Source organism: Anastrepha ludens, chromosome 3, assembly GCF_028408465.1.
Source record: "Anastrepha ludens isolate Willacy chromosome 3, idAnaLude1.1, whole genome shotgun sequence".
Classification (NCBI taxonomy): Eukaryota; Metazoa; Arthropoda; class Insecta; order Diptera; family Tephritidae; genus Anastrepha; species Anastrepha ludens.
In genome coordinates, this window is record NC_071499.1 from 65528797 (window position 1) to 65600885 (window position 72089).

General features: G+C 36.3%; 1 protein-coding gene across 2 annotated transcripts; it reads left to right on the plus strand.

Moving 5' to 3' along the window:
- The first annotated feature begins 369 nt into the window (after nucleotides 1-369).
- LOC128858110 (trithorax group protein osa) lies at nucleotides 370-57741 on the plus strand. 2 transcript variants are annotated; one of them, XM_054094098.1, is made up of 4 exons: nucleotides 370-883; nucleotides 54015-55226; nucleotides 55295-55960; nucleotides 56150-57741. In XM_054094098.1, exons 1-4 carry the CDS (start codon nucleotides 881-883, stop codon nucleotides 57227-57229), a joined length of 2961 nt encoding a protein of 986 aa, XP_053950073.1. In that variant the 5' UTR covers nucleotides 370-880; the 3' UTR covers nucleotides 57230-57741. The 2 variants fall into 2 exon arrangements, with proteins under 2 accessions (XP_053950073.1, XP_053950072.1); XM_054094097.1 differs by having other exon boundaries at nucleotides 55295-57741.
- Nucleotides 57742-72089: the final 14348 nt, after the last annotated feature.

Here is a 72089-nt window from a genome sequence, read left to right on the forward strand (position 1 = left end):
CGTCGCCGCAGTGGTCGGTCGATGAGTTGCATTTTGGAATGCCAACAGCGCCTATGAACACATGACAATAACAAAGCAATGGGAACTGTGCGATCTTCTGCAAGTAGACTGCGCTCTGCGACTGATCTGAAGCGTCGCATGTCATCTCTGCTACTGTTGCTGCTTCTTGCTACCTTTATCCGCATTTGCTGCTTGCCTCTGTAATTTTTGGCTTTTCTTACGGTTCGCTTCTCAGACTTATATTAGTAACTGATATCATCGCTTGGCAGCATTTTTAAATTGAAAGTGAAAAGCGACGGTCGTCGGCGCTTAAAACACGCTCGCACATCGAGCAAACGAAAAATACGCATACAGACGTAGTAGTAGGTCGCTGGTGGTTCGCGCTTCCAGGAAGTAATCGAAATACGTTTTTTGTTTTTTAATAAAAAGAAATAAAATAAAAATAAAAACTTTTAAATTCGAAATTCGGGCCCAAAATTGGTGACCTAAAATATTTATAAAATATTCACAAATAACCTAAGTACAACAGCACAAAGTTGTTGCACAGGAAACACAAGTGATTGAGCCGTTTGTGTTGCGCGCATCCGTTTCCGTTTTCGTCGTCATTGCCATTGTCGCTGTCGCTGTCATCGGGCACCGCTTTGTTAGCTCCTGTTAACTGGCTTACCACTCGCGCGCTTTACACCGTAACTTAGACGTAGCCGCGCTCGGTTTACCAACGGAAGTTGTTAGTCCTTTCAGCCAACGAATTCGCTTTTAAGCCGACTAGAAAGAGGATACAACCACTACAACAACTAAAACAAAGTAATACCAAGGATTACGTCAGAAATTCTGTTCGTGCTAAATTGCAAAGAGGAAAATACTACAATTTTCAACACAAATGGTAGGCTTAAAAAAATATAAATATATTAGATTTCCTTTTTCACATGGACGTGCATGAATATATTAAAGAAAATAGACAAAACATCAAAAAGAACAGAACAGAAAATCAAAATGCAAATAAATCGCAAAAATCTAAACAAGCAGGAAACGCAAAACATCAACTGCCTGTCAGAATGTACAAAAAGTATAGCAAGCACATAAATGGAAATCCTTGAGAGAATTCGCTTGTCAATCAAGCTATGCAGCAGCAAAAGAGTTGTGTGTGTGTGTGTGTGTGAGTGAGTGTACTTGTGAATATACTCGTATATTTGAAGTGTGAGTGTTTTTTTATTTTGTTATCCTTATTTATGTGTTGACAGGGAAAGCGCGAAATGTTTTTCAACTAAATTTTGTTACCCGAAAGGATTGAAACGTTTGTGTTAGTGGTTTAGTGTCCGAGAGCAGCCAACAAATAGAAACCGCGGACTGCGCAATATGAATAAAGTCTTTAAAATGGCAAAGAGGTAGATTTTAGAAAAAGTTTTGATGAAAAATAATACAGAAAAACGTAAAAAAATTACAAAAAAATAAATAAATGAATTGGACATTAAAGACAAAATTGCACAACAGACAAAGACAATTGATATGGCTAGTGTAGTTTTTTATTTTTACTGCATGCAAAAACAAAAATTAAAAATACATAAAAAAATTCAAAATGCCTTAATTATAAAAACTCGCTGAAACTGATAAAACAAAAATAGTAATAATAATGAAAAAGCAATAAAAAAACATAAATAAATTAAAATGAATAAATAAATTTTTTGATAAAACAAATTTTTCGAAAATATGTAGCTTCGACACTAGTTTTTTAAATTTATTGAGGATGAGTAAAAAATATGGAAATTTATAAAACAACTAAAAGCTATGGCAGCTGATAAAATATGAATAATATGTAATACCATAATATTTTAAAATAAAATAAATTTTCAAATATAGCTTGGAAACAAATTTTGAAAATTTACTGCAGATGAATTAAAAAATTAGAAAAATATAAAATATTTGAAAATGCAAATTAAAAATTATTAAAACTGATAAAATAAAAATATTGGTAAAAAAGGATTACGTAACAAAACAAAAATATTAAAAAAATATATATCGCACCCTAAATACAAAAGGGTCACAACTCAAAATGTACTTCTGCTCAAATATGAACGAGACGTTATCAATAAAACGGTCCGCGGATGACATATGGCAAAAATAAATTTTTTGGTTTTTGGTAGGACTGTTATAAGCTTACATGGCAAATTTCAGCGTGATATGTCACATAGTTTGTTTTCTGTGCTACTGTAAACAAGTCAAGCTCGAGTGTGGAAAATTTTGAGTTGTGCCCCTTTTGTATTTAGGGTGCGATATATATTTGTATATAGCTAATAATTTTCTATAAATAAATAATTTGCGAATGGAAAACATTTGCTTCGATAAACACCATATATATATAAATAATTTATAATGTTATAAATTATAGCTAATAATTTGAATATAGGTTAGGTTATGTTATGGTGGTAGTCCGCCTGCACAACCAACTCACTTAGACCTCGCAGGTCCGTTGGGTTCCACTGTGCGACACGGGAACCTTCTTTATTTACTTTCATGAAACCATTTCGACGCTCTTATGAAGCGCCTAATTTGAATATAAATAATAAAAATATTAGGAGAAAGGAAAATAGTTAAATGGCGAAAAAAAAAATGTTTTAAATAATACAATATATTTGAATATAACTTGGGAATTACATAATTTTGAGTATATACACAGATGAATAAAATTAGACAAATTAAATAAAAAATTAAGAAATCTGTTAGCTTTAAAAATTATCATAACCAATAAAATAAAAGTGGTAGTAAAAATAGAAAGCATAAAATAATAAAAAAATAAATAATTGCTTTTTTTTCTTACTTTACTGTGGATGAATAAAAATTTTACATTTCCAATGTTTTTAATTTGAATATTTTTGTAACTCATAAAATAAAAATGTTAGTAATAAAAAAACCATAAAATAATAAAAAAAAATTTTTTTTATAAAATAACATATTTGAATAAAACTTGGACTAAATTTTGAATATATGCTCCAGATGAATAAATGAATGAATAAAATAAAAACTATCGATTAAAAAACCATCGACACTCATTTAAAAAGAGAAAAATGTTAATAATAAGGAAATCCATAATATAATAAAATAGTAAAGTTAGAATTTTTTTTTATTCACTGCATTTAATAAAAAATTTGGATTCACAAAATTAAAACTTGAAGATTTTCGAGTCTAATAAAATAAAAGTATTAATAATAAAAAAAAACTATAAAATAAAAAACTATATATATAAAAACTATATATAAATATTAATAATAAGTAAATTCATATTAAAAAATTAAATAAAGTTAGAAAACTATTTTTTTTTAATTTGATGTAGATAAAATGGAAATCTCAATTTATAAAATTTTTAAAGGTTTTCGCCTCTTGAAATAATATTTTAAACTAGGGCCTGTAATCTATTTTTAAATTTAATTTATTGTTATTATTATTTATTAAAGAAATATAAAATATTTCAGTAGTAATTTTAACACACTGGCAGCATTGGCCTTCGGTGAAATTTAATTTAATTTTTAATTCATTTTAATAATTTGATACGTTCGTACGCATCAATAGTTCAACGCAATAGTGACGAAATTCTAGTCCCTTGCTGTGGGTCAAGGAATTCCGAAAAATTTGACTTCTGGTAAAACTGGATTCCTATGAAGAATATGTAACAAAGTACAGTTTTAAATTGACAGTACAGTAATTACATGGATTGTATGAAATAAATAATACAATACTTTCACAAAAAATTGGGCCGATAGGTGACGCTAGGCTCAAGATATTTATAGTTAACTTGTCTATGTCATAATTTTATTCAGTTTTGCATTTATGCCCGTAAAAGAAAATATTTTTGCTACTCCCGAAAAATAATTTCTTCTGCGGTAGAAATATTTAGAAAAGTGGTGTTTATGGTAAGGTTTTACGAAGCAAATGTTTTCCATTCGCAAGTATTCTATAGACTCCCAAGAAGCTATAAGTAAAACACTTTGCCAAATTTCGCCCAAAATTAAACACTTTATATGTTTTTGGAAATGAAGTGCCAGGGATATATCCAGTTCGGTTGTAATATATTTTATACAAGCAACTAACAATAGCATAAATTCACAAAACCGAAAGGCCTAAAAGTAATTGACCTTAAATTTTTTACTTCCAATTTTGATGGAAGGACACCTTGTTGAATTCAGGAGAAAATATGAAAGCAGATTACAATGGGCATTATTTTTCCGATTTCACAAATTTAGCCTCTGAATAAATGGAGTCCTGTCCATTTGGGTGTAGCGCATATAATATTGTTGGGGTTTTATACTCTACGTACTTCTAAACGAAGAGAACTCCAATTATGATTAAATAATTGTACATTGATGAGTTGATTAATTGTTGCTCTTAGATTGAAATGAAATTGAAAGTTTTTAAAGTAAATTTAATACATCGATTTATAAAGTACTTCAGTCTGGACTAGAGGGGAGCACTCTTTAAAAATTCAAAACCTATTAGTTTTAATTGCTGCCGTACAACACGCAAATTGAGATATATCAATTTTTCCCATGCAAAGTTACCTAAATTCAGTAAAAAATATTTGGGAAGCATATCCCGCAATGTCCTGAAAAATTTCGAGATTGCGGGACTGGTAACTTAAAATCCCGAAAACCCAAAAACTTACAAAGTAATTGAATGCCTTAATTGTAAAATTTTCGATTTAAAATCTTCGTGCCAAAAGATATTAAGGGGGGAGCCTGGTTTATAAGGTCAAAAAAATCAATTTTTTTTTTCGTCTTAAGCGATTCCTAATATATTTCAGAATATTCACACAAAGTTACAGAGCCTAATTCTCAATATTTCCGTAGATACAAAGCCAAAGGTAGGCGAGCGTTAGGTAGTTACGCTGTGACCGGACAGCTATAGTACAAACTTTATCTTCTTTTCTCGACTTTTCATTTTTATGATTTCTTTGAATTGGCGTACATGAATGAAAAAAAACTAATGAATCTTTTGAAATGAATCATAGCTTGTTCCCTTCAGTATTAAATTCTCTTCTATTTGAACTAACAAAATAGATAAAAAAAATGTTTTCAAAATTTTATGCCAAGTTGAAGTGAATTTTTTTTTATAGAAAGGCATTTTTTTCTTTAAAACCTCCAAAAAGTTGAAATTTTGGAATTTCTCTCAGTTTTCTGAGTTCATCTGGAATAGAAAATCATGATAATTAAAAATCCATTTGAATTTTTTGCTTTAGATAATAATTACGAGCTGTATCTTGTACGCCAGTTGGAAACTCCAGCGTTGCAGCGCTCTACTAATTTCTATTTTAAACATTTTTTTCAACTTATTTTAACCAGTACAAAAATTTTTTATACTTTTTAAATGTTCATTAAAAGATAGAAAGAACTTTGCAGTGATAAATTAATTTTTTCCTTAAAAAAAAAAATCGCAAAGAGATGCAATTTTTGGCTCCCCCCTTAAGGCTGAAGTGCAAACCTTCTTTTATGCCAGCCTTAACCTTTTGGTCGATGAAATTTTTTGGAAAAGGCATCAAGTCGTCTGAGTTTGAATGGAATAATACACAGAAAAGACTAAATTTTACAATTTTCAATCCTTATTTCTTTCTAGAGGAATTGTGGATAATTTCTTGAATTAAAAAAATATTATATGTGAAAAGCATTTAGCCTTTACGAAAAAGCAAAAAAATTCTATATTTATTGTTTTTATTAATATATGTATTTTTTTGATATTTTTTAGAGCTCGTTAAAAAATGCTGTATGTTTTTATTAATATGCATATGCTTTTTTTTATGTTTTTAGTGCTCGCTAATTTAAAGCTTAACTATGTATAATCAAGCGAGCTAAATTGCGCTACTGTACTTTTCATAAAAAACAGTCCATTTCAAAACAAACACGAAAAAGTGAATTTGGGTTATAATAATTAGATGAAAAAAATTTTCAACAAAGCGCATTATTAACATACCGAGCATCCAAATATTTTCAAGAAACCAGTACAAAAAAGTGAAAAACTTGCTGTTTCATGCCTCAAAAAAAAAAACAAAATATAAAATTCAAGCCAGTAATCAATAAATGAGCAATTTTTTATTTGCATTTATGTTCGAAAAATCCCTCAACAATCTCAATTCCATTCATGGATCCATTTAGTTTTACATGTGCATTTATTCCCCCTTTGGTAGTTTTTGCATTTAGCATTTTTTTTTTTGCTTTTTTGGAACCGTTCACGCAACGCTAGAAGCAAATATTTGCGTCGAAAAATAGCGAAATCGAAAAATAAAGAACGCATAAATTGAAATTCAAAGTATAGCGAAAAAAGTGATGTAGTTTGGTTTTCTTTTTCAACGCAGCTTGGGAAAATTATCCGTTTGTAGACTTAATAGAGCGCATTGTAGTATGCGCACTCATACACACAAATAAACTGGTGTGTATGAAAGACCTGCTGGGAAATTCGCTAGCAGGAAGCTGACGCGCTTTTAGTGAACTTCGAATTGTGACAAACTCGCGTTGCTTTACTATTTGAAGGAGTTACTTAACATATTCTAAGCTATAATTTAAAAAAAAGGAAACATCTGAGGGGGCGTGTTTATCAAAAATTTGGTACAAAATATATTTTGAGGGCGTGTACTTTTCAGAATTTACAAAAAAAAAAAGGTTTTCCCAAAAATGTGGCGCAAAAAACATTGTTTTCCCAAAAAGTATATTTCACCTTGAAAATTATAAAAAAAAATATATTAAAGAAGTGTTAAAAACCCAAATGTATAAATTAAATTTTCAACAATGCACAAATACCAAAATTACAAAAAAATTTTCAAAATTTTTACAGTTCACTTCTTAATACACTCCAGCCACAAATAAACCAAATTTTATAAGAGTTGACGACAATGTCCAAATTACTTAGATCATGACATAGAATCGCTCTGATACTAAATTGGACGTATGAGATCTAGTAAAATTAAACAGATGTAACCCACAGGATGCTGCACCTTTTTTCCGATAGTTCCGAACCAGTGCTAAGTACGTAGATGAAATGGTTGAAGTACCACTCTGGAACACCCCAAGTAGCACTAAAGCATCATTTTAATATAGGATTTTTCAATTGGCGCGGGTCGATTTTGGCGCCCTGTGGCAGCCATTTTGTTTTGGTGACATCTGTCAAATCATTTGTTTATTATTCAGTTGTTTATGCCAAATCATCATGGCAAGTTACACGATTGAACAGTACGTTTAAATGATAAAACTTTATTATCAAAATGAGTGTTCATTAACGCAAACGTTGCGCGCATTGCGCCCATTTTTCGGTAGACGTGGTGACCCTTTCAATTTCTTATGGCCCATATTGAACCATATGGACCTAGACGACATGTGGTTCCAGCAGGTCGGCGCTACGTGCCACACAGCAAACGCCATATTATTCCATTTCAACATCTACCCGCCCTTATTGAAAAACCCTTTACTATGACCGGGTAGGAGGTCTCTAAGACCAGTTCAGTCCCCTTCCTGGCAAGCTCATCAGCAGAGAGAACCAGTGTTAATGCGAGGAACCATTTCTATCATAGAACTCTGTTTAAAATCGCGCTGGTGCCAGCGATCTTTGGTTTAGTTTTTGAAGGCAAAAAACAGATTACAGTTGAGAGAAAGCAGCATACAGCAACGACAGAGGTTGTGCATTTCACGTCAGCACTACTCCACTTGAGAGAATCAGCTGTTAGATAGACGTATTTGCAGAGTTTATCGTTTTATTTAAGGTTTTTCTACAAGGAGCTTCCTCCCATATACTCTTATCTAGCATATTCCCTATTCACATTAACTCATCCAGGCTTTTATTTATCATCTATAAAAACTCACTACCTTAACACCCTGCTCCCAGTGATGATCGTGATAGCAATAATCAGCATCATTGCGAGTAAAATTGTACTCAATAATTCTTGAAATTAAATCTAGAAACCCCATCAATGTTCAGCTCGATTTAAATCAGTAGCTTATTGCATCAGAATCCATGTGTAACCCTGAAAGTAAGATACGTTGCCCAACAAATACTTTAACACCCTATGAAGCATGATGAAATTTCCAACAAAGCGAGTAGGATTTAAATATATAAGATATTAAATTTAAGAATAAATAGTAATAAAACCAAATTTGAAATGCATAGCTTTAAAATTTACTATAAGTAAATTTCATACTTATTGCCTTTATGGCATTCCTTCAACGGCTTAATTTATTAACTCTTGAATGAGGTGCTCCATTTTTTACAATATATCTGAAATCAGCTGATCTCAGCTATCAAAAATTGTGTCAAACAGCTGATGGATATTTTATTTAAAAATTTGTCTAATGATAAGAAGTCCCAGCTATCACACGGTGCCACGAATACTAGGGTTTTTCGACTTCGATGCTAGAGAGTCTAGACAGATGTCGGTACTCGCTACTCGTTCTAAGCAAGCATTATATTGTAATTTAATACTTAGATTTTCCCTACAGGGTACATAAACACACTGTAACACAAATCAACAAAGAGATTTATAAATAAAAAGAATGTGGAAAAAATGGAAACTAACAACTAAATTTGGCAAATGCAGTGCAAACAAGCCGCAATAACAAAAAACAAATCTAAAAATTGTTTTCTCGCCATTTCGTTTGAAATTTGAATAATACTCGAAATTCCTGGTTCCGGGTTTGACTGCCCGCTCGTCTATCTACGTCCAGCTAGCTGGGTCCATTCGACACCCCACCACGTCACACATGCACTAACTATGTACATACTTGCATAGCATGAAGTTGATTCGTAGTCAGTTCATCTGTGTAATTTTTTTTGCACACAAATTTTAGTCGCTTGCAATGCTGCTGCCTGTGTTTTGCTATTGTAACACTTTGCATTTCTGTGGATTTTGCGGTGGGTTTATCAATTTTTTTATGTCTATTTTATACAGCGGGTTTATTCTCGTTTTTCTCTATCAAATTTGCCATACTTCAATTTCGTTACATTGTTTTCGTTTTCAGTTTTTAGCTGTTTTCTTTTTTTATTCCTTTTTTTCGAATTCCCGCTCTTGGCTTTTGTATTGCTTTAATTTTTTGCGGCACTGTTGGTTATATTTGTTGCAAAAGTTTTGCAGCTTACGTATGCATATATGTTTGTATCATACATTCTTTGTTGCATGCAACATAAAAAGAAATCCATTTTACATTCAGAATTCACTATTCGAATAAATGTTTCGACAAATGCTTGCAATGTTACAAAAAAAAGATTATATTAAAAAAGTTTATCGAAATGTAAAAGTTTACATTAGAGGTGTTTAAATTTCTATGAAAATCTTAAGATCCTTTCGGTTTTTATTTCCGAGCATTTTATTCTTTGAATATAAAATTTGAGTGCAATTAGCTTAGGTTTGCTGCTCTCGATGTGATATTTCATTTAAGAAAAATATGTAAATTTTTAATTTTGGATTTTTAACCAAGCAAACTTTAATGATTTTTTGTTAGCTCAGTGCGCCTTCTTCGTCTAAGACACTTAATAATAATAATAATAATAATTTATCCTAGTAGGTGGTCCAATGACCGACACTGCGACCTAAAAGATCTTTTGTGTCAAGCTACCTAATTTAATATGGATGATCCTTCTGATCATCCGCGAAAGTTACCCGACCACTACATCAGGTTCTAGTTTGCCTAGTTGTTCTCTGCCTTTGGAAAGGAGTTGGTTGAAAGCCATGTTCTTCCAACAATTTTTCTGCTATACGTATAAACCTTAGTATATCTGTAATAGGAGCTTTCTTTATTTCTCCCGGATCCAGTTGATCACGGTGGAAAATTTGCATTCTGGTTCTAGCCAGTGCAACGCACTCGCACAATAAGTGCTCCGTCGTTTCATCATCCTCAAAACAGAGTCTACACTCAGTGTCCCTGAGAAGTTGAATTCTGTTAAGATGATAGTTTAGATAGTAGTGGCCCGTAAGAAAGCCTACTATTTTCCTGATATCTACTTTCCGTAAGTTAATCAGTTCCTTTTTGTAGGTAAAAGGTCTAACCAACCTCTTGGCTTGACGAAGTTTCAGATTATCTTCCCAGTAAGCTATTCTGCGAGTATGTTCCCACTGGTCTACCCTAGATTTAGCTTCCGCCCAGTTGATACCACAATATGGTTCTGGTCCTATAAGGTCTGATGTCGATCCAGCCCTTGCCAGTTCATCAGCAATTTCGTTACCCTCGATTCCAGAGTGACCTGGAACCCAGCAAAGTACAACCGTATTTTTTGTACTTAATTCTTGAAGATTGTTTACACATTCTTCCACTAGTCTCGACTCCAAAGAATGAGACATTAGTGCTTTCAGTGCCGCTTGGCTGTCCGAATATATAGTTATGTGGGCCCCTTTGATACCCCTTTTTAGATTTGTCAGTGCACAGATCGAAATCGCTTGGATTTCGGCCTGGAAGACACTGGGCCATTTGCCCATGGGTTCTGAAATTTTTGTGTTGGGTCCAAAGATCCCGGCACCAACTCCAGTATTTGTTTTTGAACCATCAGTGAACCATTTCAGACTTTTTGGGTTAACCCAAGGTCCTCCAATTTCCCATTCATCACGGTCTGAGATAATTATCTCATAATTTCTACTGAAGACCCGTTTCGGAATCATGTAGTCTGTTACTGAACAGCTAATATCCCTATCCGGTATTTTTCTTAGAATACTCATATGACCAAAGTCACTGTATTCCTTATTGACAAGATTTGCATTTTTAGTGCATTTCTAGCTGCACATTTCCATATGAATATATGCAGTGGGGATAATCCTACTATCGCTTCAATTGCAGTTGTAGGACAACTTCGCATGGCACCTGTTATAGACAAACAGGCCTGCCTTTGAAGACTTGCCAGTAATTTCTTGGCTGTTTCTTGTGTGGTTTTGGGCCACCAAACAAGGGACGCATAGGTAATGATTGGTCGAATCATCATTGTATACATCCAATGAATCATTTTGGACTCAATACCCCATGTTCTCCCCAGGAGACTGCGACATGCCCACATGGCTCTGGTGGCTTTATCTATCACCGATTTAAGGTGAGAGTTCCAATTTAATCTTTTATCCAGAACAACTCCTAAATATTTGACCTCATTGGAATAGTTTATATTTGTTCCTTCGACAGTAATTGAACCAAGGTCCAACTTGTATCTGTATGTGAAAGGTACAATAATAGTCTTGCTGGGATTTATAGAAAGTCCTTCTGCACGACACCAGTTTAGAACGAAATTTAATGTTTGATTCATAATGCTGGATATTGTTCTGTCGAATTTGCCAGGAATAATCACTGCAATATCGTCAGCATAGCCAATTACCTCCAAGCCTAACTCACTTAGTTTGACTAGGAGGTCGTCAATAACCAAGGACCATAATAAAGGTGACAAAACACCACCTTGGGGGCATCCTTTTAATGCTTTGACTGAGACTGATACATCTCCTAGAGATGAGCTGATTTCTCTGCTTTCCAGCATTGCCTTTACCCACCCTATGGTCGGCTTGTCAATGTTTTTATTTTGTAATGCTCTATCAATCGAGCGATAATCTGTATTATCAAATGCACCCTCGATATCTAAAAATGCGCATAAGGCGATTTCCTTAGAATAATGAGCTTTCTCTATCTTTGATACGAGAAAGTGAAGAGCTCCTTCTGTAGATTTCCCTTTATTATATGCGTATTGCGATTTATGCAAGGGTGTGTTCTTTTCTAGGTTTTCTCTAATGTGAAGATCCACCAATCTTTCCATTGTTTTTAGGAGAAACGAAGTTAAACTAATAGGTCTATATGACTTTGGAAGTTCACTGGACCTCTTGCCCGTTTTTGGAATAAATATCACGTTGACCTTACGCCAAACGTTTGGTATGTATTCCATACTAAAGCTATTCCTAAAAATGGCAACAAGTGGTTTTATTAGTATTTCTATCCCTCGTAAGAGGAGGGCTGGAAAAATACCGTCTACCCCTGGTGCTTTAAATGATTGGAAGGACCCAACGGCCCACCGTACTTTGTTTGGGGTAAAGATACGTCCTGACAGACTCCAGGATTTTTTGTTAGCCACGACCCCTTGGTCTGGTGTTAACTGATCATCCCTCACTGTCGATGACGTATCTATAGATCCCGGGAAGTGTACTTGAAGCATATATTCCAAAGTATCTTTCCGATTTTTTGTATAAGACCCATCTGGTCTTTTTAAAGTTGTAACACCGTTTGAGTGTTCCTTGCACAAAGCTTTATGGAGCCTGGCGCCCTCTGGCGCCTCGATAATACTTTCACAGTATCTTCTCCATGACTCGCGTTTAGACTTTCTCAATTCTTTGTTGTAATTTGTTAGAGCAACCCTGTAGTCGTCCCATACCTTTGTATGTTTACAACGATTGAAAAGTTGTCTTGTTTCTTTACGCATTTTGGCAAGCTTATCATTCCACCATGGGACCTTTCTAGTCACATTACGTGTTTTGACTACGTTGCTTTCGTGGTATGCTGAAATTATTGTATCACTTAGTTGAAACGCTGCCTCATCTAGTTCTAAGACTCTTACTCGGCTACATTAGACATTAACGGACTAACCGCAAAAAACATTGAATTAAATAATTGCCATTTTGTACAATTTTTTTTGTGTAAAAAATGTGCAACACCGTAAAGGAGAAAATTTAATAAAAATCAGCGGGAATTTCAAACAACTTTAAACTTGAACTTTATTATACTAAATTGTATGGGCTATAACAACTGCATACGCGAATTTCTTAAATAAAATCAGAATAAAAAGTGTGTAATTTTGATTAAAATTTTTCATAAAATTTTAGTCTTGGATTTTTTTATAGAATAATGGGTTTAGAATGGGATTCGTTATAGAATAAAATATATTTAAAAAAAAATTTATCTTTTATTTATATTATTAAATTTTTGAAAAAATTATGAAAATTAATTTAAAACTTCTTTTATTTAAACTTATCAATATGTGGTGGCCTCGTCATTATGTCACTCACCATAGGAAAGTTATGAGTGCAAATTATATTTTCCTTTTTTGTTCTTGGGTCTTGCCTGATGACAGGCTACTTACACTGAATTGTTAACTGCCCTTAAATGCAAAAAATAATTCAATGGGGTGTCTGCCTCTGAAGACAAATATTTTTTTGTTTTTGCAAGGTATTCTGAAATTTACTGAGATATGTGGAATATATCATTACCACGCAGAAAATACTTTTAGGATTTTCGAAAAAAAATCTGAATTTTTATTACTAAATTCCGAAGCCACGCAGAGACCATTTTGGTTCAGATACCAGATCGGAGTAGGTAAACAAAATTTACATTAGACTTTTTTGGATTTATGTAACTCCTGCAACAGATTTAATTTTCAAGGAATTTGCAAATGCATATTTTTGGCTAATTGGCTTAAAGAACGCGCAGTTTCTTGGCGAGAGATTTCCAAATTTTCTAAGAAAAATAACTGAAATGTATATAAATAAATGAAGGTATCATAATGGGCATTAAAGCCACCAAGTGTCTTGTCTTAGGCAAGCAACCTGGCTAACCTAACCTTACCTTAATCAAACAACGACACACAATTACTTCGAAGAAAGCAGTTTCAACCATTTAAAAAAATGTATATATGGTATGTAGTTGCAAGGTGATCTACTTGCTTCAGCATGTTTGCTCTGGAGAAACTTGAGAACGAAGCCAAAAGTTTGGTCCTCCGCATAAACGAATCAGGAAATAAATTTGTGTGCATTGGAAAAGTTCCAAATGAATGAAAACCTGTCATATCGTTCGGCAATTGCACTTTTGGGTGGGTGGCGTCGTTTAAAAACCTTGGATCTATGATCTCCGTGGAGGCAACATTGAAAGCAGAAGTTATAGTGCGGCTCCAGGCGGGGAACGTGAGCTTTCTTTCGATATGCAAGGCTCTAGGTTTCTGGCCTCTTTATAAGCTAACGAAACTGCAACTCCATAAAACAATAATTACGCTTTGCGTTACTTATGCTACTGAAACCTGGGAGGTGGGTAAGGTGGAAGCAGAAAAGCTTAACATATTTGAGTAAAAAATCGTACGCCCCATCTTGGGACAGGTTCGGATAGATCACTTCAACTATCGCGTACGTTAGAACGATGGATTAGCATTCATCTAAATGACTTCCAAATCGCCGGTTACATTAAGCTTCAGCCTCTTAAGTGGACTGGACACTTTCTGAGATTAGAATCCAACAAAATTGCAAAAAAGATCTACAATGGTAAGCTCCGTCGAAGCTATTGAGGGAGACTAAGTCGCGCTAACAATGATGGTGATGAAATATGCAGTTTTATAACTAATTCCGGTTTCATAGGTATAACTCGCATAGTTGGTGTAAACATTTTTCGAAAGACCTGATTTTATCTTTTTATATTTTGCAAATGCGCATTTTCGGTCGGTTTTTAAACTAATTCTTACTGCTCACAAATGTCCCTCATATCTAACATCGCCATTGTCACCTTTCCGTTAACTCTTTGCTTAGCCATTAGCTAATTGCAGTTTTTGTCCAACGCTTCATTTCCACGCCATTAAATCCAGTACCTTCTTTTCTCACTGCTATTTTTTTAATTTTGTTTTTTTTTTGTCTTTAGTCCTATTTATTTTTTTCTTTAGTTTGCCCTTTTCCAGCTTAGTTTACATTCAGTGCACGTGCAATTAAACGTATTTTTTTAGTGTTCGCAAATCACTATTTACTTCTTCTTTAGCTGCATTCTCGGCTTACTTGAGATTATTTGCACACCTACTTCTTAATTTCCAAGCAACTGGTCGCTTAAAAGTAGTTGACTTTTTCTTAACTTTTTAAAGCTAACTTTTGCGCGCTAATCACTTACGCTAAATTAAATACAAATGCGTGCTGGCAATTTCTTCTTTGTGTTTATTTTTAAATTTGTAAAGATGCATGCGGTTGGTGGTAGGCTTTAAAGTTGGGACTCAGCAACAGCGAGTGTTGAACCTCCTATATTTCTGAATAGTCAATTGTACTTCGGAATACGTTGGATGAATGGAAAAAATTAGGTTTACACCTCGATCTCCTGGTCTTTCGTGCTCCCTACTCTTCGCAGTACCTCATCCAAATCCAATTCCCGTAGTTAACCTGAAAGCTGCCTAGGGCGTATGTGCTTTGTTTCCGGCCGAGATATCCTATTCTTCTTTGCGCTACAGCATCACATTTGAGTGGTGGGTGTGCTAGAGTCTCCGAGGACTGGTTATGGAAATGACAGGAGTCAGTGGACCATATCTCATTCCTGTGGAGATGGTTACGCAAAGTCAATTTTCCAATGCAATCAAGAACTAAAAGCACTTAACCTCAAAGCAAGACAACAAGTCTCTTGAAGGGTTTGAGAGAAAGATTATGCAGAAGATTTTCGGACCTTTGCACGTTAGTAATGGCGAATATCGTGGGCGATGGAACAATAAGCTGGATGAGATTTACGACAGCATAGACACAGTATAGCGAATAAACATCTAGCGGGTCCATTGTCAGGGTAATATAGTCCGAATGGAGACAAATTCTTCAGCTCTGGAAGTATTTGAGGATATAACAGTAGGTGGTAGCAGAAGAAAAGGAAGGCCGCCTCTCTGTTGGATCAGGTGGAGTAGGACTTGGCTTCACTCGGTGTGTCCAACTGGCGCCGGTTAGCATGAGAAAGAAACGATTGGCGCGCTTTGTTAAACTCGGCAAAACCCGCTTAAATGATTATCGCGCCAATCAAGAAAAGAAGAATTTTGTCGAGGGAAAGAGAATGTATGATAGCTCTGCACATTCGACCCAAAAATTTGCCATCCAGGTCTGGGGAAAGCCGGGCAGCTACAGAGACAAGGTTTTGTACTATCCTCATCTTCCAATGAAGATATACACAATGGAACGTTTATGGTGCCCATGGTGAGTTCGTGCCATTTCCATATTTTATACATCGTAATTAGCCCTGTAAGTTCCCGTAACTCATTTTTACTCTGTATGAGAAGGAATTTTGCTACCACACTGGATATACTTAGTTGTTTTGCAGGTGCCATACTGCATTGTCGGCTCTCATCCGATCCGACAGTTCATCTGCCAGTTCATTGCCTTGAATATCACATTATCCCGGCACCCACATAATTTCGAGCTCATACCACTTTGCAACGAAGGAGTTTAGCTCAGCTCACATTTCTGAACTATTTTTGAAGAGATGCGAACGGTTTCTAAAACCTTTAGAGTGGCTTAGTTAACGCATGGTTGCCACAGACGCTGATTTTATGTCCTCGTCACCTTCCGTCACTTATACGGTCTGCTAATCTATCCTTGGTATATCTCTACCTTTTTATTCAGCTGGCGAAATTTGTCTGGAGCTGAACAATTTTCGATCTCTATGCTTAACAAACTACTACCTTTCCTTGTCCAAAGCCAACAGAGCCGAGTAATCATTTGGTTAATGAAATCGGCTACTGCTGTAGACAGTTTATGTTAAGCGCCCCTTTTCAGAATAATAATACAGTCGGCACAGCATTAATATATCCATAAATAAATAGTAAATAAGTTAAGTTAAGCTCCATCTGGTATCGCTAGGGACCAAAAGGTCTATGCGTGGCTTATTGCCAACCAGGCTAACCTAACCGAACCTAAGTTAAGCTTCTCTTCCAATTCGTGTTGTTAATCTTGATGCTGGAACAGTAAGACTACGTATTAGAAAAAACCCCATAGTGCTCTTACAGCCAGGTATCTACTGCACTCCAAATACATAGATTCAAACTCTTTCCCATGAGGCTGATAAAATAGGCCGGGTGCGTTAGTTCTGTGTCCACCTACGTTGCCCAATTTGTTCTATAGAGCGGGGCAATTACATGGAAAAAATTATGAGACAACCAGTTTGCTTTTGCCACAGCAATAATGGAGAAATGCTCTCACGTCAAATCGAAACAGGTGCTTGGGTCATATACGAGTACACCGTTGGAAAATTATAAAAATTATATATTGATAAGTTTTGACTATTAATTTTTTAATTTTAATTAATTTCGCTTTTTTCATATAAATGCAGTTGCTTCGATAACAAACTCTATATTGGTCCGAGTTTCAAACTTGTAAGATTCAAGATTTGTAAAAATTCGTCAGACTTTCCTCAAAATTTTAAAATTATAAATCAGAAGTTAAAATGAAATATTGGGTACCCATTTTTATAGCCCACTGGTGATCGCCGTAGCCGAATGGGTTGGTGCGTGACTACCATTCGGAATTCACAGAGAGAACGTTGGTTTGAATCTCCGTGAAACACCAAAATGAAAAAAAGTGTTTTCTAATAGCGGTCGCCCCTCGACAGGCAATGGCAAACCTCTGAGTGTATTTCTGCCATGAAAAATCTCCTCATAAAAATATCTGCCGTTCGGAGTCGGCTTAAAACTGTAGGTCCCTCCATTTGTGGAACAAGGAGAAGGAGCTCGGTCAAACACCCATAAAAGGTGTACGCGCCAATTATATATACATATATACCTATATAAATATTGGTAAGCGAGTGTTTGAAGTCGTTCAAAATTATGGTTGATTTTTGATAATTTTTCCCTTACCGTGTTTCGCGTTATCTGCGTATACAAAAAAAATTGTCGTGCGTTCGTTGTATGAAAAACTGAAGACCGCATTGCTTTACTAAAAATAGGGGTTTGCACAACAGATATGCTGAATATAGAGTTTTGAAAATGTTTCTTTTAGTTTGAATATTTTATGTTAAATAATAAATTTATTATTGGCATAGAAATTAGTGTCCTTCTCACTTGATTTCGCCTAATTATCTGCCAAATAATGTTTGATTCATCCAATATATGTATATACTATGTAAATTGCATCTGATGGAAAAGCACATCCACCAATCGAACAGCATTCCAACCAATTTGCGTACACAAAAAATAGTAAATAAATATATTACAAAATTTTGGTAGTTGCAGTCAACTTATTTTTAACAGACTTCCGCGTTGAGCAAATAAATTCGATGATTCCAGCTATCCAGTTAAATAAGGCAGAGCAAGAAGAGCGTTGAATTATGAATCGCTAAAAGCAGCAATAATCGTAGAAAATTCAAATAAAAACTAATCAACGTGCAAACCCGTTGTGCTGGCTGCTCAATTGCAAATGCGCAGAGTTGCATTTGGCGGAGAACAGGAATTTACGCAAGCAAATAGAGCAGCACGAATGTAACTGCAGTTTCTTAATGTAGAAGTACGTACATACATTCAATTGTAGTCAGCACACTTTTCTGTAAGCGCAACTCACGAAAAATATACTTGAATCTTCTACGTCTGCCATTCTCCATGAACGGAACGGAAACGGAAAACGCCAATAGATAGACAAGTGGATATATATATATAAGTACGTATATAAGCATAGGTAGAGATACAGACACCAAGGACATCGACACTCTTCCATTCAAAATCTATGTATGTGTGAATATGTATCCAAAAGCATGGCTGAATAGCTTTATTATGCAGTCAATATCCCAGGTTTGTCATTCAGACAATCACGGCAAGACTTTCATTTCCGGCCACCGGACTAAGTACATCACGGCTGCAGTTGGCTAGAAAAGTATCACAAAGTTCCGTTCAATGCCGGCATTAATGAAGACAGAAACTGGCGACGAGTGGATGGCGGGTGTAAACCTTTTTAATTGAAATTAATTTTCACAGTTATCAGTTTGTTTTGCCAACGATGGCAGTGGAGAAATTTAATGGCTGCAGGCAGCTTAAAATAAGGCTGGGAATAAAGTGCACAGCACGGTGAATACCGAGCAGAAGCAATTGTGCGATTGCAATTAACGAAATAAATACAGACGAGTGGGCGAGCGCGCTATTAAGAAGAGATCTTGGAGTTCAGGCAAGTGCGCCTGGCAGGCGACAAATGTAAATAAACACTCCTGCAATTGTCGAACAAAACGGATGTGGAAGTGATGGGAAGGAGCGAGATAGATGGCAAACGCCTGAAAGTAGACTTAGCGTTGGACTTTGAGCAAGAACTTTGAAAATTTATTTCTTTTGGTGGCAATTCTACAATGCTGTAAATTAGCATTGCCATAAGGAGTGGTGGGTGCATTCAAATAGTAAAAAAAATCAAAAAAAAAAAAAAAACTGGAGACAGGAAGGAGAAAATTTATTTTGCAGATATTCCTTTTTTTGCATTTTTACAGTTTGGTATTTGTTTAATCACTTGAAATGTTTACACTTGCCAGAAGCTGTACATTGACCCAAGAAAGTTGCGCAGCAGAAACGTAAAAGAAAAATAGGAAGAATATAAAGCGCATGAAAAATAAGAAGGAGTAGAAGCACCCAAAAAAATATAGAAGAGTAAAATAGCGTGGAAAGAAATTAAAAAGTCAACGCTGGCTCCCTCAATTGGCTTACACTTGCAATTAACATTTAAAGGAAATTGCAACAAACTACTGGAAGGGAATGAGCGACAAATTAAGAAATGTGTCTTAAATTGTAAATTTAAATTTAGTGGTAATGGATATACACTGTAGACGCCAATAATAGCAGAAATGTTTGAACGCGGGATTTCGAGTTATTTTCAAAGCGATTGCGGGATACCGAAATTCATCACCGGATTCGGCACTTACACTTCTGCTAGGCGTTTGGCCAAGGTTAAGTTGAAGCAGTTGTCCACTGTAAGACACACTCAGGCTCATGGCCCATTGGGATGCCGCGTGGGGACCTAGCCCTTATCCCTCCTGAAACCAATGTGTACTATTCAAATTAAGAGGATGTTTGGCCAAGCTCCTCCTTCTATTTGTGACGTGCGCCTTGATGTTGTTCTAGAAGTGGAGGGCCAATTTTAAGCCGACTCTGAACGGCACACTTTTTTTATTTTTTTATGAGGAGCAGAAATACACTCGGAGGTTTGCCATTGCCTACCCAGGAGCGACCGCTATTCGAAAACACTTTTTTCCTTTTGGTGTTTCACGGAGATTCAAACCTACCTACTCTGAATGGTATTAAATTATATTTAAAAAAAAAAACCATGCAAATAATGCAAATAAGAGGTGCAATGTGGTACAAGTTTTCTGTGATTACGCCAAGAAATCGATTACAAAAGAAGCGAATTAATGATACAGTTTTGAGTTGAACTCAATGTATACCAAATTAAGCGAAATTCTTGGAAATGGAAAAACCTTTATTAAACTTTTTATTAGAAATAGAAACCCCTACTTTCATTTCGTTAGTTAAAATTTTTAGAAATCCCGAGATTCCTAATGTACACATAGAATACCGCGATGTCTCAGCAGTTGGCACCAGCGGTAAATTATTTTCAAAAATTCCATACCCAAAACGATTTGCGGTATTCTGTGAGCTCTATAAACAATTTTTCATCATAATATTTCTGAAGTTTTATCAGCGTTATATATATTTTTTCTGCATAAAAATATTTGAGTTCACTAAGAATTAATGAGAATGATTCAAACACAAAAAAATTTAGGACATTATGAATTGAAACTAAGTGTTATAGAGCCACATTTCCGCACAGCTACTCCAATCGCAGAGAAAGGGGGATTCTTTGTATTGTGTTTTTGCTGTTTCATTTCTGCTGGATTGATTTTGAAACCTCCCAGCAAGAAAATCGCCTACGGGAAAATGTATCAACATCAATGGGTCTGCATAGTCTATGATGACCTAATGAAACTTTATCAAAAATTTTATGAAGCTCACTGTGGACTCGCTCGCGGCTCTTGGGCCGAGCATGGCAGCAAAGTGCATGGAGAGTCACGAAAAAGTTCGACCACAGATGATTAATGTAATTAAAAGCTAACTGACAGCACTTAAATGGAAACTCTTACACCATCTACGCAATCATATGAGCTATTCTGAATATTAGCCTTAATAACGAACGATACTAGAGTGACTAATACAATACAAGGTGGGGCAAAACTAATCATCCAACTTTTTTTTTAATAACTTTTTTACTGAATACAAAATGATTTTGCGTGATGAAAATCATTATTTACCTTTTATAAGCTCTATTGCTTGTCTGTTTGTATACTCTAGCTGCCTAGCTCACAGAAGCTCAGGGCAAAAATTATAAATTTTCCGATAGGGTGATTAATTTTGCGCCGCCCCGTATGACGAACAAGTCCCTACATACTTTTTAAAGTAAGAAAGCAATATAATAGACGCTTTCCACTTATAAGTGCATATACAGGGTTTTCCAATAAGAGGTGTTTTTTTGATATTCAAAGAAAAATGCTAATTTTAATATAAATGATTGGATGTTTATTTCATTATAAAGAGGAAGGTATGCCGTTGATAGTGGAAAATAACATCAGGCATACGACCACTCCTACCACACTTACAGGACAATATCCATCGCATGCAATTTTCCATACCCGAATTGCAAAGTGGCTGTCCTATGTCCTCGATAGCCTCACGAATTCCATTTGGGAGGTCTTGAGTCCACCCTGGGCTGTTCGCGTAGACCTTCTCTTTCACGTGGCCCCAGCCAAAGAAAAAAGTCGCAAGGTGTTATATCACAAGATCTCGGTGGCCAATTGTGATCACCTCTTCGAGAAAAAACACGGTCCGGAAACTTTTCCCGTAAAAGATCAATGATTTCGTTGCTTGTGTGGCACGTAGCGTCATCTTGTTGAAAATAAACGTTTTGCAGATCAATACTATCCAATTCCGGTCATAAAAAATCGTTAATCGTCTCTCGATAGCGCAATCCATTCACAAATAACACCTGTCATTGGAAAACCCTATATAAATTTTTATTTCATTTTACTTGAGTTTTATAAGCGGCTTTGAGATCGTAAGTATTTAACCTCAGCTCATGTTTTTCGCAGAAAGTTCTCATTTTTACTTATTTTGATAATTTTGTGTTCCTTTCACCAATAAAAATTAAATATAAGAAATGTTCATTTCACTTAACACATTTCATTGAGCCTTGTTGATTCCAGTCTAAAGACATTCTACTAAGTCAGTCGGAAATTTTCGCAAAATATGACCAATCCAACTCCACTTAAGCTCTCGAATCTCAATTCCAATTGGCTATTGTTTACCTCGCGTGAAGAGCTCATCATTTGGCACACATTTATCGGGCCACCAAATGCGCAGGATGTCTCTAAGGCAGTGACTAATGAGGGTCTGAAGCTTTTTTCTTGCTACAACGGCCACAGAATATATATCACAGACATACAGGAGCATTGATTTTACTTTGGAGTTAAAAGTCTTTGTTTCCGTGGTTACCTGTTTGGAATTCTACAATATATACATACTTTTGAGTGAGGCAAAATATGCTCTGGCTTAGTTATTCTACTTTGAAACTCTGCTAAATGAGAATAAAATCCACTAAACCGAGTTTAACATATCAAAATGCTTGAGCATCGCTCCAATGCAGCATATTTGGCTACAAAATGGAGGTACTCATTTAAGGGTACGAGTACAGGCTGAATTGCTCTCCACTACCGACAGAGACAGAGCGAAATTTCTTCACCGAGCCTGCTCGTAATATAATATACACTGTATATTATACAGGGTTGCCCATATTCGACGGACCCGACGGATTTCGATGACTCTTTGGGCCCATTCCAATCGACGAGGCTAGTCCGCAGGCAACAATCTTTGCGTCAATTGAATCTTATACGAGAATAAATGCAAATCAATGCGGATAATTCGTTGTAAAGTGGTCCGAGCAATGCCCAACTGCTGAGAACGGCGATTTTGGGATGTCCTTCGCGACGCCTTGGTCGGTTTTGATTTAGCCTCTTCGGATTAGAAAGAGCATCACCAGTCGAAAACCTTTCGTACAAACGATTAATGGTGTTCTTAGAAGGCGCACTTTTCACATTATTTAATTATTTATACGCACGTTGATTTTTCACAATTGACTTCTTTTAAAAAAAAAAAATAAATAATTGGCGCGTACACTTCTGTTAGGTGTTTGGCCGAGCTCCTCCTCCTATTTGTGGTGTGCGTCTTGATGTTGTTCCACAAATGGAGGGACCTACAGTTTCAAGCCGACTCCGAACGGCAGATATTTTTATGAGGAGCTTTTTCATGGCAGAAATACACTCGGAGGTTTGCCATTGCCTGCCGAGGGGCGACCGCTATTAGAAAAATGTTTTTATTAATTTTGCCTTCACCGAGATTCGAACTAACGACCTCTCGGTGAATTCCGAATGGTAATCACGCACCAACCCATTCGGCTACGGCGGCCGACTTCTTTTATTGAATGTAAATTTCACCAATTTGGGAGTGCTCGCGTGGCGTGTACTGTTCCATGGTAAAAATCTGCTTGGACTGATGCTTCCAACGCGTTATGTCATTAAGCGATCTGACGTCTCTGTCAAAAGATACAGGGTTGCCAGATAGGTCCGTCGAATATTGGCAACCCTGTATATGTATCCTAAGGCTCCAAGTTGGAACATAAGGCCACCAGAAGATATTCTACGCCAAAGCTTTCACTTCACTCCAGCTCTGGTTCATGGAGCATATTCCAGTTCTAGAAGTCGTCTCCAGGTATTTGCTGGTCTCCCTCGTATACGGCTACCTTAAGTGTTCCAGACAATGTCAGTTCTTGTTAGTTTCGGTGCTCCTAATACCCCCATAAATATCAAAGCATGGCTTCAGGAAACTCATTTAGAATGCAGATAGTCGAAATTTTTTAAAAACATCACTTCGAAATTCTCGATTTTATTTGTATTTTTACCAGCTCCAACACTAGTTTTCAAGTAAATTATTTAATGGCTAATCCTACTAAGGTTACACGTACATAAAATTAAAAAAAAAAATTACACAGGAAGTCTAGTATTCACAGCTTCAAAGATAAGTCAGTATGCAAGCTAGTCTACAAACTAGCCACATTCGGCGCTTCTTTCTACACTCACTCCCATATTCGTGAAGCGTGAAGTGCAAGGTGCATTACAAAACAGAGGCATGAAAATAGCATAGCAAATGCAAAAGTATACCGTTACATGCCCAAAAAACGGACAGGTTTTGAGTATGTATTAAGTATGGTTGATGCTACAATACATTTATACCGGTTTTGGAGCTCTTCAAATGTAGCTGCAATGCCTGTCGAGTTGAAACGGTTTGAGATGACCGGCACGACGGACAAAACTTTAATAATAATAACAATAATAAATACAATATTACATAAGCAACCGAGTATGATGACAATGATGATATTGACTCGGCTGCGCAAAGCGAGATAATGGGAAAATGTTCAAGTGGAAGTCAAGCCAAAGGAGATGCCTTGGTTGTTGGTGCAATAAATACAGCTAATGCCGAAAAATAAATGTGGGAAAGATTCGTATTTTCCGGAAAGTAATTACTGAAATATTTAATGAGAAGAAGTGGCAGAGAGCAAACTTGACGAAGCAGAGGAAGAGAAGTAGCGGAAGAAGAGGCAGAAAGACAAACATAGTTGCATATAAATGAAAGGAAGAGTTCATTAAATATTATTGGTGCCATATATGTAATGGTATACAAATATTTATATGTAAGCAGACTTGTGGACGCCAACGAGCAAAGTATTGAAAACCAAAAATTGCTTTCAAGAGCCGATATCAGCAACAACTCAGCCACAATAATATCATACATACCGACACAGTTGTATTGCCATGAAGATGCTCGTTAGTTGAGGGTGCACGAATTCGAAGATGCTGGCAAGGAAGAGCGCTGTGGCCGCGTGTATTGTGCTGCTCGTGATTGCTGTACAAGCAAGTTGATACATATATTTGTGTGTGCAAATATGCGAATGGCGAAAAGAAACTTTTACTTTCAGTGGATGTAGTTGTACGCAGATAAACATACCCCATTGCATAAATTTGTATGATCTTACGTATATTATTATTATTTTTTGTTTGTTTGCTCTTACGTATATATGTATGGTGTGTGTGCTTTTGACTGGCGCATCGCTGTCAGAAATTTCAAAATGTTTGTGGTCGCAAGGCGCAGCGTTGCTCTTGATGGAAAGACCTTTTAAAATTTCCATATTTTCTTCAACTGCGTTAGTTGTTTTACGTGCATACATATATACGTACCTATGTACGAGTATACACATACATAAATATGTCAGGTAGATAAATATGACTGCACGCATCACTATTTTTTCTTGAATTATGTTGCTTGTAGCTTTTGATGCTACATAACGTTTGCCCCCTCTTTAAATTTTTCTTAATTGCAAGCACTAACGAAAGTTCCATTAAATTCACTTTTCCATTTACTTGGTCTCTAAATTGTCAGATTTTTTTCAAATCACTCCATGTTTTTTATAGATATTTAAATTTTAGGGAAAATACATTGCCTTTGTTGTTTTTGCTCCACTGCTACTATCTGTTCCATTGAACTCAAAATGGTTTGCTTAAACTTTTATTTTCTGTAGAGAAAATTCCCTAATTTTGCACTGCATTGTTTCTTAATTGAGCAATAGATTGGATCTATTATTTCGAGAGCTGAAATTTTGCAGTTTTTTTGTTTGCTTTATACACCACACGTAAAAATTATAAGACCAAGATGATTCTGATATCTGCTAAGGTAATAGTAGAAAAATAGTCCCAATATCGTTTCGCTGATTTTATGCAGAAATTTTTCCGCATTTATTGCGGGTATTTTACTAAAGCGCAAATTCTTGTTCTGCGCAAAACGAAAAAATTATAAGACCTAAAGCATTTGCTTTTAATTTAAAAGTTTACAATGTTAGTTATTACAATAAAATTATTATATTATAAATGCTCTTGATAGCTTTAGCTCGTTCTCATATTTATGTTGTTGTCTTGGTCCGCGTGGAAAAGCTTAGTCTGAATTTGAGCGGCTAAAAATCTTAGCATGGAAAGAGAGAGATCTTACAATGCAAGAAATTGCTGCAAAATTAAAAAGAAGCAATACTGGGGTTTTACATTACTTCCACTTAAAAGTAAAGTACGGATGTACAGAGGGAAGTGTTAAAAACCCAAAACCTAGCGCTAAAGATGTTCGGGAAGTCAAACGTTTAGCAATAAATAAATCGAACAGCCTTGCTGAAATTGAACACACACCTAATTTGCAAGATGCTACCCTGTGTGCAACAAATTTCGCAAGTGGACTCTTGTCTAAAATATATAAAACGAGTACCTAAACCTGAGTTAACCACACGACACAAATAGGCCTGATTGACATTTACAAAAAAGTACCAACTTTTGGGAAGATGAAGGGAAATGACCTTTTTTTTTTCGATGAAAAAAAAAAATCAATTTGGGCAGATCAGAGATTCCCAAATGCATTGGCATGATAAACGGAAGAAAAGTAAGGACAGAATGGCCTTTCGATAAACGGAAGAAAATTGACGAGAGAATCGCTCTTCATTTCGGAGAGTGTTCTGTCAAGGTTTTTATTTTTTTTTATTTATTTTTTTTTTGGCGGTAAGGTTGGGTTAAAAATGCCCTCGCACCATATATTAATCGTCGCTACTACGTGTGTGGTGGTTTCCCTCCACCACGGGCCCGCTTCCGCATTGCTTCGAGGTAGAGAACCAAGACGGCGTCCTAAGAAGGACACTTACTTACTCACCCTGCGTCCAGGGTCGCCTGTTTTGTGAGAAACCTATGCTCAATTCTCTTCAACATAAGTTTCTATTTCACGCTTCTTTTTTCGGATAATATCCTCCACAAAATTTGCAACGGATTTCCATTTTCTTCGCTTATCCTCATTTTCTCGATCACATCTTCAGGTGTCAATACACCAATAGCTCGTTGCAGAGCTGTTCTCTCTATGTTCCACCTCTCGCATTTAAAGAAGGTGTGCTCCGCATCATAATACTCAGTATCTCCATGCAATGCAGTTTGGTTGGCTCACTTTTCCCATTCAAATATTAGCGAAAGGACCCATGCCCGGACAAAAACTGTCTGAGGTAATAGTTAACCTCACCGTGCTTTCTTTCTACTCACTTTTTTAAATCGGGTATTAGTCTCGCTGTCCATCTACCATACCGTTTAGAATTCCATCTTGACTGCCAAAATTTGAGTTCTGTCAAGGTTTGGGCAGCCATTAGTGTCAAAACGCCCCTATGTTTCGTATCCTCAGAAATGAATGACAAATGAATATTCTCAAGTATACAGTGCTTCTTATTACTTTTTATCATGATAATTTCGGTGAAAAGTGGATTTTTCAGCGCGACGATGCCAACATCTGTACTTCCAAGGCAGGAAAGGAGTTTCTGGCAACGAAAAAAATACGAATTTTAGAATGGCCTAACTGCAATCTTGACTTTAACCCAACCGCAAACGTGTGGGCAATACTTACTCAGTCGGTTTTCAAAGATTTGATAGCGCTAAAATTTTTAGAAGTGCGATTACTGTCGTATGGTCAAAAATTGATCAAAATATTATAAAAAACTTAATCAAATCGATACCTCGACGACTTCAACAATTTATAAACAAAGGAGGATTCAATACAAACTGCTAAGCCCGAAGTTATGAACTAACTTCGAGAACTCTTATTAACTTTTTAAGGGTGGTTAAATTTCAAGCGCCGATATTGAATGTGAACCACACGTAAACGGCAACGACACCGCTGGGGACTTCTTTCTTTAGAGTTATTTGAAAGAAAAGATGTACATCGATAAGCCAGCAACAATTCAAGAGCTAAACGATGAGATAATTCGGCGCATTAACGGCATAGAACCTCAATTATGCCTCAGCGTCATCGAAAATTTGGACCATCGGATGGAGGTGTTTCGCCTAGGCCGCGGCGGCTATTTGGCCAATATTTTGTTCCATGTGTAATTGAGCTATACTAATATTATCATAGTAAAGAGAAATTACACTTTTTTCTTAAAAAAATTGTACTTTATGTAAAATCAACATCGGCCCTTAAGACGTAACCACTCGGTATTTGAGATATAAAAGCATTGGTCTGATATGTACTTTTGTCATTCTATAGATTTGACTTCTCTTAATAACTAATTTAAGTCTGGTGAAATGTGTGCTTATTTCCGAATATTTTTAAAACATTTCTCATTAACAGTTTAAACATTAAAAGCATAAATTATTAGCCCTAAACTAATAATAAGAATATACGAAATTTATTTGGTCTTATAATTTTGTCATGTGGTGTATTTATCACTTACTTTCCTCTCATTTCTTCACTTCTGATAGTTTTATCAAATTTTATTATTTGCACAAAATTTCAACTTTCAATCGATTCTAATCATTTTGCGTAAAAGTCGTAGCAATTAAACTTTTACCTACAAATTCTTCCTAATAGTGTTCTAATTTAATTGTTTGTGGCTTAAGATAAGTATCAAACGAAGTAAAGAAGCGATACCTGCATATAGTTTGTCTGCTGAATACTAAACAGGAAATTGTGTCAGATTTTATAAATTTTCACACAATCAAATTCACACTTCCTAATACTTGCAAATAATTGATTGAAGGTACAAATGTAGTTAAAACATACTGCGTATGCGTGTATTTATGTAAGTCAAGGCATGTAATATGCCCTGCGCGAAAAGCGTGTAGTAGTGGAGCACATTTCTGATAATTACCAATGGGCTAATTTTGTAACTCGATTCGAAAATAAATTTACCCGAATTCGGAAGTTTTGTACTCGATAACTCTACTTTCGTATCTTCAATAGTATTTGCGAATAGTTTATTCCAAGACGAATCTATTAAAAGTGGTACCGGTAATTCAACTGCTTTTTATTTTTTCGCCTTGTCCATGTGGCTGTCAGCTCAGAGTGAAGCAAGGCGAATTCGTTATTTGTTTTCTACTTTGCCAATACCTTTCTTTGACAATCAAAAGTACAAAATATTGTTGTTGGTCTGATGAAAACGCCTTGGTTTATTCGAAAAACGAAAACTGGCAATGTTACTTGAATTTGTTCGTCAAATTCATTCCAACTTCGCAAACAGCACTCGTTAGCTTTTGAGTTATAGAAAGAGAAAGAGAAAATACAAGTATTTTAATAATTTTTTATTAGATATAAGAAGTTTTGGTCATAAAATACTTGTGCATAGGGATTTAGCAAGCAAATCCCAGCACATAAGACAAAGCCAATTCGGAATTATGGTGGAATTCACGGAATCGCAATCCAAATTGGGTCCAAGGCTACATAAAATGCGCGAAATGTCGAGCAAACATGAACAAATTTGTAAAGGAGGTTAAGTGTAGAGTTAAATGGAGCTGGCCCTTATATGCGGCATGTAACCTCAAGGAAAAACATAACCTTTGGTGGGGTTGTGCTAACCCTGCAAACTGGCCTTGCTCTCCTTGATGCGGACAACCCCTTTGTCCAAGAAATTTTAGAGTATCAGTTCGAACAACTGCAGTAGATCTTAAAAAATGCATATCTCGTGAGCTATGCTTCTCGGCGCATAATGAAAGTCTTAGTTGGAAAGCCGCAAATTTAATATGAATCTGTGAAGATATGCAGTTCAAAAGCTTAAACATTAAAAAGTCTATACCCTGTCATATTGCATACATCATCATCATCATTCCTTCGTCTCCGTTGCGGAGCATAGGGCCAAAATAAAATTGTTCCATTTTGTGCGATTCCCATTGTCAGCTCATTGTTTTGTCCACGGCTTTCGTATTCCTCCTTGATGCAGGTCTGCTTCTTCTGCGCTGTCCTTGGCGGTTCCAGTCCTGCGCTTATCTACTGATTTCAGTGTCACCTTTCCCCGCCAAGCCATCTCCATTTTCGTTCTTTTATTTCAGTTGCGATTGGTTTTTGATGGCATCGTCGATGCAATTCATTGTTAAATATCCAGTTGTCTGGCCACTAGATACGTAGAATGCGTCTCAATGCGTATTTATATTCTCTGCGATAATTCCAAACTATTTCAGTGATCCTAAATGACCCCTCTCGGTTTACTTCCTTCTTTAATTTCTCCGTCTATCCACAATGCAACAGATTCCATTTCTCTGTTTTGTAAATTACTTTTTTGATTAGTAAATTACGGAGAAATAAGTTATTTATTTATTCTATGTATTTTGACGTTTAGCACTCGAAAGCTCTGGCAACAGGGTGGTACAATGTTCGCAAAATTATTAACTCAATCCGAAACTCTTACAGAATGATTAAACAAATTCGAGTAAATAATAAATAATAAGTAAATATAAATTCGAATATAATAGAATAGATTAGCAACGCTAAATCAACTTTCGAATTGAGTTACAGAATGGGGTTCCACTTGGAAATTGCCAATTGCGGACCATTTGCTGTTTTTTGTTTTGTTTTTAGCATATCCAGAATAGTGAAATTTGTCTTCAAAGGGTGGCGGTATCGAAGTGGAGGCGTAAACGTTCACTATTTCTTGAATAACTTGAATAATAAGAACTTAAAATTTCACTTTATTCTTATACATAAGAAAACCGATAGGTGCGCGTTACTCCAATTTAATGGTAATAAATACGCGTCTTGGTTTTCCGCCATCATGTCCGGATTTTTTTTTTTTTTTTTTTTTGTAAATGGCTCAAAATTTTAATTGGATCCAGTATTAAAGAATTATCTTAATTCATTAAATTATATGGCATAGGCATTTAGGTGGCAATTGAAAGAAGACGAGAATTTAAAAATGATTTTTTTTCATAACAGTCCTTGCCAAAGAAGCGATAAGTGATCTTGGGCATTTTCTTCGTGAACAAATGGGTATCGAATGAAAGAAGAATGCTGAGAAAGTTCAGATATTATCTTTTTTATAACAATCTTTGCCAAAAAATGTGGAAAAAGTGGTGTTTTTTTTTTTTTTTTTTACTTTTCGTCCTTCAATAACCAGCTATTTTCAATTATTGGCTACCTACTGCCAACCATTTGTTTATTTGAAACTGTTAAATGAAAAATAGCTGGTTAACTTATGACTGTGAAAATGACACATAATGAGCTTTATCACATATATTTTATGGGAATTAGTCCCATGAAAATCTTCGAGACAGTTAAAGCACGAAAATTTCAAAATCAAATTCAACTCATTTTTTTTTTGGTAAGAATGGTATGAAAAAAAAGTTTTGTAATTAATTGTTGTTATATGTAAATATATAAACTATATATTTATATAATTTGCGCCTTTAACCAAACTCCTTCTCCTATTTGTGGTGTGCGCGTCTTGATGTTTTTCCACAAATGGAGGGAACTACAATTTTATTCCGCCTCCAAATGGACAAATTTATTTTATATAAAGTGCTTCTTCATAGCAAAAGTACTTTCATAGGTTTACCAAAGGCCTGCCGAGGAGCGAACGCTATTAGATAAACTTTTTCTATCATTTGGTATTTCATGCCCGGTTATTCGAGCCTCGGCACTACCGAATCGAAGTCACGCACCAACCCATTCGGCTACGGCGGTCGCCATGATAACATTTTAACTTCCATACTGGTCAAAATTTTCTCGCAATAGAACTAGTTGTTCAGTACAGATACATATCTGAAGCTCAAAGCTCGCTGGTAGGCTATTACAGAGCGACATGCGACCAAGTTTCAGCGTTTAAAAAAAATGTAAAATCCCATTTGTTGGAAAATATTGTACTAAAACGCTTCTGTAGTCTATTCATTAATATTTGCTTTTCCCTTTTTTATCTTAGCTTTATATTTTTTTTTTTATTAATTTTCTTATTAAAGCTTTTTTGGTGTTTTTCTCTTTTACCGCAAAAAAAATTGTCAGGCTCTCCCTATTAAGCCAACTCGGTGCGTAGGAAAAAAATTTTGAGAATTATTCACCGACCTATCTTCACAAATTGAAAAAAAAAATTAAAAAACAATAGAAAATAATTATAAATGTCTCCCAATATCTGATGTGATTATTTTTAGCACGAATTTATTTTTTTGTTTTTCCCCTTACTGCTTAATATGAATTAACTGATAACAGTTACGCTCAGATATAAATATATTTATATGCAGGTTCTACGTCAATCAATAAGAGTTTTTTCATGTTTTCACCTTTTAGTTTATTGCCCACCCTTTTTTAAAATATTTTAAAATTAATACCACAAAAATTTGCCTATTAACCACAAATGCCAATCACTTTACGTTTCAATCGAAAAATCTCTCATAGATAAAATCATTAATTAAATCAAACATTTCATCCTCCATGGCTTGAGGGCTATTTCGAGACAAAAATTAGTTATAAAAAAAGAGTAATTTTAAAGAAATTTCTTCATGTATGTACATAGAAATAGTGTAAATTGCAAAATAGATTACATTTCATAGAAATAAATATATACATATGTATGTGTGTCTGTGCTTCGAATATTATTCCATAATTGCTTTGATCAATGCCTTATGGGAATATTTTATATGCCACAAAGTGCGAATTTCATTGTTGCTGCCTTAATTTCGAAGAAAATGTTAAGCTTTGTCGCTTGCCATGTAATATCAGTAGATATATTTATATATATAATTGGCACGTACACCCTTTTCGGGTGCTTGGCCGAGCTCCTCCTCCTATTTGTGGTGTGCGTCTTGATGTTGTTCCACAAATGGAGGGGCCTACAGTTTCAAGCCGACTCCGAACGCCAGATATTTTTTTATTTTTATGAGGAACTTTTTCATGGCAGAAATACACTCGGAGGTTTGCCATTGCCTGCCGAGGGGCGACCGCTATCAGAAAAATGTTTTTCTTAATTTGGTGTTTCACCGAGACTCGAACCTACGTTCTCTCTGTGAATTCCGAATGGTAGTGACGCACTAGCCCATTCGGCTACGGCGGCCGCCCGTCAGTAGATAGGGCCCGACAAATGGTATTTTCTTACTTCAATACTTCTCTAAATGCTTTGAATACCTTAGACCAGTAAATGCCCTTAACTTTTAATGATTCAAAACAAATATTGCGTTTATGTTAAAGAAAAAGCAACGCTATGAAAGGAGGTTTTCAAAATCTTGTATCGCAATATACTACAGGAACTATAGCATAGGGACTTGTGGACAAGTATTGACAATTTAATTGCTGCTTACCACCATTTTTTCGACTAAACTATAATCAATATTAATACGGAAAAATTTCCTTAACTAACTCATATAAGAAAATTTTCAAGAACTTTAAAAGGTTTGACTCTTTGTAGTTAATATACACTACCAAACCAAGCAAAAAAAAGTATAGAACTAGAAAGAAAATAATTTCCGAAGAAAATTCAAATCTTTCTAAACTTGTCATAAGGATTTTAGAAAGGATTTGTTTTTTATTTTTTTTTTTCTTTTAACAAAATTCAACAAATTATCAGTAGTAAGTAATTCAGTAAGCTTTGCCGAGAAAATAACTTTTTTGCTTTTTAAAGAAGCTATCCCCATTTCAGAGGGAGACCTAACTATTTGCGGTTCCATTTCTATTAGCTGCAATGCAATCTTTGCGCGTACGCCTGCCTGCTAATTTTAAAAATTCCAAGCATTCACATCCGCATAATCAAACCTTAACGAGTAAACTTCAGAAGCGCAAGACACAAACGCACAAAAAATGTGTTTACTTTAAACGAACGTAAATTAAAGCTAATTAGCATAGCAAATGCAGAAACACCAAAGTCGGAGTTGGTGTAAGAAAAAGTATTTGCATAGCAAAAAACGAGCAGCGCGCCAAGCAACAAGAAAATGTTGAAAAAAGAGCAACATAAAACTAAACTATGGAAAATATTTGAACAAAATCTTTGTAGCGACTTTTCACAAAATAACTTAACTCGATTTAACACTTTAACACATTTAACCAGGGCAATATCAGGCAATAAATTTTTATATTGCACTGCAATATTTGAACTTGCACCCCTCTTCTTTATATTTTTTTGACAGGCACCTAGGCATGTGATAGTGTCAGTGCTTGGTCTCCAAATTAGAATTTTTATGTTAACATTAAAAGCGATAGAATATCGACCAAAAAAAATGTTTAAAATAATATAAAAAAATAATAATATACGGTAGTTTTTTTAGATTTTTTGATACGATTTTAAATAAAAATTTAATAATTTTGTATGCATAGAAGAGCATAAAAGTGCGTTTTGGAAGCAGTTGCTCGCAGCTGTGGTCATTTTTTGGCTGAGAATGTTTTTACTTATGGATCTATACAATGACTAGGACTTATTGACAAGACAAGCGACGATTTGTTTCTCATTTAATTTTAATAATTTGTTTTTTCAAAATATGTTTCATTCTCTTCAAAAAGCTGCAAGCTTTGTGTAAGTTATAAAAAACTGTAGAAAATTATCATTAAAATCACAAGTTTTTAAGTACAATTTTTAAAAAACTTGCAAATACGCACTGTTATCGCCTATTCAATGTTGTTCTAATAAAGTACAAATCTCAAGTAGCTCAAAAATTTTATTGATTTTTGGCGATTTTTTTGCTGATGGTATTTAGTGTTTTCACCACTAGCATTCCTTATATGGAGAAAATGCACAAGACCAGTGGCAAAAAAAAAATTTCAAAAAATCAACGCGATTTTTGAGTCACTTCAAATGTACAATGTATGCCATCAAAATTCAATGACCTATAAAACTGTGTACTCGATATTTTTTTTTAATTCTGATTAAAGAAGTTTGAGGTTATGATGAAAATTTGTTAAGATTTTTTTTAAGATAAATTTACACAACGTTGGAAACTAAGATTTATATGGTTTGTGTAGGATTATAAAATATATTTTCATTAAAAAAATAAGTAGAAAGCAAATAAATTGTTTAAACTAGTCACCAAGTCCCTGTTCTACAGTTATTCGAGTATTCATAGCCTTAGATTTGAAATTCATCTTATGAGTGCTGAGTAAAAATTTCAAATTTGGCTGTGAAGCGTCGTGAATTCTTGGCTCAAAATTCGTCCTTATAAGGTTTGGGTAAAAAATTTAAATTTGTCTGCGAAGAGTCATGAGTTATTGGCTCAAAAGCAAAACCTGCTAAAATCAGATAAGTGGTTTTGTCAAAAGTTCACAAATATGGACTTACAAAATATGTAAATAAATACGTTGTATGTAGATAAATAAAAAAAGCGGACAAATAATAAGAAAGGAAAACAATTTGTATTTAGTTTTTTTTATTTGACACTTGCAAGGAGAGTGAAAGTTTTTTGTTTGCGCAGCGATTGAGTGTCGCTTTGACGAATCGATCAATAGATGACTGATGATTATGACGGTGAAGTGAGTTTCAAACGAAAACAAATAATTTGATTGGAAATAAGCAAAAAAAATAACATAGTGCAACTAGTGAAAAAAACCAACACTAAGTTTGCCTACGCGCCTAAGTATGAGCATGTTAAATAATTTCACAATTACACACACACACATACATATGCACAATAATGGCTTTTTCAGGGCTAAAAATTAAGCAGATAAATATCATACAGATGAGCGTTGGGTGGCTGTGTTGATTTAAGATGATCACGATGTGGGCTCGCAATTTAGCAACGAAGCAATTTAAAAGCCAGGCAAATAAAAAAGGGAGCATTATTATGAAGCAATTAGCCGGCGATAGTGCAATAATAATCACTATTTTTTTGTTTAAAATATTTAATATTTTTTATGAAAAACAAACACTAGATAAATATGATATTTCCTTTAATAGCGCAATAATTCACATCACCTAACAAACTACTCGCATGCAAACTAATTACCGCTAGTGCGCATGCGCCCACTTAACGAATTAATGCATGTAATTACAACAAACACGGCTTTAGTATCGATCGTGCGAATAATTAACGCGTGAATTATGTGGCGCCATATATGGTTTGTATATATGTACGTGTATGCCACTACCCCGGTTCACACAAGTGCTCGCATTTGAGTTGTTTGCTATGCCCCCCGAGCTTCAACTCAGCCTGGTTGTAATACTCGTATCTGCGTTGGCCCCGGTTTCTCTTTGGCATATTTGAGCATGCGTTCACGTCAAATAAACTGTTGTACGCGGTACTTAATTTCCACTATTGTCTTCATTTAATATGCTTAACACTTTTCCATTTCATGCATGTGATCAGCAGTTACGCGCTTCGCTGGGAATCGCGATGTGAAGCGTAAAATGCGATAAGTGACCTGGTTGACTTAAACAAAACAAAAAACAAAAAAAGTTGGTTTGTTTTGCCAATTTGCATAAATAATGACTTCATTAGCCAAAAAGTGGCATTTGAACAATTTAAATTGCATGCATATTTAGAGTAAGTTAGATGAGTGCGATTGTGTGTGTTAAAGCGAGCAATGCAAAAAATCGATGTAAATATCTTGAAATATATCACTTTAATATATCCTAGGCACTTGAAGAAGAAGCTTGATCTTATCCATAAAGGGTATATGCACCACACCAGATGTTGCCTTATTATGCGGCACTGGTCGGCTGCCCACAAGTGTTTCATTTATTTATCATCGCTGTAGTTTTCTTCAACATATATTGCATCCCTGGTTTGTTGATCATATAAAATTATAAATCAAGTAAATATATTTAACTCATATCTAAATAAATCAGTCACTAAACATTTAGTTTAAATTTTCATCCTTATAAACGTTATAGAATTTCACCTAATTTTCCGTCGTCTTATAGGCGAGCACTACAAAAAAAGCTATCGGCCGTTAAGGGTTAAAGAGGAACAGGTCAAAAAGATATTCACTTAATTGGCACGCACATCCCTTATTAGATGTTTGGCAACTTCAAGTCGACTCCGGTTAGCAGATGGTTCGGTATACAACTAGGCTATACCAACCGCAAAATTCAAAAATGTTTGTGGGTACAAATAGTCCCTATAATAAATAACACCATGCGACACTCACAAATGCTTGTCAAGTGGTGATATTTCTCTTATGAGTCTTAACGCGTGAAGCAAGTATCGAAATATGACTTACCGATTTTTCACAGCCATGTATACCTAAAAGTGTAAGCCTCTAGCGTAGTTGATGATCAACCGATTTTCAATTTTTACCACTTTTCACTTGAAACGTGGAATAACTCAGTCAGTTTCTAAACGATTTTGGAAAATAAAATCAAAATGGTCCCTGTCATAGAATTAACTATATTTTTTTTTAAAGATTGAAATTAAAAAATAAATAATTAAATGATCAAAACTTCTCAATTTTTATGCTTTTATAATTCAGCAACAGGTTATATTGATTGAGCTGGCGTTTTATCCAAATCAGCTATATTATCTATTGCCTTAAAACTGCTGAATACTGCTAGTGTTTCTCAGGTAGAAGTCATTGCGATCCAGGCATGCAGAATACTTAGGGTGATACTGAAATTTTTGCACAATTTATTTTTCAGGAAAGCGCAGAACAGATGGAGCTACATTTCTTCGTGTGCTATTTCGAAAAAAAAAGTTCTCAAAACTCCTCGCCATTTAAATTCCAAGCTCGTAGTTGTGATACCAGCATTGGACTTTCGGCACACATGCAGAAAAGCTAGACTTGCCATTTAATCTCCATTGCAGAACATGTGGGGACTTTTCAGAGAAGAAGACTGTAGAGCACTTTCTCCGTAAATTTCCGGATTTGGCAGCTAAACGACTAAGGTCACTCATTTTTCCACCAGCCTTCTTCACTACATCAACAGCTCGTTGGTAGCCTCAAAATGGTATTTTTTTTTTTTGTGTCGGAACAGACTAGCAAGTACACCACTCAGACACAATTAAGTCCATTGCACTGCACTCGGGTTTCCTTTTTAACTTTCTTTAAATCTACCCAACCTCCCAAGAAATCTGAGTAGATTTTGTGGTGCCAAGAAGCAAGCTGGTCACTCCTTAACACATCAGTGTGAAAGGCCTCAAGCCTGATTCGAGCGAAAGCCAGGCAGACGCACAGAAAGTGGCCAGCCGTCTCATCCTCCTTTCCATATGCATGGACAGAGTGCACTTTATGAAATGTTCACCTTTTCCATGTGCTTTGCCCATAGAAAGTGGCCCGTCCTATGTCCAACCAGCTGCCTACAGTGCCCTCTGCTTAGTGACAGAAGGAATTGTGACAGTCGGTCGGACATGACAGATAACTTCAGTGTTGTCCATGTGCAGTCTCTCTCAGCCTGCCAAACTCACGTATGGGTTAGAGTAACCCGTTTGCTAACCGTGTATTTGGTGGCTGCAGAAGGGAATGTCAAAAAAATAGAATCAAAACGGCACTCGAATGCTGCTTGAAGAACCATTTCACCTATCTACTTAAGAATGTTTAGAAAAAAAAATTGGTAATAAATCGCTGTAGTGATATGAAAGACTTGAAATTACAGAAAATTGTAAATGACTGATAAGATTACAGCGTTACTACTAACAGAAAAATATTAGCGGATCAAGGAAATACAAGTTTTGGAAAGCTCTTTGGACGAAAAATCTGCTCACTCTCTGGGACCAAGTTTACAATTGATAACACGTATTAGTACTTTATACCATTGTAATAAATATATTTTGGAGCACTCAACTGTAGCTCAATACTATTGAATTAAGGAGCCATTCAATAGACTCTATCCTCATTACTTTCAATCGTGGAGAAACAGCAAGTGTTAGAATCATTTGTGATACCAAAGCCTAAAATTAGGATTCCACAAACAGGTATATAACTGGCGCTTACACTCCTTTATTGGACATTTGGCTGAGCTCCTCGTTTTCCACATATGAAGGGGCCTACACTTTTATGCCGCCTCCGGATGGCGTTGTTTCTAATGAAGAGATTTACAGGCAGAAGTACTCTCTGAGGTTTGCCATTTTCTGCCGAGGGGCGACCGATATTAGAAACAACATTTTTTTAAATTTTGGTATTTCATCAAGACTTGAACCTAAATTCTCCAAACGGCAGTTATGCACAAACCCATTCGGCTACGACGGCTGAACATATAGTATATACAAGCATGTTCAATTTTGAAACTGGCTTTTCTGCATTTATAGTCATCAAGTCGAAATATAACTCAAACATCAATTTAGAGCAAGAAATAGAGCTTTAAAAAATTGCACTTACTCCTGCGTTTTCAAATAGCTAATAATAATAGTAAAAAATCTTTTTTAAGACAAAACGCAGTTGTCGGTATTATCTGTAAGCCAGTGGCGACCATCAATGAGCATTCCCTTCGATTCTCCCTTTTGAGCAAAACACTATTCAATTCACATTTATTGTCGTAGTAACAATGCAATAAACTGCTTGATGGCTACCCATAACCTCATGCAAATATTTTGATACTAAGTGCATCCCGATCTACATCAATGCCGTTTATAGCCTAGTATTTAACTGCCGTAGCCGAAAGAATATGTGCGGGACAGTCACTCGGTAGGGATCGTGTTCGAAAGCCACTATTTGCAAGAAATCCCAAATTATAAAAAATTGTTTTCTAATAGCGACCAGACTTGGTAAGTAGTAGCAAACCTCTTTGTATATTTCTGCCACGAAAATACTTTTTAAAAAATCAACTAACGTTTGGAGGTGGCACAAAATTGTAGGTCCCTGCAAAACTTGGAGAAGGATCTCGGTCGAGCACATAACAAAGGATAAACCCGTAAATAATATATATATAAGTGCATCTTTGGGGCATACTTCACATACGATTTATGGTTAAAATTCAGACAAATCTATAATTGGCACGGACTCGGGAGATCTCATTTTCAATTGTTTTGCATCATAAATTTCACCGAACTTCAGCAATGAGCTGAGTTATGTTTGCTTTGAGAACGTCAGCTTATTTGGTTTTATTGATTGTAGGTAGTATTTGATTTACAGGCCTCCAACTTCAGAATTTGTCTAGCTATGTCAAATCGGTAGTCAGTCTAGTGCGGGGAATTCGCACCATATTGGCGACCAATTCGCGTCACCCCCGGAAGAGCTAACCATAGCCTGGAATCCTTAATTCAGAATGTCTATTACGACATTCGTTAAGTGGCATGTAGCGCTGTCGAGCGACTATATGTTGTTCATGTCCATATCAGCCAATTTGAGCCAAAAGGAATTGGTTACCATGGACATGTAGGGCTCGCCGTATACGGATCTGGCTTCACCAAAGTCGTTTTCGTAGAGATACGCGCCAGTCAGCCACTTTTCGTGAATACCTTGCCATCTCATGTAGCTTGGAGTCATCCTGTTTGGGACAATTTTGCTTGTTAACACAGCCGCTCATCAAAAAATGTATCTCCTTGCCATGAAATATTATACAGCTAAAATTCAGCTCCTCTTCCAAAAGCTCCGCAACTCAGTCCCCGTGCAAACATGATGATATCTGTGGTAATCAGATTTAAGCTCCTGAACAGCTTCTACTCAAAAATTGTCAACTTCAACTTGAAGTTTGCCCTGGCCGCGGAATTAACTATTTATGGTTCTTCTGCACAGTTTTGTTGGCAATGCTCTCAGCCAATTGGCGTTTTATTAATCTACGGTTGCATCGAATTGGCCACCAAAAGTTGAACTGGCGAGTTTGAAACGTCACCGTGGAGGTCATAGAAGTGGCGCAACAATGTTTTCGCTAACAAATACTCATTTTGCTAATTTGGCATCAACGACTGCATCACAAATAATAGATTTGACAGACGTCGCTAAAGCAACGTGGCCGCCACGGCTTGGTAGCGCCGACTCGTTTGCATTAGAAAAATTGTATCTGTTTTACGAGAAAAATAACGAAATACTTTCCCAAGAACCATTATTTGCACAGTACACTGAAACATTGCACAGCAGCTATAATCTGAAATGAAGTTTTGCGTAATCACCCCACAACAACAAGAAAAAAATTGTGACCAAATATTACATCACGTCACGGCAATTTAAAATGCGCACAAATGAAATCAAAGAGGAGTAACAAAACGGAAGCATGAACGTGAAATTGTGGTCAATAAAGCAAAAAGCAGCGTAGCCCTAAGCTATCACAATTATTGCTCATTAACATTGTTGCAAAGCAGAGCTGGTAAACAATATTTACGAGTGACTTTGCAAATCAAGTCGTTTCAGTAGATTTTGCGACAATATCAAACCAACTAAAGCAGAGCACAGAAAACCAAGCGAATAGGAAAGGGAAACTCCCTAAAGATGCGAAATACAAAATATTCCAACAAACAAGATTGCGTAACCACTAATAAGTGTACATAGCGCGCATTGAAACGAAAGTGATTGCCAGCGCTGAAAAGGTGTGTGGGTCGGGCCGGACAAAAGGCGTTAAATAGGCATTTTTTGCAAATATTTGTCTGTAGCAGAAACTCTCTTCGCATATAAATAGTAACTCAAATAAAGTATGTTCATAAGACGTCGTCTTCGACGCCAGCGCCTGAGCCAAAGCCACCATCCTCAGTAGGTACACCCGCAACTAAGCAGCAACAACACGAGCAATGGCAACTGCACAACGTGACTGATAAAATTAATGAAGGCTACGTCATAATCGCGAAATATACAAACAACTTTCACCGCGCAAGCTGACGATAAATTGTTTTGTTTATTTGTATGTACCTATGTATGTATAGGCACGTCGAAGTTATGCGCTTGTATATATATGTACATTTGCAAAGTTATTCGAAAACAACAATAAAGTAGCGGCGCTCAAAATGTAAATGCGCTATAAAATGTGGAACGAAAATGAGTGGCTCCCACAAAATGACATAAAACGCAGATGCAGTAATAGCAGCAATAATTAGATGTGTAGGTGTGTAATGCTGCTGTTGGTGTTGCTTTTGCTGCTGTTAATGCTGTTAATGTCGCGAAATAACAGCAATCATGCGAATAGTTCAAAACAAATGGATTCCCAGTGCAAATGTCAAGCTGTAAATGGATTTGAGTGTGTGGATAGTGAATATAAATTGCATACACGCAAATATACGGGGTGTTTTTTAGAGACTAGAAACACTTTAAGGTTACATTCTGTGCTTAATTACATGACGAAAGATACTTTAAAGTGGTGGTTCAACTCGAGCGCCCAGTTTTAATTGTATCTTGACCCACTAAGAAGATGTGTCTAAAAAAAAAACTATATATTTTAATACAGAAGTCTTATGCCTACAAAGGGAGGTTTATTCAAAAGCCAAATAAAAGTGATTTTATTATTACTTCTTACGAGACACTTAAAATCGGTGAGCCAAGTTAAAAAAAAAATGATTTTATTATAATTTTTTTATTACCCACCTAAAACCAGGGAGCGAAGTTAAAAAGATTATTTTATCATAATTTTATATAACCCACTTAAAACCAACTTAGCTAGCGAAGTAAAAAAAAATTGAAAAATTTTCCGGTTACGCATTTTATTGAAACAGTGCTAACTAAAGTGCCAACCTTCAACTAGAATATTTTGGCATTTTTTGGCAGTCGGTTATTTGTTTACTATTTTAGTATTTTTTTTATTATTTTGTTTACTAGAGTTGTTTGAACCTTCTCACAGAATAAGTCAAATTATTTAATGGATAGAGAAAAATTTAGGGTGGCAATTAAGTCACAAAATCTAAAAAGTGCTGTGTGAAGCATTATCTTTAAGCGCATTTTATTAACGCATAACTTATAAGGCGCACTGTATATAAATGCCTATGTAGTATATGTATGTGTATGTAAATATATTTTGTTTTAATTGTTGAGAAATTAATGTGTATATAATACATGTGAATGCCTTCGTATATGGGTATGTATATTTTATTTTAATTGTGACCTTCAAGGACTCAGATAATGTCCTTTACTCCTGCTTATTACTAGAAACTAATCAACTAAGACTATTTTAAATTTGTGTGCCAATGCAGAGCATTTTCCAATACCTACATTGAAGTTTCTTTCTCGACTTCTCAGAATCTGCAGATTTTACACGATAAAAATCCAAATTTAGTATTGTATAACTTGAGCTCTTAAAAGTCATAGCTCATGAAAAATGCTGTCACTGTTAGTTTAAGATTTTCAAACTAAATATATAAATATAATCTTTAATTAGTTGATAGTTCAATCTGCAATGGCCTGCTGGAATCGTCCGTGATAGCTTTTGGGTTGTTCTTATTAAAGCATCGGACCCAGTTCACGTTTGACGGGATATTACTGTCAAATTACATTGCCGTGATATATGCGTAAAATTTCGTATACCTATATCCCACGGCAAAGTAGTACTCAGTTCACGCCGTGAAAATACCGCTCAATATACCGGCAACATTTTTTCACACCTATTCAAAATAGATCATTTTAAGTTGCACGAAAAGTGATAATTCATTTACAAGCGAAGTGTCTGAGTAGGATATGGAATTTTTAAGCGAGACGTCTTCTCAAAGAGTTTAAGTAAATGGTTATATATTTTCTGTGTCAATATACTTAATTCAATATATTAATTTGTTTAAAAACAATTTTCGTACCAAAATTTGCCATTACCATCTGGGGCGATGCTTACAAATTTTGCCTTTCTTCATACTTCACAATCAATGTTGCCGCAGCTGTGAAGTTAGTAGAAGCCTAAACTTAATGCATTTCTTAAATAGTTTTTGGTTATAAAACCCCAAAAGTATTATAGAGACAGCATCTAGCCAAATACCTGTCATATGACCCCGCATCTCAACATCCTCCCATCGTCAACAGCTTATTTTTTTCTTCTTTTGTTAGGTCAGACAATACTTGCTTGCCTAAGCCGAGAAGTGCTCTGAACCTAAAGAAAATTGATACTCCCTTCTTTACGAGTTTGTTAGCAAACTCTTTTCATTCAGTGCCAATGTGAGCCGATACCCAGAGAATACAAATTAACTTGATGGGACATGTGAAGTATATATTTAGCTTTACTCAGGCCTGGCATCACCTGCGTATTAAAGAAATATAATTTAAAAAAAGATTTATTTGAAAAAATACTCGTATTTGCATGTGGAAGGGGTTTAATGTTTGGTTGTTTAGAGTAGCATGCAAAATCAGTGCATTTTATATAAGAATTCATTTAATTCTAAAATATTAGTGACTTCATATAATAAGAATTGCAAAACAAAAACACGTCATCCGCTTCTAGGGTAAACAAGTGCATGAAGTAGGGGTTAAATGCATGACAAGAGCATATATGAAAGCTGTAACGGCACTTTGTGTCAATAACAAAGCCAGAAGACTTCAGAATTTATGTGCAATAGTTTTTTGTTTCTTTGTGTGAAAAAATCGTTCCTATACAAATTAATGTGAATTTTTAGAAAACGAAGTGCCAAAAACTGACCATTGTTAATATGTAAAAATGTTTGCATATGAAAGATTGCGTAAAAAGTTATTCAAAAATTCAAGAAAATTTTATGATTAATTTTGCGCCACCTTGTATGAAGATATGCCTCTAAAAAGTGTCATATATGAGACCTATAAGTATCTAAAAATAGTCTTATTGGAACCAAAGAAGAGTCACATGGGAATAAGAAATGAGTCATAGCTGTGAATCCAATAAGAGTCACATATGAGAATCAATTGGTTAGGAAAATGAGGTCCATAGTTAGGTAGGTAGGCTGGCTGTCGCAACGACACACTTAGACCTTTCGTAGGCCCATTGTGATACTACTGGGACTTATCCTTGCCCTATGGGTTCCTTTTCAAATCATTCGGTAGTTTTAATAAACAAGCAAAGCTTCGTTAGTTTTAGATGTGCTATGTCCGCTACATTATTTAAAAATGCCGTTACATATGACCCTTCATAAGAAGGTAATCATCACCTTCATTGTGGAGGCCAAATTGAGCTCATTGTGAAGGCAAATGTTCAAAGCTGCGACTTCTCATTGAACTTTAAGTGGAAAATTATATTTTCCCATTTTTTGTGTTGTTTTTTTTTTAGTGGATGAGGTAGTGTCAATTACCTTCGCACTTACAGCGACCGTCGTTACTGCATAATCATGGCATCAAAGCCAAATGCCTTAGTGTAAATTATTATGCTCATTTAAAATAGCTGTTAATACCATAAAATAAATTGAAAGCGGCTCAAATGTCGGTATTTTCACACTCCGATCCCGAATCCAAAACCCCGAATTGCAGGGATTATTTCCAAATATGATTGTTTTTGTTTTAAAGACCATACATAAAGTTGGTTGGTTGGTTGGTTTAAGGGTGACCCCGCATCGGAGTGCCACGTAGACCGCAAGTTGGGTCCGTTGTATTGCTCTAGAGCTCATTAACCGAGATTTTTATTATAGATTGTGGCCCAAAATATTAATTCGTTTCGAGAATTTAATGAGAGATTCGATTTTCAGGTCCGAGAGTACTAAAAGATTGTCAATTGTTGGAGAGCCTAGAAGAGCGAGTCGACTTCTGGCTAGGCCGGGACAACTGCACAGCAAATGCCTGCTCGATACTTCCTCATCTTCGGACTCGCAGTATCTGCACAGGTCGTTTTGAGGAACCCCGAGCCGACGCGCGTGAGCGCCATAAAGTTATTATACTTTTTTTATAGGGTAATTAACAGAAAAGTTGGTATATTAGAATTCTTATAAGCCAGCTTTAAAGCCCTTTCTTGGTGTTTGGAGACCTCTTAAATATTAATACGATGAAGTTGCTAATAAACTGGATAAAATAAAAAAATTCAAATTAAAAAACTTAAATAAAAAGTTTATACTGAAATATATTAAGAGAAAAAGTCACATTGCACCAATAAAGTTATTAGAGCAGCAATGAGTTGCGCATAATAATTATGAGAATTTTGATTACATTCATTTATATGTGTATGCGTATATGTATGTGTATATAGGTACTCATATGCGCATATTATGAATGGTAGGCAAATAAAAATGTATTAATGCATGAGAAAAAGTGTGGCTCCCAAGAAAGCGGGCGGCAACCTGCTGTGACAGGCAACAACACTCACTGCCATGCAGGTACACAAAACAAAAGCAAAGCAACAACACCACGCGTATGTAATCATGGCAGTGGGACTTCTCACACTGGCATAGTACACATTTAACAAGGCTGCGCGTGGCCCACAGCTGTCACTGCAAACTGGCATATCACCAACAATACGCATATCAAAGTGAGCTGTTGAAAATTTAATAAAATCAATGGGCCGCAACAGTAAACCGCCCGCCAGTCGGCATTAAATGCCAAAAGTCAGCCGCAAACCATGTGGTAGACAATAAATAAAAACTGCCACAACGCGAATGACAGAAAATGGGCAGTCGTCTCACAAACAACACAGAACAAGTGGTCGTAAAATTCTGCTGCGAAACAAGTTTAATTTGATAGCAACCTCTGCTGTTGATATGAATAAGCACGTATTCAATTAGAAACGCATGTGAGTGTATGTATGTGTGTGTGTGTAAATGCCCGCATTGACAGCAGCAACGTACAAAGTCAATGTGACCAACCGATCCGCTGCCATGTCAAATAAAAACAACAAAAGCAACAAACATTAGCACCACCACAATCAGTGACCCCAAAATTTGTTGGCGGTTGGGCGCACAGTGCTCACTGTGCTGATTGAGTGTGCCACACAGCGGTGCGCATTAGTTTGTTGGCGCTGCTACTGTCTCTTTGAAGTGCCAATTTATTTTCCACCCACTCGGGAAGCCACTATGAATCAGCAACCAGTCAAACCGCCAGTCAACTAATGCCGCGCTGAAGCACCTGCATTTTCCATTTGTTGTGGTGGTTTTATTTTTTTTTTTTCTTGCAAATTTCAGTTTCCTAATTAAATTGCATTTCAAATTCGGTTTGCGGCGCGACCTAACAGCCTGGGTTGTAGTACCATATACTGCGACGTCACATAACGGACCACCAGCATCAATGGGCCACAATAGCGTGCAGCATGCCAAGGTAGAGCGATAGGTGAAAGTGCGCTGCTGCTAGTGCTTCATACATTTTTTGTTTGTTTTTATTTTCGTTTTTACGCGGCAAATCCCAACTATGCACACGTACGTGCATACATACAAATGTGCATATATGTATTGGTAAATATATGTGAGTAATAAATTAAATAACTACGCACATCACACATCTTTTATAAATGTATGCAAGCGTATTGGTATGAATGTGTGCGTGAGTGTGTGGAGACTTTGTGTGATACTGCACACCGTCCACATTACAGTGGACTGTCGAAAATTTAGCGAAATTTTCTATTGAAATTAATTTGATTGTAATTAATCAGTGATATTATTAAACAACTCAGTTCAGCTATGAGGCAGGCAGCGTAGCGCACCAGCTCGCTCAACTGTATGGGTATCGACTGAACGCTTCAGTAAGTCGACAATGCGATTTACACCTCCCTATAATGGATACGAACAAATAAAGCAGTATTTTGATGAGGGAAATTTTAGTTTAACTTTAATATAAAAATAATTTTATATTTTTATTTCTTAATGAGTGTCACTTGCAAGACCGGCAATTCGATTTTGTAACTTCTCTATAAACAAACTTTGAAAAAATATGTAATAGCTACACTTCAAATCTCATTGCTCTTATTAAGCTACATAACTTTTTTCTCACTACGAGTTTAAATCTGCTATTGATTTACGGAGTTAAGCTACTATAGAAATTAAATAACACACACAAATTTCGGTTTTTCTTTTAAAGATGCTTAAATAACTTAAGCATGAAGACTTACTCAAAGAATTAAAGTGTACAAAAATATTTAAATATTATGCAACTATTTCAAATTTCGGCATAGCTCCTATTAGTTCGTGCTGCACGGAAAACTCTAACACATTTTTCGAAATGAAATTTTCCACACCTTGAAATTTTTAGATGTATTTGCCATTACATTTTGTCCGAAAGTATAAATGGATTTTTTATTATTTCAATTTTATTATTTGCCCGAAAGTATAAATGCAGTTTTTCTAAATCTGGAACGATTAACTTGAAATTTTAGCTGTATTCGCTATAATATTAGACCTAGAAGCGCTAATGAATGTTTTTTGTTATGTCTTAAAATTTTTTTTTTCTTTTGTAAACAAGTTTCTTACGATTCTTTTCTTTTTATTTTAAAAAGCGCGCAGTTCTTGCAAAAATTACCAAAAATACCAATCTATATGTTTTTCTGTGGCTATCTACATACATGCAAAATAAAATAGAAAATATTTTTTGCACCAGAAATTCAAAACTGCTCCTCCATCCCCGCGCTCTGGAAAAATAGGCTTCTTCAAAGAAACCATCACCAGCATTCTTTTTTATTATAATTTAAAAAAATTGCTTTTACCCTTTATGCCACATATGAATGGATATATTATATTAGTTTAAGGAAAAAGAAATCCATTATAAAAATTTTTGCACAAATAGTTTAAAACTGTTTTATGGTCAATCCTTCGCTTCTGGGCGATGCTGCGACTACTAACATGCCAATCAACTTTGATTATTTTTGTGGTTTTATCGACATTTTCGTCATTATAGACATTTTCTTTAACATCGGAAATGCCTGAACGGAATCGACGAAATCAAAATTGCAGTATCGGTATAAACACTATTCACAGTTTCAGCGCTTGGCTTGCATTTTCGCCTTTATCAAAGAAACACTGTGAAAAGTAACGAATTTTCTCTGAATTGATTTCGATGGATAAATCCCTGTGACTCACAATTGAGTAGAACAAACAAAAGGCCAGCAAAGGAATTTCTTTAGTGTGAAATGTCACCTTGACAACGCGCATAAACTTTAAATTGTTTGAACGATACTTTACAATATATTGATTACTACAGTTATCTACCGAGAAAATAATGGATTCATTTTTCTCCAAACTAAAGTTTATTTCATTGTCCCGGTAGGAGAATGTCCCAAAATATACTTTTTTCCGCCGCCAAAGTGGCGGTAGGTGCTAAGCTGGTCAAAAAATTTTTTGAGGACAACAACACTAACTACTAAGTGCTGAAGCCACACGCCGAACTTAAATCTAATGAATTCGTTGATAAAATAAAAAGTGATGATGCATTTCGCTGCTTCTGCTAGTAGCATGCCGCCAAAGCTCCATACCTCCATACGTCCATACGAAGTGAACTTTTTTCACACCTTTTTTTTGACAATTTTCGCGCACCTTCGTGTGCAAAGTCAGTTACTGATTTTTAGGGAAAATGGATAATTATGAATACTTTGATTTTGCTTTTCCTTATATTTTGGGAAAAGAGTCACCTGTATTTTTAGCGTATTTTTAAATAGAGATGTGTTACAATAAAACAATTAAAATGGATTGAAATTTTAAATTTTTTTTAAGGGCATTTGAAAGTAAAAGTTTATAGTATATATATGTATATAATTGGCGCGTACACCCTTTCAGGGTGTTTGGCCGAGCTCTTCCTCCTATTTTTGATGTGCGTCTTGATGTTGTTCCACAAATGGAGGGACCTACAGTTCCAAGCCGATTCCAAACAGCAGATATTTTTATGAGGTGTTTTTTCATGGCAGAAATACACTCGGAGGTTTGCCATTGACTGCCGAGGGGCGACCGCTATTAGAAAAATGTTTTTCTTAATTTGGTGTTTCACCGAGATTCGAACCGACGTTCTCTCTGTGAATTCCGAATGGTAGTCGCGCACCAACCCATTCGGCTACGGCGGCCGCCCGTTTAGTTTAATGATTATAAATTTGATTTAGCTATAAAACTACCTTCTTAACCTATTCATTTACTTGCTTACGAGCTGACTTGACTTTCCTGATTTGCTAAATTTAAAAAATATCAATTAATTGCGCAAAATAGCTATTTTTTACAAAGAACCAACGTTAGTACTTCTTACTGCATGAAAAAAAAATTGTATAATAATTTAAAAATCCACTAGCTATAATCATGTCTACATTCTTATAGCACACACTGCTCCTCACTACTTGGAAGCTTTGTAAATTTGAGTATATTTGATATTTCAGTCATTTCAGCTGGACATTCTTTTATTAAATTTAAAATATTCAGCTAGAAAATGCAAATATTTCCAACACAAAAATGTAAAGGCACAAATGTTTAAATAATTGCTAAAACATTTATTTACCATATCGTCCAGTGCAGCATTTTTCGTTATTGGATATCTTAGCGACTCTTTGATATTAGTTTTAGTTTTTTCCCAGTAACCTTTCACACTGAACGCAATAAATAAAAGTTACAACTTTCATTCGTTTAGCAAATATATTTTCAAGGTAGAATAATTGAAATTGTTGCATAAGTCAAAAAATTATATTAGAATATTCTCACATGCAATAACGTCCCTTTGGGTTGTAAAATTTTGCAAAAAAGCAACAACATACAAATGTACTTTTTATTCATATTTTAACTGTGGATGGATGTGACGCCATTTATTTATTTTTTTTTTATAGAAATTAAGCCCATGCTAGTGCAAACATAGATACAAATATCGATTTTAAAAATGAGGAAATAGAAAACAAATTTATAGCGCAATATTGAAAAGTCAGTAGAAAACACGTTTCAACCTCGGAAATCGGTCAGAGAAGAAACAAAATAACTATACCAAATAGAAGATAAAAATAATTTTTGTGAAATGAATGTAAAAGCAAATAAATCACCAACGCACATATGTTGAAGTCAATACCTACAAATATACATAAATACTTAGGTATTTCTTATTTGTTTAAAGATAGTAAAAACAATAAAAATAATTTCCGTACTAAAGTACGGAGGCCAAGCTAAAAAAGCACATAAATATTACAAGAAAATATAACTTTTTTCCCTTGAACAACTGTTGCCAATTAATTTGTAGGACAACTGTGCCAATGTCGTAGTTTCCTCCAAGAAAATACAGCTCCTGTTGACAAATATTCGGTACGCAGGTAGAAGCTACGCATACACCTAACCCAAACGAAAGTATATTAGATTTTTGTTTTGGAATTCGAGCAAATCAGTTGGGTGTACATTAGTAAAGCTTCATAGTAGCATGGATAGCAAAATATGGTAAGTATGTGTGTGTGTGTGTACAACTAGCAATATTGGCTAAGGAGAAGTGCAGTCAAGAAGAAAAATGTTATCATTATGACAGTAAATAAATAAAATGAAAAATGGCATACAACAACACGAAATGAATGAAAATGTAACAAAACTGGCACGCAGTAATATTGGCAAAGGCAACTAGGCGACGAGGCCTGAATATACTATATAGTAAGAAAGTTATCATTGTTCTGTATAAAAAAAATCTGAAAAGTCATTAGCACGAATATTCTAAATATGCGAAAGCAGTTGGCGATACATTATAGAGAAAGAAATTAAGTGAGAGAGAATAAAATGAAATCAATTCAAATGAAATGGAATCAAATATATATAAATAAAAAAAAATAAACAATTTAATTAAATAAAAAATCAGTGTATAAAAACAAGAACAAAAACATTACTATTAAGTAAAAAATTCAAACGCATTGATATGTGATACGAAATTATTATAAATTGCTATGATATGATATTATTGAAAAAGTGAATGCAAATTAAAAACTAATAAATAACAAATAAAAAATAACCGAGAACTGATGACTGATTTATAGATTTTTAAATAAACCAAACAGGTGAAATTTATGAGAAAGTTAAATATGATTTGGTATATATGTAGATATGTATTACTTTGTAATACGATGTGACATAATATCATGTGTTATGGAATGATGTGACATAATATCATATGATATGGTAAAGGTATGATGTGATATGATGCATGGCAAGATGAAATTTATCAGAAAGTTAAATACGATTTGGCATACCTACGTGTATGTAGATATTACTTTTTAATATGATGTGACATAATATCATACGACATGGCAAGGTATGATGTGATATGATTTGATATGATGCATGGCAGGATGAAATTTATCAGAAAGTTAAATATGATTTGGTATATAGGTATGTAGATGTACATACCTATATGTAGATATTACTTTTTAGTATGATGTGACATATCATGTGCTATGAAATGATGTGACATAATATCATATGATATGGTAAAGGTATGATGTGATATGATGCATGGCAAGATCAAATTTATCAGAAAGTTAAATACGATTTGGCATACCTATGTATATGTAGATATTACGTTTTAGTATGATGTGACATAATATCATACGACATGGCAAGGTATGATGTGATATAATTTGATATGATGCATGGCAAGATGAAATTTATCAGAAAGTTAAATACGATTTGGCATACCTACGTGTATGTAGATATTACTTTTTAATAAGATGTGACATAATATCATACGACATGGCAAGGTATGATGTGATATGATTTGATATGATGCATGGCAGGATGAAATTTATCAGAAAGTTAAATATGATTTGGTATATAGGTATGTAGATGTACATACCTATATGTAGATATTACTTTTTAGTATGATGTGACATAATATCATGTGATATGAAATGATGTGACATAATATCATATGATATGGTAAAGGTATGATGTGATATGATGCATGGCAAGATAAAATTTATCAGAAAGTTAAATACGATTTGGCATACCTATGTATATGTAGATATTACGTTTTAGTATGATGTGACATAATATCATACGACATGGCAAGGTATGATGTGATATGATTTGATATGATGCATGGCAGGATGAAATTTATCAGAAAGTGACATAATGTGACATAATATCATGTGATATGGAATGATGTGACATAATATCATATGACATGCTAAGGTATGATGTGATATGATTTGATATGATGCATGGCAGGCAGGGTATTCATATTTGGCATGATATGATATATACATGTAGATATGAAATTATATGATATGTTACGATATGGTTTCCTCTATTTGCCATGATGTGATATGATATGGCGATGGTATGATTTGATTTCATGTATGGCATGTTGTGATAAAAATAGTTGGAAATTTGATATGAAAAAAATTTTGGAAATTTTTGACATGATGTGATATCATATCACATGATATATTATGATATGATGTGGTATTATGTGGTATTATGCGATCTGATTTTATATCACTTGTTATGTGCTGACGAAATATGTTATAGACAAAACATACTTAAATAGATGAAGTGATATGTGGATGGAAAAATTGGGGTGTAGTCGCACTACAACCTGAAAAAAGATATTTTTAATCCTCGCAATTAGGCTCCGACCTTGGTTTTTGAGCGTTACACCGAAGTTGTATTTTCATCCCGTCTGGCCAAGGCTGTATGTTTCCAGAAGATATGCTTGCATATCTTATCTTTCTCACCATTAAAGCCATCAATTTACTTCAGCGAACAAATCCGATCGATTCATGTGAAAACACAATCCATTGCGACCAATTATGTAACCAGTAAAGCCTGAGGACTCTAATGGGTAACCAAACTGCATCGTTTTTGAGAGGCCCCCTAATGTTTACTTGGTACTAAATTAGCTCTAAATATACATAGTATACCCATTTAAATGTGGATAACAATCAGCTCCGACGTCTCACAAAGTCGTTTCGCGATCTGCCTCCTTCCAGCTTGTGGCCAACCTCATTGCTATCGATCTGCAGTGGGCGGTATCTAGCATAGCGCAACTGTTTTTTTTTTAGAAAATTATAAAAAATTGCTCTGGTTTAAACAGTTTTTTTTAATACATTTTTATGTAAATGTATACTTTTTTCTACATTTGCCTATTTGAAAAGTTTATAAAAAAGTATATTATAAATAAGTACATGCAGAAATAAATAATCTCATTTCCCCTAAGTTCTGCAACCTCCTGTTCATGCCTCTGGCAGGCTTTTGTTTGCTTGCTGAAATTAACAGCTAAGTGAAGAAAGTCTTCATATCTGCATGTGTAATATCTGTTAAAAGAGAGTTAAATTTTTGCATGCCAAGCAAACACTCAAAATTTCTTCCACAACTTCAGAAAAGGTTGGATCACGAATAACGATGAAAAATTAAAACCCTGCCAAACGTCTGCACGACAATAATAAAAAGGAAAATGAAGTTGTCTGAAACGTCAGAAGCTCATAAATGGCTAATATGCGTGACTCACGAGTAATGTCACAACAAGTTGCATACCAAATGGATTAGCGGCAGAGATGCAGCAAATCGAAGTGCGGTCGAGAAAGGAAATGTGACTCTTTAAAAAAAATATCTGTGCTTGCAACAGTAACAATTTTAAATGGGAAAAACGTTTCATTGGGAAAAAGGCGTTAGAAAACCTTTTTATATGCATTTTATTTTCTTGGCACGTAATTTAGCTATTTAGTAAGCTTCTCTTAGCTGTATGCACGTGCATGGTGAAAATTTAAAGATACCACTTTAATTTAATTTAAAGTTAAATGGTTTATTTTTCGTACGAGAAATTTTTGAACAAACTTACATTGAACTCTTTCGTTTCTCTTCCTCTTCCAGATGATTTTGCGGATAACAGCGCTAACGCTTCTGTTAGCTGTCTGCCTTAGCGATGGCGTTGTAGTGAAGACGCATCGAGATGGCTTCGATACATACGGCCCGCCTCCATCATCACGGCCAGCACCACAATATGGTCCACCACCACAACGTCTGCCACATCGCGAGTATGGTGTGCCACAGCAGATACCCTTCCGAGAGTATGGCCCACCAGCGCTCAAATATGGGCCACCCAAATTTATCAGCGGAGGTGGAGGTGGCGGTAGCAACAGCTTCTCTTCTAGTAGTAGCAATGGCTTCCATGAGCAAATCAAATCGCATTTCGGTGTGCCGAAACCCTTCTATGGACCTCCACACATTCAGCATAAACCAGCATCCAACTATGGTCCACCACAAGCACAATACGGTCCACCACCGCGACCCGCTCCTCAATACGGCCCGCCACCACCAAAACCAGCACCGCAATATGGACCACCACCACGTCCCAGTTATGGTCCACCACCACAGTCCTTGCCGTCGACGCTACCCGCACCTTTATTCAAACCGGAGCATTCACCGGCTAGCTCGTATGGACCACCACCCTCGGGTCCGTTGAATTTGCCACCAAAACCTGTCTATGGTCCGCCTAAGCCTTCTTACGGTCCACCTTCAGGTCCTGGTCTTGCTAATTTCAATAAAGTACCTGAAACAACGATTATATTAGCAAATACACTCGGCGGCGGCTCTTCCGGTGGACATCATCATGGCGGCGGCGGCATCATTAACGGTGGCCATGGCGGTGGTCCAGTGAAGCAGGTGCAAATTCAAATCGACGCTTCAGGTCATACACATAGTGTTAGTGGTTCACAAGCTCCCTTTCACACAGCGTGCGATGGTTGGAAACCAATACCAGCACCAGTGGGCACCTATGTAGAGGGCAATAATATTGAGACCCAATCGGGTTACAGCCACGTCGCGCAAGGTAGTTTCGGTACACAATACAGTGGTAGCGCAAGTCTTTCTGGTGGTTCCGCAGGCAATTTCGGTGATGCTGTCGGTGCAATTGGCAGTGGTGGTAGCATCATTGATGGACTGACTGATGAGCAACTCGTAGCAGTAGCACTGCAATCAGGTAGCTTCGACACACACATACGTGGACCAGACCAGCCACCATCTGGACCGGCAGGCAACTTCAAGCAACAAAACATCAACTCCATTGAAGCCGATGCCCTGCAGGTGAGTGTAAAAAATTTGTAAATATTGTTGCAAGAATATGAGCAAAGCATTTCTCTCCATCTTCGCAGATTTCACTCGGTGTCGGCGATGATTCGTACAGCAAACCGCCGCCAGACTCTTACGCGCCAGGCTCAATTCACGCACAAAAACACAATAACTTTAATGGTAATGGAGCATTAGTTCCACCTGTAGACAGTTACGGACCACCAGCCAGCGGTAACTATTTGCCACCTCCAAGAGGAAACTACGGACCGCCACCACCGCCTAGCGATAACTATGGTCCTCCACCCCCACCACCGCCTAGCGATAACTATGGTCCTCCACCCCCACCACCTTCTGGAGATCTCTTTATACAAGAACAACATTCATCTTCATCATCCTCCTCCTCCGCCCAAGCTGGCTTGCAATATGGATCCCAGTCTGGCAATGTATTAAATGTTCCAACTCATGGTGCTTCACAACCCAGCCGTCCAGTGTCATTCCGCCCACCAGTGCCCCCAGGTCTACTCGAGTCCATTGGTGCTACAGTTCAGCATTTGGATCAGTTTGGTGTAAAACCACCTGCCCAGGCGCCCACATACATACCACCCGCTGCAAATGAAATCGCGGAACACGGTCCTGGTAATCTAGGTCCCAATTTCGGTCCTCCTCCACCACCGCCGCAATTAAACGTGCCTATCGGCGTTATTGAGCAACAGCTTCCGCAATTGCAACCGCCTCAGGGCTTCGCACAGGTAAATCTACAAAAACAACATCACCATCACGCACAAAACATACAACACTTCCACCATCAACAACAACAACAACAACATCAAATACAGCAACAATCACAGTTTCAACAACAGCAGGGCTCATTACAGCAATTTCCACCATTGCTTCCACCACCACCACAATCCCAATTTCAATTTCTACCACCTTTGCAGGAACTACATGGCAACTCGCTGAACCAGTACGGGCCACCCTTGCCGCCTCCACCACCACAAAAGCAATATCTACCCCCACCACCACAACATGAACGTCCCTTCCCACCACCACCATCCCTACAATACCTGCCACCCGCGCAAACAGGTCCAGTGACCTTCCAACAACAAAATAGTGCCGCCTCAAGCTCTAGCTTCGAAAACTCCTACGCATCTTCGCAACACAACGAACAGTTCATTCATGCGCAGGCTCTGCCATCACTACAGGAACCCCGATTCACACAAGTGCACGACTGCGGGCAAGGGCCAAACCTAGTTGGTGCCAGTTATCAATTGCAGCAGCAAAACCAGTATCAACAACAACAACAGCATTCGCAACAATACTCGGCCTCGAACTCAGTCGCTAGCACTTCGGCGAGTGCCTATAACGCCATCTCACAGAGCATTCCTGTTGCCGAGCAACATACGCAGTTCCTGGAACAAGACAGCTACGGAGTACCGCCAGCCGGTAACAATCTCGATCAAGACTATGACGGCTATGCTTCACAAAAATCAGCTGTAGCCACTTTGCCAGATGGTACCGACCCACAAGATTTGCCCGGTTTGGATGGGCTCAATGTGATATCAGCACAAAAATCACAATCCATTCGACTATCACCCGAGGAGGTAAGTGGCGCTGCGCATGCCCAACACGAGCCTATATTCGAGTTGGATATTGCGGGGAATGGTGCCAAGTCGATACAAACCGAGCAAACCGCCAATCATGAGGAAATACTCTCAGAGGGATTACTGCAATCTATATTGACGGCCATTGAAAAGCCACAGTCCAATAATATACAACATCGCCATTCAGTGCAAGTGGTTAGCGATCAACACAATGACTTCTATGGTCACGGCGCGCAAAGCCGTTCCGATACGGCCATTCATGAGGATGCCACTCCAGATGATGAAAACGAACCTGAAGTGGCTGAGTCTGATAAAGTTGAAGTGCAAGTAAATGCCGATGGAGAAGAAGTGGCGACTGTGAAAGAAATTAAACCAATAGTGGCGGCGGAAGTAGAAGAAGATGAAGCGAAGCATTAGCTAAAGATGCAAAGAACGAATTTCTATTAATGAGTATTGATATGGAAACCAGTCACAATAGCAGCACAAGTCCTATATGCGATATGACGCAAGGACGTTAGTACGATGCTAGTTATCATTAATATTCTCACAAAACTAATTTATTTTAACGAAAAAGAACTAAATTTCCAAGGGACACTATATCTTGATAAATCACTCAAATACTTTCTGTGCAACCAACCAAAAATGTTGCCTTTAGTTTTTAAGCTCTACGACGCACAATTCTATTTATTGCATAAACGCGCCACTCATGCCTCATATTGCACCAGTCATCCATTATCAGTTTTCATTAAAGTTGCCATATGTTATTGTGTATAGCTTTGCCTTTGTCCTGCGAAAATCTAAAACCAAAGTCGTTTATATATTTTCGTCATCATTGGGAATAAGGACATTCGGCAAAACGGAGAGAGCATCTTTTCATTGAATAAATAAATAAATAAAAAAGTAATGGTTTATGAGCAAAAATCATGTAAATGTATATGTATGTAAAATTAATTATGATAATTTATTTAAAATAAAATTGCGAAAAAGTAAAATCTCAAAATGTTGACTTCCTTTTGTAAACTAAAATCAGCGAATCCCTTGGGTAGATGTGCCACTATCAGTTCGTACCAACAAAAAAGAACAAATTAAAAACTAGATGAGCTGATATCAATGTTAGCGGCCAACAATTGTGCGCTCTTATAAAATATAGTGCCTGAGTGATTGAGTTCTGCGGCTCACAATCTTTTCTTGCAGCAGGTCAAAGTAGCTATGCGACAGTGAGACACTCTGTCTGAAAGAACGTTCAGTATCGAACGGCTCGGTTAAGGCCTTCCCAGTACTGGCAGAGCTGCTGGTATTGGTAACCATAAAATATTACACAGCCGTTTTAGTTTTTCGGTGATACCAAATTCATAAACTGGGGAATATAGACCATTCATTTTCATGTTATCGAAAGCTGCTTTAAAATATGGACTATGCCGATTCTCTTTTTACTGGTATTTTCCTTAGCGTTTTGTGAATATCCGGTCGATAGTTGATTTTTCAGTTGAATCAGTTTTTTGAGTTAAAGTTAGTTGCACTACAGCTAGTCGCACTTCGGATAATGGAAAGACAGTCCCGCCGTCAACGGTTGGTAAATCGGGATATTCACCTTTTTTGTGACATCTACAGCTGTCACCATTCAGTGGATGGGAGAAATGCTTCATGCGTCAGTCAATGCCGCGATCTTGAAATTTCTGCAATGCGTAGAACTTTCTGTATGTTAAGCTCTTTGCACGCACGTATTTTCGCCTCTCGGTTAATAGAGTGACATTCCTCATAGTATCAATTGTTTCATCGAGCTCGCCCAAATCCGTTTACTTCTTCGACGGCGGTACGCGGAGACCGAGAACTTTGGCACCATTGCTCGCGCATACCGGCTTGTTCTGGAAAAATTTCACAGCCAAAGAGTAGGATTTAAGTGACAAACTTTCTGGGTGTCTACTACGATTGCTACTTTTCGATATCGAACTTTTTTTGCGTAGTTACACTTACGGATTTTATCGCACAAAGGTTGTATGGATTTTGTCTGCAACAAGAAAATAATCCGATCCGATATTTGGTTCTCGGATCGAACATCTACACCACTGGAAGCGTAAACACCCACCAGATTTTATTTTTTTGCATTGAGGTCTGCTGCTGGAGGCTGTCACAGTTCGTGTGTCTGTAGAAGCGATCAAGCTGAATCCATTAGCGGATGTGCCATCGTGTGTGTTAACTTTTCCGGCTGTGGCACCCAAATTTCCTTCCTTTGTCATGGCGGGGCAGCGCTCTTATAAACGTTCCGTTCATTCATAGAAGCAGTGTTTCGTCAAATCACCCTTCTCTTCTGCCGGGGCGTGGACATAATTGCGTGAGGTATTGAAGAATCTCGCTTTGATGCGGATTATGGCGAGAGAGAAGATAAGTACCTGGTGACGCAATATCTTTCCGCAAATCCTACAATGAATTCGCGCTTCTTTTGTATGGCAGCATGGATCAATGGTCGTCTTCCTATTTACCCCGACCACTCCATGACTTGAATAGCAGTGATGTCTGCTCTGTCCACTGCTCTTATTAAGACATCAATCAACCAGGCAGGCAGAATCACCTAACCCAACAAATAACCGAAAATATCAGTTGCGTGCCCTCATATCTTAGTTCCTAAGACTCTTTCCATAGTTGTCATCCATCGAGGAGGTATCATGCTAGGCTTTGTTCTACTTTTCATGGGAAAGTAGTTTTACGTGACGGGTCCTCAGAGCATTATATAACGAGACGGTTCCTCTAAGATCGACGCTCGCTTGCAGCCGTCGCTCCTGGACGTCAGACGCTGCTTACTTTAGACTCTTAGGGCACTTAACCGAATGCGTCAGAGTAACACCACTGAACCTGCCTCTGTTTCCGCCATGACAAGTGACTTCACAGGGGTTGGTAGTCCCATCTCGCCTATAAATTTTTGTAATAAATGAAAATGATTCGAGTGTCAGATTTTTTTCGAAATATCTCAACGTTAGTGCCAGATAGAGGGTAATATTTTTGCGTTAATAGCCAACATAAACTACTACCAGTAAGTATTGCGTCATTTCGAAAGTTTAGCCTCATATATTCGAAAATTAAAAACTCTTTTTTTATGATATGGTTTCCGGCGAATAATCATATGAGCTAAAAAAAATCCAATCACTTTAAAATCTCAGAAAGACAATTTTATTTATAAATGCACGCTTATTGATTATTTCAGAATTTATATTGGATAATCCCTGGAAGTTATTGTAACCTCGTATAATATAAAAAACATGCGAATATGTGTACATAAATATGAATACTTGTACTTATAATATATACATTAAGGTGGAACGATTACACCGTGTCACAAAAATCAACTTTTTCGTTATGCGTGAAAAATTTAATACGCACGTTGAGCTAAAGGTGTTAGGTAGTAATATGGCATACATCGTTTTTCATCTACTTAGTTTTTTAAAGGCTTTAAAGTGCCAAAGGAGAAACCGTAAACAAAGGTTACTATTGCGTATGCTTTATTTTATTGAACGAAATAGCAAGAAGAACGAAAATGAGGTATGATTTAATTCAATTATTATTCTAAACTATAATAGACTATAAAATTGTACAAAGTTTGAAATTTTGAATATAATGGTATTCATTATAGAGTGAACTTTATATATGTATATTATATATAATATATATACAGGGTGAATGATATGAAGTGTTACCTATTCAAAACACCCTAACTTTTTTGTGTGAAATTAGTTTTTATTGATTTCAAAGACAAAATCGTTCAAAAATTATTACAATTTTAACATATATTCACTTTAGCTCGATATGACCACCTTTTGCCTTGACTATAGCCTTCAAACGGTCAAAAAATGAGTAGCATGCTGCACGAATGTGACCTTGAGATATTTTGGCCCATTCTCGTTTAATCGCTTTTTTCAGCGCATCCATACTGGCATATTTTTTAGTCCTCACCTTGTTCTTCAAAATGGACCACATGGAATAGTCCTTCGGATTCGCTTCTGGCGAATTCGAAAGCCATTGTGTGGACGAAATGAAATGTGGAACATGATTTTTTAACCATTCTTGGTTCACACGAGCTTTATGAGACGGTGCCGAGTTCTGTTGGAGCGTTCATGGCCTACGACCGAAATGTTTTGCGTGTCCACGGCTCTAAAGCAGCTTCTAAATCATTTTCCCGATAATAAGTCGCATTCACTTTGGCACCAGGCTCGATAAAAACGTAGGCTCAAATTCTCGTATAAGCATTCGGTCAAGTAAACACGATCGTTGTGAGTGTTTATGAACTGCTCAATTGGAAATTTTTTTCATCAGAAAACACAATGTTAGGAAATTCGCCACGTTCGTGCAAGCGCAACAACTCCTTTGCTCTTTCGTACCGAACTTTTTTTGCTGGGGTGAAAGATCGTGTGCTTTTTGGAACTTATCAGCCTTGACCTTGAGCTCATTTTTCAATATGCATCGAATGCTGTCTTGCGATATTTTCAGTTCTTGGGCCATTTTTCTTCCACTTCGACGTGGATTTCGTTCAAGTCGAGCCTTCACTTTCCGGACCATTTCTGGCGTTGTTGCGGTTTTTTTTTGGCCCACCTCCATAGCGTTTTGCAATGCTACCAGTACCATTGTAATGTTTTATAGTGCGATACACAAACATTTTATTCACTTTGAGGTGACTGAGCTCACGAACAATGGCTGGTTGTGATTTTCCGGCCAAATATAACGCCATCAGACTATTACGTTTGAATTCTATCACAGAAAAAAAAATTCAACAAAACTGACATTGAACTGTCATTAGAACAATTTTGACGTTGATGTCATGAGCTGTTTTACAGATACAAGCAGTGTGAAGTTGGTAACACTTCATATCGTTCACCCTGTATATATAGATAGCATAAATAAATAAAAAGTCAGAACTTGTCTAAATATTGAGGATATATATTTTGTTCTGGTGCTTTATGTATTGGGTTGGGGAATAAGTTCGTAGCGTTTTTATCTGTCTATTATTTTACAATTATTTGTTTGCTGTTCGTATTCATTCGGTAGAAATTTGTGTTCTCTGCAAAACTATCTTAATTGAATTTTTGAGTTATTTAATTTTTTGTTAGTTAGAAATGGAATACCCAGGAGGCAAAAATCTACATTTTCGACACTTGCTCTTCCTTGCTTTTCGCCGAAGTCAAGCACATGCCGATGCAGCACTTTACATTCGCGACGTGTATAGAGAAGCTCTTACAGGCGTAGACTCGTCTCGCACGGAAATGGTGTGCAAATTTCAAAAATGGTGACTTTGACGTCGGTGGCACGTTTCGATGATACGATGAGATAAATATTGTAATATTTTAAGTGAGCTCTGTAAGCTCTGTCAAACCGGATTTAAAGCAAAATTCGTTCCACCCTATTATACATACATATGTACATGCCCCACTCAAAAAACTATAAGGTTACACTCGATGCTCCCAAAAATTGCAGGAAATTTAATTTCAATCCGGTTGAATTGATGTCGTCAATTTTCGATGTGCATACAAGGATTTCAGAGTAAATTATTCTCTTTTTTGTGACTTTTTTTATTTTACACTTTTGCCAGAGCATATTTGGCTATTTGCTTCGTTTACCTTACTCGGTTTGTTTGTTGGTGTTGAGCGAGAATATAAAAAATATTTGATTGTGATATTGTAGCATTTACAGCTACAACAACGCTTATAGCAACCAGTATTTACTAAAACAACAACTGAAAATAATAAACAAGTGAAAAAAAACACTGCAAAAGTATGACGAAATACGCAAATGAAAATGTTAAAATACAAAAATGTGCATTCAAAAAAACAAAAAAAAGGAACACAATAAATAAGAGGTGCGTATAACCGAACTGAGCTCGTTAAAATAATATAACAAAATGAAAAGCAGCATTGAGGTGATGTGTTACCAACAAAATGACGGAAAAATAACAAAAAAAAACGAATAAAAATATAAATGTATACGCATACATGCAAATAAATAAATAATAACTGCAAATGCAGGGAAGAAAAAGTATGAACAACTGAGTGGATTTGCAAAAATACGTAGCAGAAAAAACTTCCAGCAACAATGTTGCAAGCAGCCGCCTTACTGGCCGCACAACAAAAACTGCACTACACTGTTGTTGGCACTGTTGCTGTTTACTTTTATCCCTTCCATTTCGTTATTGGTGTTGCCGTTTTGCCAGTCATTTAAACAAATGCAGCTGTCAGGCGCCAAAACATAAAATTAACAAAAAAATATTTGTTTTAACAAATAAATATGGCAAAAAAGAAAGCAAAATAACGCGCGTGCATGCATACATACATACACCTGTGTTCAAAATAATAGTAGCGCGACGGATTGCCAAGTTTTAATATAGTTTTTTTTTAATATTTTTTTATGTTTTTATAAAAGTTTAGTGCATTTTATAACAAAAAACATTTAACTCAAAGCTCGACATTTTGCCCAAAATTCACAAAAATTTAACAAATCTTTTAAGATTAGAAACATTTTTCTTACTTTTTGATCAAAATTTACAGAAAATTTCAAGGTTGCATATAGCGCAATGTATTTTATAACCCATTAAATTTTCGAATAATAATTATTGTTACCTCAGGTGGTACCTGAAGCGAATGTCCTGGGACTTTTGCTCTTTTTACTTTTTATTAAAGATGCTTCCTCGTGTTTCTCTAAGTGTAATTTCCTTCTGTGAGCGGATGACCAGAAGATTTATTATCACATAAAATGCCCGGAAGATATGTACATTTACTCTCGCGTAAGTGATTTTCACCGATTTTACCAAAACGCACCAATTGTTTCTTTATCTTGCTAACCGGCTCCAATTGGACACACCAAGTGAAGCCAACTCCTTCTCCACCTGATCTTTCCAACGTGGAGTGGGTCTTCCTCTTCCTCTGCTACCACCAGCTGGTACCGCATCGAATACTTTCAGAGTCGGAGCGTTTGTATCCATTCGGACGACCCAACCAACGACCCACTGGATCTTTATTCGCTACGCTATGCCTATGGCGTCATAAGGCTCATACATATTGCTCCATCCGCCACCGTCCATCATTGTTCCACCGCCTGCGATACTCGTCGTCGTTAACGTGCAAAGGTCCAAAAATCTTACGCAGAATCTCTCTCTCAAACACTCCAAGCGTCGCTTCATCGGATGTTGTCATTGCCATCCAAATTTTCCGATTTGTCGAGAAAGTTGATCTAAGTTACATAGCTTGCATCTGCGAAGATGCATTTTCATCAGAGCCTACACATTTTCTATGGGATTTGCATCCGGTGACTGAGATGGCTAACCTAAAATGACAACTCCGTTTTGCGCCTTCCACTCGCTACACACTCGACACCGATGTTTCGGATCTTTGTCCTCTTGAAGCATCCAGCTTTCATTTTTCTTGACATACCATTGCTTAGCAGATGGTAACAAAGCCTTTTGATATATTTTATTCATTTTTTCGGCATTTAAATTCTCGGTAAATAAGAACAAAGTACCGAACCCTTTGTTTAAGAAGCACCCCCAAACATTGACCTTGACGGAGTGTTTAACAGTTCGTTGAAGCATCCTACTGGTGGAGGTTGTCCAGACGTGTTTGATGCTCGGAAATGCAGAAAAAATCACGTTGCTCCAATCGCGGTCCAAGTTTTCCTTCACCCATTCCACTCGTTTTTCAACGTATTTTTCACTCAACATTGGTTTTTCCAAAGTACTGCGATATTTCAATTTATTGGCAAGCAAGTGCCTGCGAATCGTTCCGTAAGATATGTCCACACCTTTTGCTTTAAATTTCACAGCAACCCCACGTAAAGTCAAAGTTGGATCTTTCGAGAACAATGCGAGAATCTTTTTTTCGTATTTTTTTGAGACTGTGCTCGCACTTCCGCGATCAGGAAAATCATCAACGTTACCGACCTTTTTATAGCGATTTATCCACTTGCTAACGACCTGCTTCGACTTTCCCATATATTTCCCAGCAACAGTTTGCGTTAATTTGGTCCCTTTTCATGCAAACATAGAAAAATTGCCTCAAAGCGAGAGACGTAAACAGCACTCATTTCGAAAAACCACTCAATTGAAGACTAAATTTGACAGACAGCTGACTTTTTACTAAAAGCATGAAGGACTGAGGTGCCCTCTATGTCGTAGAAAAAGAAATAGGACGCTCTGATTTTTTATCTACGTCTAACAGTGACTAATAATAAGGCAAGGCATCAAAATGGAAACGGTATTGTCAACCTTATAATTTGCACCAAAAGTTCCATTTTAACTAATATATAATTTCAAAATTTATTATATATGCATTCCCAGAATTTTCCTAAATATGCTGAATAAAGAGTTTGAAGTTTTAATGAATTTCTTAAATTTTTTATTTATAAAATTTCTTAGAATTTGGTTAAATATTTTAAGCTTTCATTTATATGGTTTTTTCTGTAGAATAATAAAAACAATTATTGCAGAAAACAAAGTAGTTAAGACTAGGTACTTTATCGCACTACAATTATTTTGCACACAGGTGTACATGCATACATACACATGTGCACGCGTATAGGTATATAATATGTAAATGCTAAAAGCACTGCAAGGCTGCAAGTGAGTACCAACAAATTACAAAAATAAACCAAAAATAACATTGATGTTGAGCTACTGGGGAAAAGCGGAAAAGAGGCAAGAACGATTTGAATAAAAAAGTGCATAAATAAGAGGAAAAATAAAAAACGAAGAAGCTAAACGAAACGAAAAACATAAAAGCTGCGTAAAAACAACAAACGACCAAATGCAAATGTAATTTATCCTAAGGACATGAGCTAAAACAAATACAATGCATACTTTCCGGCGTTGCACCACTCCATGTCGCGGTTGCCAAAGTTGGCACATTTGTATCACAACTGGTACATTTTATTTTTTTTATTCGCTATGCAAGATTCGAAAATTAGCCGAGCTGAATGTGGTACATTTTTATAATGTCGAAGTAGTGGTTTTTCATTAAAATCATTCTTCGTGTTTTGATGCAAAATAAGTAACTAATGTAAGTTATATTGCAGAATTTTTTTTTTGGTTTTTTTGGATAAGCAGTTGATGCCATTAAGCCGTGAAAAGGCTTGCTTACGCCACCGGGCAGAGAAAACAGCAGGTGTGGCTAACTGCAGACCATTAACTGGCTCTCATCGATTTCGTGGAAGTCAGCTGATTTCTTGGCGGTATTTTTTACAACAGAAGTCGGCAAAAACGGAGATTGTGATTGTGAAGTGATATACGAAAAAATCAACGCAGGCGTTGCTCATTACTGTTTCATTATACATGATTACACGCCCAGGAACTCGGCTCAGTATTTGGCAGCACTCTAATTCCTGGGCTAACGAACAGATTACAGTCGAAATGGTGGGCTGCCAAAATAAAACGGCAAAAAGAACTAATTTTTTTTTTTTTTTTATTAACGCATCTTAAAGTATAAACAGAATAACGTTTAGAAATTACAACTAGTACAGCTAAATAAAGATACTAACGAGCAATTTTTATTGAACATATATATTAAAAAGGAAAAACTAAGATGCCTTAATATTCATAAATTCATTATGAATGTATAAATATATAAGGTGCATCTACCACTGGGTGCACACCTGGTCTAAAACTGTTTTACGTTTGAGCCGCCGACGATGAGTATTTGGCTGAAGCAAAGCCAATGCTTCAGCGTTAACATGTGTACTTAAACGTTGTCTGTGAGCCATGGCATACTTTTTCGCCACGTCAGTGACGTGTAGCATACACCTCCTCTTCCGGAACTCTTAAAATTCATCAATGAATTCAAAAGAAAAAAGAAAAAAAAATTATCTTAAGTTAATAAATAGTGATTAGGTCAAGTATCCTTTACGTCCGCGTAAACATACTAAACGACTATTCAACGGGATTCGATTTATGTTTAGTAAATTTTCAGATCATTTGTTACATTTTAAGCAAAAAATTATGTGTATATAATTGGCGCGTACACCCTTTTTGGGTGTTTGGCCGACCTCCTCCTCCTAGTTATGGTGTGCATCTTGATGTCCTTCCACAAATGGAGGGACCTACAGTTTCAAGCCGACTCCGAACGGCAGCTATTTTTTATTAGGAGCTTTTTCATGGCAGAAAGAAAGAAAAAATTGGTTTAAATTAAACATTGCATATGGCAACCTTGCCCAATATGCACACACTCTGTTTGTCAGACTGCAAGAGGTGCGGACCCGCCAACCACCGTTTCAATGCATCCCTGCGTTAACGTTGTTGCTGATGTTGAGGTAATCAAAAAACAAAAAAAAAAGGTTGTATGAAAGCTAGTTGAAGTGCAACAACAAAAGATTGTTGAAAAGTGTAGTTTTCGTATTGTGGAGCATAGTGGAACCGGAAAACAATGTGCAGAGGGATTTATTTGCAGTTTTTAATTTTGTGGGCATTTGTTTTTTATATTGTATATTTTTGAATTTTTATTCACTTGTTTACGTTTTTGGAAGACTCATTTACAAAGCTCCATTTTTCATGCACACATTTAAGAAAAATCCTATTTTTGAATATAAATTATCGGATGGTTATTTCATTATAAAGAGAAAGGTATGCCGTTAATAGTGGAAAATAACATGAGGCAAATGACCACCACTACCATGCTTACAGGACTATATCCTTTTCATGAAATTTTCCATAACCAAATTGGAAAGTTGCCCTATGTCCTCGCTAGCCCTACGAATTCCATCTTTGAGGTCTTGAAATCCTGGGCTGTTGGCGTAGACTTTCTCTTTCACGTGGCCCCAAAGAAAAAGGCACAAGGTGTTAAATCACAAGATCTCGGTGGCCAATTGTTAACCTCTTCGAGAGATAACACGGTCCGGAAACTTTTCCTGTAAAAGTGTGGCACGTAGCGCCGTCTTGTTAAAAATAAGCGTTGTCCAGATCAACACCATCCAATTCCGGCCATAAAAAATCGTACATCATCTCTCGATAGCGCAATCCATTCACAAATAACACTTGTTATTGGAAAACCGTTAATGTCAATGTGTCGCCTTATTTCAATAATCATCTTAAAGTGGGACCTCCCAACTCTGGCGGCAATACTTATTTGGTTTCGACATTTAAACATAGAAAACTATCTGCTTAAACAACGTTTTTAAATTGATAAAATTTATTAGAGAATGAAACAACTCATTCGTTGGACGAAATATGAATTACCTCAACTAATAATCGAGGGAAACATAGAAGGAAAAAATATGAATTACCCCAACTAATAATCGAGGGAAAAATAGAAGGAAAAAGAGGTATAGGACGAAAACAGATGCCCTGGTTGAGAAACATCCGCGAATGGACAGGATTTAAGACGATTGGGGAATTCATCCCCACGGCCCAAGACAGAGAAGGATATTCCAGTTTTATTGGCAATATAATTTAAATATAATAGTGGAATATAAATAAGTTTGTAATAAGAAATAATTTGTATTAATAAATGTGACCGCTAACATCCATCAGTGGATAGGCGGTTGAAGAAGAAGATTAGAGAAATCATCGGCAAGAAAATCATCTTCAATGATGAGACTCATTTCTAGACAAATTACTTTGTAAATGACCAAATTTTCCGTACATGGAGCTCGGGTACCAATCCAAGATGCAATTTGTGGAAAAAATTTCCAAAAGGTCGAGTAGAGCTCAAAGGCGTTACTTTAGAGTAATGGCAGGGCTATGATGTTCAAAAATTGATTCATGTTATGAAAAGCAGACTTCAAGGTGTTATAGATGCTCGGGGTTCTCATTCAAAGTACTTATTCATATTTGATGTTTTCAAACATGTAATTTAAAGCTCTTCACTGCAAATGTGACAGCTGTGATAGATCGTTCGTGTTTGAATTTTTAAACGGAGCAACTGTATTTTCTACTATTGGCTTATGAATTTATACAGGGTGGCTGATGAAAGCCGCTACCAAAAAAAAATTGAATAACTTTTTTTCTTTTTAAGTTATCTGTTCCATTTTTGTTTTAATTTGCAGATTGATCTTTAAAATTTATTAAAATGGATAACTGGGACACGCAAACAAGAATTTGGATAGTCCGCCGCTATCACGCACTGGAGTCCGTAGTTTTGGTACAGAGAGAGTACAGGCGGATGTTTGGCGGCGATCCCCCGAGCAGATGGACCATAATGAGATTGGTGAATAATTTTGCTGAGCAAGGAACAGTCGCAAGAAGGCCGTATCATCGAAACCCACCAGTTCGGACGGAGGAAACGATCGCTGCTGTAGCTGCAGCTATACAAAGCAATCCAAGGGTTTCAACAAGAAGCTTATCTGCTCAACTTGGTGTCAGCCGACAGTCTTTGCAAACAATAATGCACAAAGATTTAGACTTATTTCCCTACAAAATTCAAATGGTTAACAAACTGAATGCAGCAGACTTGCCGATTCGCTTGGAATTTTGCCAGAAGATCCTGCAAATGGTGGAAGAAGACCAAAACATGTTAAACTGCCTTTTCATGTCTGATGAGGCCCATTTCGATTTAAACGGCAATGTGAACAAACAAAATTGTCGAATATGGAGTACTTCTAACCCACAGATACTCCACGAGATGGAATTGCATCCTCTTCGCGTGACAGTGTGGTGTGCGGTTTCTTCACGCTGTATTGTCGGGCCTTATTTTTTTGAACAAAATGGTCACACCGTTACGGTTACTGGAGACCGTTATTTGAAAATGCTGAAAGAATTTTTCTATCCAGAACTACGCCGAAAGAGAATTCCTTTCAACGCTGTGCGGTTTCAACAAGATGGGGCAACGTCTCACATAGCCCAGACTGTTATGACAGAGTTGCGACGAAAATTTCCCAATAAACTGATTTCAAGAAACTCCGAATTTCGTTGGCCCCCCAGGTCGCCTGACCTTACTGCACCTGACTTTTTCTTGTGGGGATATGTAAACAAGAAGTTTATAAAACAAAGCCAACAAATTTGGATGAACTAAAACAATCCATTCGGGCAACAATTGCGGCTATTCCTGTCGCAACTCTCAAAGCAGCAATGAACAACTTTTTACTAAGATGCCGCACTTGTGTCAACGAGCATGGGGGGCATTTAAATTCAATTATTTTTAAAACTAGTTAAGCTACATTTAATAAAATTTAATGACCTTCAACTTGAAAAAAAAAAATAAATGAATTCCATGCACTAAAAAAAAAGTTATTTGAGTTTCTTAATGTAGCAAAACTCATCAGCCACCCTGTATTAGTCAAACAAAACGGAAAATTGAAAGAAAATTATGAAAAATTACATATGTATCTGTCTGAATTTCGCTTTATTACAAATTCGCTATAAACAAACAAACTTTACAGCCTGTATCCTATTATTTTCTGGAAATTTTGAAAAATTTGCTCGATTTTTTTTTAGCCCTACTAAAATTTTCATATTCCGGCCTAAGTAGTTTTCAAGAAAGTGGAAAAAGTGGTTAAAATATTTGTGAAATATTCAGTAAAATTTCACGGTACCTATTTTTTTCTGTAGTGTATTTTAACCCATTAGCTCCCACCGAAAAGGGTTGTTTTGATCCTGACTAGAAAAAGGTACCCAAAAACAATTTTCGAAAGTCGCTACCATATTTACTAAAGGGACTAAAGTAATCTAGAAAATTATTCTTTGGAAAATTTTACTAGGAGTCGTCTTAGGCAAAATCTTTCCATCACAAGCGGAAAAGTCTGTAAAAAATTAAAAGGACGAATCTAAGCCTAGAAGAAAATTCAGTTTGCCCGTTATTCTGCTTATTTTGGTAGACCACTTTATGTTCTATAGATACGCACATTTACATAAATTTGGGTCCTTTGACCAACATTTTTTAAAGTCATATGGTTTTTTTTTTGTTCTGTTTTTGTTTTTGTTAAACAATTAACAGACAGAAAAGGAAATATTTTTTTTTAGTTGGTGAAATATCATCGTTTTTTAAATTTTGAAAAAATACCACTGAGTGGAAGGTGGACTATCAACTGCCCCCTAACAAAAAATATCCATGCAATAAACAAAATACATGCACAAATACGTTTTCCAATAGGGGTGTTTAGATAGATCACGCGTGATGTCATTAACATTTCATCATAGCAAGACGTAGGCCTCAACAACGTTTACAAATCGTACAATTTTATTACAAAAATCGATGATCTGTGAAAAGTGTTCATCGCGCGCTCAAGCCAACTTATGCTGTTCCGCGATGAGGCCCATTTTTGGCTTAATGGCCACGTCAATAAGCAAACTTGCCATATTTGGGCTTTAACAACCCGAAGCCATTCAAGGACGTAATGGCTGTTGAAAACAACCGTTTGAACGGCTTATGGACTGGATCAATCATCGGCTCTGTTTTTTAAAGCCGAAGTTGGCACCAATGTAACGCCATCGCGACATGATAAATGACTTTTTGATGCCGGAAATTGAAGTTTGTGATCTCCAAACGTTGTGTTGCAACAAGACGGCGCTACTTGCCATACAGCCCGTAAAGCAATGGATTTACTGCGTCGTCGTTCCGGTGTCAATTTTATATCCCGTCTCGGACCAGTGGATTGGCCATCAAGGTCGTGTGATATCACACCTTTGGACTTTTATTGGGGTTATGTAAATTCTAAATTCTTTGTAGATATACCAGCTTCGATTGAGGCATTGACAGGCAAAATTACTAAAGTTATTCCCGAGAAAGCGACCGAAGCCCTGCAGCGAGTCATTCAAAATTGATGTTTACGGATGACCGAATTACGGCGCAGTTGCGGCCAACATTTCAAAGAGATTTTCTTTAGCAAATAAAAGTCATTAATAGTTCTACAGAAAAATAGTAAAGATTGCCCGATCAATTTGAGTTTTCGTTGTTTTATTTCAATTTAAAATCTGATACCTGTAAATCGATCATCTTTACTTTCGCGCAATTTCTTTAAGTGCTGTTCCTAAAACAAAATGCTTCTTTTTTTTCAAAGACCTGAATTGAATTTTCAACAAGCAGAGCAGCATTAGCTAGAAAGCAGCCATGCTTCAGATTGCATTCGAATTTACGCAGCTGATAAAAAGAAGACAAGAGCTTTACACTTAACTCAATAAGAATGGCAATCATGTTTGCTATAGCGCCAATCGATTTTCGCTATCTTCTCCGTTTCACCAAGAGAACGAAAGCAATCGCCTCGGTTATTTGTTGTTGAAAAAAACATAGACGCGAAATTCCACAGATTCTGCATAACCTTGGCTAAAAATGCATTCGCCGAAGATTGACAAAGAAAACGGAGCGTCAGAAACTGAAGAGGA

Bases quoted from the DNA above. Each gene is read 5' to 3' on its own strand.
- LOC128858110 (XM_054094097.1), top strand. The intron at 55,227-55,294 runs GTGAGTGTAAAA...CCATCTTCGCAG, and splicing joins TTGAAGCCGATGCCCTGCAG to ATTTCACTCGGTGTCGGCGA.